Here is a 72,089-nt window from a genome sequence, read left to right on the forward strand (position 1 = left end):
AAAAGTATTTGCGTTTGTTTCACTTTCTCGCTTTCGCTGGTCTCCATTACTTCAATATTGTTGTTTTTGGTTATTGTCTTTTATGAGCATTAGTTGAAATGTTTAGGAAAATTATTGAAATATTTATTTTCCCCTTTTTAAATCTGCTATTGCAGGTTAATATTTCATTGACACCATTAGTTGAGTTGAAAATGAAATGGAATCCTCTAAAAGCAATTAAGTACAATTTGAACAATTGTGTTTTGTTTGTTGTTTTCGAGTCAATAAATTTATTGTTATAAATGTGTACTATTTTATAGTGGCGCCTTCGTGCTTGGATGGATACCTCCTATATTGCGAACATGAATTCCTTACTACGATATCGACATGAAAGGCGCATTTTTGGAACTCCATTTAACTGGTGTTTACAAATTGTAGATCCTTTAGAGGTGAACCTAAAATTGTTGAAACAAATGGTTCGTCGATGGGTTACCCACCATCAGTCGTTTAGAGTTAGTCAACAATTGTTGCCTTTCAATGTGCTGGATGTGGTCATGACTTTAAGGTTAGGATTGGGGGGATTGGAGGTACCTTTGGATGAATCAATTGTGGGTAAAGTTGGTGAACTTTTTTCTAATTCACAAACAACGAAATTGAAAGATTTGATAGAGATGTTTAATGTCCTTGTACTTAATGATGATCTTGATGTAGATGTGGTTTGTCGGTTGTATATATTAGTTTCTTTTGTGGTGTGTTTTTCTCCTAGGAAGGCAAGACATGTTTCTAACATGTCTTGTTTACTGCTAGATGACTTAGATAGTTTGTCAAATTATGATTGGAGTAGTGCGGTACATACATATATTGTACACAATTTAAATAGATGTAATAAGAAATTACTTACTAGAGAAGGTGCACAAGAAGGTTATGAAGAACCTTTAGGTGAAGGTCATGAAGAAGGTGCACGTGAAGAACCTGCTGATGAAGAACCTGCACATGGAGAACCGGTTGATGAAGAACTTGCTGATGAAGCGGCTGAAGAAGAACCTTTGTGGCTTTTAAAACCCATAAATCACCTATGTTCCAAGTGTGTGGTGGTCTTATTTTTCACCTTAAAAGAGTGGAAAAGAAGTACTAAAAGCTTTTAAGCAAAAGGCCTCAAAAGAGTATCAAAAGAGAGCCTAAAAAGTGCTGAAAAATATTGTGTGCTTAGACAACTACCATTGTTTCTGTGCAATTTGTTTTGGAACGAGTTTTGCTCACTATTTTGGGTTTTTATCTTCACTTTCCAGTGGCTAAAAGTCTTCGCTATGATGTTAAAAGAGTGACCTTAGTGCCCCTTTGTTCAAAGTTGCCAAAAGACAAGAACCACCCACTTTTCTTCTAGTAATTTTTGTTTTGTGAATCTATTGTAACACCTTTCATTAGGATTTCTTTTGAGTGCTAACCTTTCTTTCTTAACCTTTAATTTCTTGCTTGTCTTCTTGGCTTTCTTAGTTTTGTTATAATTAAAATTCCTTTTGCAAAGCCTTTCTTGTTTTTGGACCTTTTTATTGCTTTTATTCCTTGTTTCTTCTTTGAGAAATTCGGTTCAAAAGTGCCTAAGGTAAACTTTGGCTAGGAAAGGTTTGGTATTTAAGAAATCCATTGTGATTCACCTCCCTTTCCTGGAAGTGAACTTGAGTGTCTTTTGCCTCCTTAAATCTCTTAAGGAACTTTCTTTGAAATTTAAGTATTTGTTTGTTGCATTGCATATTTTGAAAACCTTTAAGGATGTCTAAGAATAATTCCTATGAAATTGGAAGTGAATCTAGTAAGGTTGTAAAATCCACTTTGAAAAATTTAGCAAAAGAGATAAAGTCACTTAAAGGCAAAGGCAAGAAACCCTTCTCAAAGAAAAAGAAAGAATTGAAAGAGGAGAGTATCTTGCTAAATTGGAAGAATAGCATAGTATTTTTAATGAAAAACAAGAAAAAGTCCAAAAGGATGTAAGAAATATAAAGATAAGAAGAGAGGAAGACAAAAGAAGGAAGAAAGAACAAAGGGAGAAAGATGAGCATAAGAAAAAAGAGGAACAACAAAGAGAGAAAGAGGAGCAAGTAAGAAGAGAGAAAAAGGAGGAGGAAAGAAGAAGAGAGTATGAAGAGAAAAAGATAAAAGAAAGGAATGAGAAAGAAAAGAGAGAAAAAGAAGAAATTGAGATAAAAGAAGAAGAGGAAGAGTTACTAAAGCACCCTACCACTCCCATAATTAAGGTTGAGACTAAGATGATGATGGGAATTTTCCAATCCTTGAAATTTTCTCAATACATCCAACCATCTTTCATAACTCCATTTTTTACTTTTGAAATTTAAACTTCTTTTTCACCTCCCACTATTTTTAACTCCTCAAATTTTTCCAAATCAAACTGAGTTGATGTTACCTTTTAGGATACAATTAACTCAAAGTAAACACAAACAATTTTGTGGAGTAGACCTTCAAAGCTTTCAAGTAAATTCTTTTAAAATTAGCATAAGGTCTTATTTAAATCATTCATCTAGATACATGTTGTTTGTGGCTCATATGATTATTGGTTTTGAGTTTGATGACACTTGCATATGGATCTTTGATCCTGGTGGAAAGATACACAAATTAACCAATAATAAGAAAAAGGTTTTGTTCATAAAAGAAGAAGAAGATTTGAGGGCAAATCCTTTTCCAGAGGGAGGGAATGATGGCATACCCCTTGCCATGACCTAGCACATTCATGAAGAGTTGGAGACATTTATGGAAGATGGGCCTAGACTCTTTCTCTTGGGCCATCTTATGTCATCATGAAGATTTAGTAGAGTAAGAATAATTTTGGGCCTTGTATTTTGGGCCAAGTAGTCTAGATTTTATTTGGGCTTTGTATTTTGGGCCAAGTAGTCTAGACTTTATTTGGGCTTGGTATTATGGGCCTAGTAGTGTAGGATTTCAATTGGGTCTTGTATTTTGGGTCAAGTAGAATAGGATTTTGACCAAACAAGTCAACATAGGGTCAAGGCCCAAAGTTGACTATGCTTGGACCTACAAAATGGGTGTGTTGACCAAGGGGTCAACATTTTGGCTAAGCTTGGAGAACAAGGGAGAAGAATTTCGTCCTAGACATGTGGAAGCTTCCCATTGGAGAGTTTTCCTTCTAGTTAGTGACCATGTGTCACTCTAGGAATGGAGAGTTTTTCCATAGGTAGTGGACACATGTCACTCTCTCATTTGAGAGGATTTTTGCCACTTGTCTCCCTCCTATTGGAGAGGATTTCTCCTTGCTCTCCAAGACAACCAAGGTAGCTCTTTTAGGTTAAGGTTTTAGCCCATTTTGAGACACCTTAGCCTATAAATAGAGGTGTTCTCCATCATGTAATCACCTTTGATTTAGAGTAAAGTTATGCTGTCATTTATGTGCCATACTACTCTTTTAAGGTCACCTTAGGCTAGAGCAACCCAAGTGGCCTCCTCTAGCTACCTTTCTCCAAGAGTTGGCCCAACCTCTCTTAGAGAACCCTTAAACACATCTTCCCTCACCATACAACTCATCAAAACCAAGAGCTATCAACACTTTTCACCACCACCAAATTCCGCAAACTTCATCCATGAACTTATGGCTTGATTTGCTTCTAGATTTGGCTTGTCCTAGCTAGAGCATTTTTTGCCATCAACATATGTCAGACTTTCACTACATTTCGAAGCACTATGTTAAGGTAATGGTTTGTGGCAAATGCACTGAATGAATGTACCTAAATCAAAAGAGACAAATAATATGAATAACAATTGCAAAAGTTATCCATAATAAATTAAACCATGAATAAGATGGGTTACAAGGTTAAGTATCAAAACGAAACCAAGGCCGATATGTGGACCAAAATTTGGATTTTGAAGAACTTTCCTATATAAAGAAGCCTTCATTGTCGCACTAGGGTCCTGATCAAAGTAAATGTCACATTATTTAACTTAAATGGTGAAAGTTTATGTTGTGGATAACTATTATATACCTTAATAGTCAGTTGTATATCTCCCAGACCATTGGGCTTACACTCTTTAACAATACAAGCAACAAGTGGCAACACAGACAATGATTTTGCTGAATCTAGGTGATTGACGTTATTAATATCTCCATCTTTCACAAGATCTGTATTTGACTCTTCATTTTAGAAATAATTTAAAAGTCAAATACAATGACAAAGTTGATTGAATTACTGACCATGGTGTTGTATGTACATCTCAGCCCATTTCCAAGCATTGGAATTGAAATCTCTTTCATACGTTGCTTGAGCAACTTCCTCAGCAAACTGTTGGGTGGTACGTGAGTCATCACTTGTCCTATTCATAATAGTTGCCTGGGCATTCCCAGTCGGACCAGGAATCAATGATGATGAACTATCACATTTTTTCAAGAATGATTCAAGGACGTCGTCGTCAAATTCATGACCTTCCCAAGCATTCATGGTATTTGTATCTGAAAGAACAATAAATCATGTTAACAAAACATGTTAAGTAACACCTTGATTGGAATGAAATTGAGAGTGACTTCCTACACTACAAAATTTGTTTATATATAAAGAAGAAAAAAATATGTTTTACTCGTTAACTTTTTGTGCAAATAATAATTTTAATTTCATTTATTATTGATATGACTAATGAAGGCTTGACAAAAAGTTAATATTAATTTATTTTTTTAGTTAGTATTATAACATTTTATTTCTTCACCTTTATCATACATTTAATGAAGGATGCATCATGAAAAGTAGTCTGCAGTTTACTTTTTCACACTTTCCCATGCAATAGGAAACCTTTTAGCTTCCTTCATGAAAGTTGCATTTAATGTGGGGAAATGGTAAGTGACTTGAACACTCCATGTCTTGCCACCTTTTACCAAATTTATGACATGCATTAAATGCTCATTCCTTAAACACAATAACCCGTAGCATGTTAATTTCTTCTGCTTCATCTTCTTTGCATTAATTGCTTCTACCTTAAACAAATGAACTTTTAGCTGGTGCATTACTTCTAGTTCATCTTCGTTAGTTGGACGTTCACTTTTATTGCTCTTTCTTTCATCTTCATTAAAGAAGACGTCAAAGGCATTCTTTGGTCGTTGGCATTCTTTGGTCGTTGGTGAGAAGCACAACAACATCATTAAAGGAGGAGTAAATTCATTCAACGCCTTTAACTTTACGTTTAACTGCTTATAATTGTTAACACTTCGGCAAGTGTACCGAATCGTACCAAGTAATAATAAAACGGAAAGTCCGAGTATCGTTTCCCAAAGGACTCTTAGGCCTAAACGTTCGTATGAATTCTTGATTTCTTATGACTTTATTGAACGAAAAATTAGCGTTTTAAATGCAAGACAGAAAATAAACATGGATGCAAAGATTGATCAATTTACAGATGAACTATATGGATGAATGGTGTTGTTTGGGATTTATGATTTAATCCTAATCCACTCTCAAATATTTACAAATTCTACTCAATTCTACTTCTTTATCAATGTTAGTGCCATTTTCTAAGTTCCCCTAATTCCAATATCTTAGTGATTAGAGTCTAATCCTAATTACTAGTTTACTATGTCTAGTCTCCCTAGAAATTGATCATGCATCACATAATTCGCACAGAAGCTTAACACAATTGGTCCTCTTATCCCTATGTCTAGGCAATATTGCTACCAAGAGAATTCCCTCATGTTTAGACCTAACTATAAGTGTCCATATAAATAAAACCAAAAGTCATGATATTGATTAATGTCTTAAGCAAAGCATACAAATATAATGGAGGAAAAACTCTAACAAATGATAAAAGAAAGCATATGAATTAAAGTAGGAATTTCAATACATGAGAGTTTGAATAGGATTACAGCATTCCCCCAACAACAAAGGGGTTTAGTTCATCATAATCATGGTGAAACTAGATGAAAAGAATGAAAAGTATAAAAAGATAACCCTAGAATTGATAAGTTGGAGCTTCCGCATCCAAAATCCACCTCCAAGGAGTGAAGAGAGTGAATTTGCATCCTTTCTGCCAAAAGATCCCCCTTTTGGTTCATGCAAATCTATTTATAAGTTCTTAAATCAAAGCAGAAACTTGCCCAGGCCCAATAGTCCACCGCCCGGCGGTATGCACGACACTTGACATCACCCCTCAACGTTGCCGCCTGAGTGTTTGGCAGGGAGTTCCCTGAAGGTTCCACCGTCGGGCGGGACACTTATACTCACCCCTCAGCGGCGTCGCTTGAGCGTGTGGTAGAGAGTCTCTAGAAATTACACCGCCCGACGGTAGTTGCGACTCTTCTGTACTTCACTCTTCCTCCTTCTCTTAAGTCCAACTCCTATCTTCTTTAACTTCCTTCATTCAATTCTTGATAAATCCTGCCAAATCATGGAAAAACCAAGCACAAAACCAAGAAAACCAACTTTGACTCTCTTATTCTCTACTTAAGCAAATTGCATGATTTCAAGCTAATTCTAAGTCATAAAGGGTGCGTTTAATTTTAATTTTAAGTATGAAAATAACGGTTTTTGAACCGTTATCAATAACTTCCATTAATGGTTTCTTTATTCCTTCCATTTTGTTGGTTTTATTATTGGTACCATTTGTTATAGGTCGTTAGATTTATCTTCACTTTTGTATTCCTTTTTATATATGTTTATTTATTAAGCAATATTTCCATGTAATAGATTATTGTGATCAACACTTGTCCAGACAACATCACTATGGTTGGTGAAAGCAATGACGAATTGAATACCCTTGATGATAGTTCTTTGGAGTTGATTCCTACTTTGAACATGTGTTTTGACATAATGCAAGAAGCTAAGAAATTTTATTCGGACTATTGAAAAAGATGTGGTTTTCGCGTACGAACAAGAACTTCTAAAAAAACGAGAATAACGAAGTGTATTACTTGAGATTGGTTTGTTCAAGGGAAGGTAAATATGTTTCTAGCATTCTTCTAGAAGTGAAAACACTACCTAGTCAGACTAATCAATGCCTTGCTGGAATAACAGTTGTCTGAAGAAGATGACAAATGGTTTCTAAGGACTATAGTTCTAGACCACAATCATGAGCTTTGTCCACAAACCTCGAATTTAATCCGTGCCAATAGAAAATTGAACATGCATGTGAAGCACACATTGGAAGTGAATGATGATGGCGGTGTATGCATTAATAAGAGTTTCCTTAGCATGGTTGGTGAAGCCAGTGGATATGAAAATATGCAATTTATGAAGAGAGATGCTAGGAACTTCATCGGTCAACATAGAAGGTCATTATGTAAGGAGGGTGATGGTCAAGCACTACTACGTCACTTTTCAAAGATGAGAGACCTCAATAATGATTTCTTCCGTGACCTCGAAAGGGATGAAGGAAATGAAATTACTGGTGTATTTTGGGCGGATGCTAGAAGTCGAGCTACGTGTGAGGAATTCAGTGATGTGGTGTCTTTTGATACCACTTACTTAACAAACAAGTACGACATGCCTTTTGCTCCTTTTGTAGGAGTAAACCATGATGGACAATCCATCCTACTTGGTTGTGGATTACTCTCATCAGAGGACACTTCCTCATTTGTATGGTTATTCCAATGTTGGTTAAGATGCATGGGCAACAAGGCGTCCGACAGTATTGTAACTGACCAATGTAGGGCCATGGCAAATGTAATCGAAGAAGTCTTCCTGAAAACAAAGCATAGGTGGTGTTTGTGGCACATAATGAAAAAATACCCAAAAACTTTCAAGGGTATAAAAATTATGTTGTTATCAAGAGTGATATCAAAGTGCTTGTCTATGACTGCGATACTACAATAGACTTTGACATTGGTTGGAAAGAACTACTTACCAAACACGGCTTAGAAAATCATGAATGGTTATGTAATTTGTACGAGGAGAGACACAAATGGGTGTCATGTTACTTGAAGAATCATGTTTGTGCTGGTATGTCCACAACTCATAGAAGTGAAGGAATGAATGCTTTCTTTGATGGATTTATCAATTCTTGTACCACACTTCAAAAATTTGTGGTTCAGTACGATAATGCTCTTAAATTCAAAGCCTAAAAAGAAATAGAAGTCGACTTTTCTTCCTTCAATACCACGGTTGCATGTGGGTCTCAATCACCCATTGAGAGACAATTTAAAGTTGAGTACACACATGCAAAATTTGAGGAAGTACAAATTGAGTTTCGGTTGAGGATGAATTGTTTCATCAAAGACACGGTGAAGGATTGTATTTCCAACAAGTACACGATCAAAGAAGAGTGCATGTGGGATGGAAAATGTGCAACAAAATATTACCATGTGGAATTTGATCCTCTTACAAACGATACAAGGTGCTTTTGCCTATTGTTTGAGTTTAGAGGTATCATTTGTCGGCATTGCCTATTGGTTCTCGGTCAGGAAGATGTACAGAATGTCCCCTCCAAATATGTTCTTTGTCGTTGGAGCAAAAATATCTAAAGAAAGTACACACTCATTAGAGCAACTTATAACTCTTTGCATTAGGAACCCAAGATGCAAAGATACCAATCATTGCGTAAGCGGTTCTATGACATTGTTGAGGTTGCCTGTGAATCTGAATCTGCATCTGGTCAGTTGGAAAAAGAATTTAATTGTCTTGATAAAAAGTTTGGAGTGACTTCATCATTACAAAATAACATAATAAGTGAGGAGGACAACTGAGGTATGAGAATCCTGTGACCGATACTCCATCCTACACCACATGTGGAAGTAGTGATGTACTTGTTCGTAGTCCCATAGCGGTGAAGCGTAAAGGTCGGTTGAGAACTAACAGATTGAAGTCAACCATTGAAACAATAAGTAGAAAAAGGAAAACGGCTTCAAGGAAAAATACGTCAATAGTTCAACCAAATGTGAGTACTTTGAATGATGTTATACTATAATTATTCATTATTTTTGTTACATGGTGGTAACCTGTGTTGGTTTGTGTACTCAGGAAACAACATGTACTGTTACACAAACCGAGGAGGTCGTTCACTATTCAACCAAAACGCCACAACTATCCCAACTATCTGAAGTAGGTCCAATTGGGTTTATGTCATTGTTATCTGTTGTTCATAACAATTTTGATAATTCACAATGTTGATGTATATGGTTATTAGATGATCTCTTATTTCATTATCTGTTTCAAAAATGATGTACACAATGTTCACAGGTTAATCTTTCAAAATAGATGATATCACATTCACTGTAGTGGTAATCGATTACAGTGACTCTATAATCGATTACAGCAGCACGTCAGCCAACTAACGCTGCTCTGCAACCACATTTAATAACCTCCATGATTGTTTCATAACCTCCCTCATCCATTCATACCACGTCCATTGTTAACATCCTGACAAGTGTACCAGATCGTATCAAGTAATAATAGACAGTAAGTCCAGATATCGTTACCCAAGGGACTCTTGGCCTAGACGTTCATCTGAATAGATTTTATAAGACTTGAATGAAAATTAAGTTTTGTGTTTGTATGCAAAGACTTAAATTAAACATGCAAATGCAAAAGCTGAATCAATTGACATATAAAGATATGAATGAATGGAGTTGCTGGGGTTTACAGTTTCATCCTAATCCACTCTCTTATACCTATTCTTCTTATTAAATTCGACTTTATTATCAATGTTCATGCAACTTTCTAATTTACTCTAAACCCGATCTCTCGGCGAAAAGAACCTATTACAATAATTACTAGTTTACTATCTCTAGTCTCCTTAGTAATTACTAATGCATTAATGACAGAAGCTTAAAGCAATTAACTGTCCTATTCCTATCTCTAGGCAATATTTCATAATCAAGAGAATTCTCCTCAGTTCTAGATTTCTCCATACGTCTTTGTATCGACAAAATCAAAGATCATGACACTGAATGAGTTAAGCAATGCAAGCTTTAAAGTACAGAGAAGAAAACCCAAACTATTGATAATACAAGTATATGAATAAAATAAGAATTTCTATATAAGAGAGTTTCAAAAGGATTACATCGTTCCCCAACAACAAAGGGTTTAGTTCACCACTGACATGGTGAAACTATATGGATTCAATGGAATGAATGAAAAGATAAACCCTTGAATTGGTGAATTGGAGCATCCAAAATCCGCCTCCAAGGAGTGTAGAAGGTTTTCTGTCATCTTTCTCTGTCAAAATATTACTCTAGAATTGTTTTGAAGGTCTATTTATAAGCTATGAAAAATTACAGAATTTTGGCCCAAGCCCAACTACAACGCTCAACTTTATTATGAAAAATATAAACTCAAGAACACTAATCTCCAAACAAAAATCCAAAGTCTCAAAATAACTTTATTTTTAAAAGCCTTTTTTTCTCAGATCTTACATTCACCCCTTCACAAAAGAATTTTCGTCCCCGAAAATTGCACTCATAAGGAAGCATACACCATGATGCTTTCCCAAAAATTACATTAATTTTCATAATACAATAATAATAAAAATTTTCTAACGGATAAAAGAACACCACAACAAACTCAATGTATTCTAAATAATAACAACAATATACAGAGATACACAGCAAAAACTACACAAGCTCACTCCCCAAGGCCCTAAAAGATTTTCTAGCTCTGATACCACTTGTAGCACCACGACAACTTATAGGGAATGTTGATTTTCCTCACACATCAACACAAGGCTTTCCAATGTGCTTTGTCCTCACTTGCACACTTTCCGAGAAAACTTCCCAAAAGGTCACCCATCCCTAAATTACTCCAGGCTAAGCACGCTTAACCATGGAGTTCTTATGGGTTAGGCTACCGAAAAGCAAATGCATTTTGTTGATATGAGTAGCCAAATCAATTCGTTTAAGTTATCCTTCAACTTTATAGTCTCATACCTATACCGTCTCTAGATCCTTCTCATTTCGGTGTATGTTTGATTCGTCCATGTGTCCCTTCCACTGAAAGCTTGCCAGGAGCTGCACTCTGTGCCTCTCACACACGATCACTCTCTCCCTCGTCAGTGCCCGTATGTCACATATGCGACTATAGATAAAGGGTGAGCCTTCTTTATCATTTTAACATTTACTCTTTTCCTTTCTCCTATGGACAGTTCATTCACCAAATAAAGGTAATAATGTTGACCATTCAATTGTCTTTGTCTGAGGAGTCTTTTGGAGGGAGTGACTAAGGGTATGTAGATGATGCCTCTTCGTCATTATGTTGTCATTTTTTAGCCATACTACTCATCTTAAGTCATCCAAGGCTAAAGCATCACAAGTAGTCTTTTCTAGTCACCTTCCTCATAAAGATGGCCTAACCTCTCCTTGAACATCATCAAACACCACTCCCTTCTACCTTATATCACCTTTGGTTGAGAGCCTTAGCCTTCCCCCCCACCAAATTATGCTCCCCATCACCATTCTAATCATCTCCATGGCCCATCTCTTTTAGTTTTGGCCCAACCTAGCTAGAATGAGTGTTATCATCTTCTACATGTATGTATTTCTCTTCCAATATTTGCTCGTTTGTCTTCCTTTCGACGAATTCCAGATAGGCATACTACGGTAGCTAAACATGGCGCCCACTTAGCTACACCTGAACAACTAGGCTTAGGTATAGGTCTTTAGGATGCTCTGCTCGACCCTCGACATCACTCAAACTCCCCCCTCCCCATCTTTCTACAGTACTTTTGTACCCGCTTAAACGCCAAGAAGGGTCGGGTCTCCTTGATATTCAAATGGAGGGGTGGTTATCATCTTTGTATATCACCTCCTTCAAAGGGTTCAATACCGAGTACTTCAAAGTGGAATAACAGAGACTGGTTAGCCTAAGTTTTTTTAGAGACCGATCAACCTAAATTTCCTTTGTATTGCATTCAAATTCCTCAAAAAATAACCTCGTGACACAAGTCCACAATAACACCAGATGAAGTGACCACGGTGGAAATGATTGATCAGCTCCTTCGTCGCCCCCCTCCCGAAGACTCATCATGTGCCATGAGTTTGCAATCATATTTGAAAAGGTATTTGGTAAGCTATGTTTTATATCTCTGTATTTCTAATTTTGGGCATATCATTTACTAGAAGTATATATAAATAACAAATTAACATTTCGTTGGATGAATTTAATATAGTATATGTTATTTTTTTAAAAATTTGTAGAATGATTATTTTTAAAAGAGTTAAAGAAACAATTAATTTCTAAAATTTATGTAAGATATTGATTTTTTTTTAGCAAATGTTATGAAACTCCTTTAAGAGACAATGTTAATGTCTACCATATGAAGAATATTGTGATGTTATGCATGTTCGATTTTAAAATTTAAAAATACATTACCAAAACAAGAAAGACATATATGAGAGTAAATATGGGTTGACTTTAAATAAGTAAGGTTTTTTTATTCAACTGCCATTAACAAAAATACTATTTAGAAAGAGAAGTTACACTTGGACAATAATAAGTAATTTTTTATAACTACTTTTGGTGTTATTTTCAATTAAATGATTTTTTCCTGCATTAAATTAAATTAGCTGTATTATTTGATCAAATACATACGTTAGAGTCTCTCACCTAAAAGTCATCACATACTCTGTACGAAAAGTAACCTTTCAAATATGTTATAATTATTTGAGTCTAAAAGAAAAAATTGTTTATAAACAAAACTTAGAATATTGTTCAATAATCGATTAATGGATAAAAAGTGAAGCAATGGTGGAATACATTTAAGAAGACATGCTATGTCGTCAACTGTCCCCTTCAATCCAAGTGATTGATTAAGCAAAAATGTGCTTAGTTGATGACATTATTTTATTTCCAAAGTAAAAGGGCAATGCATATTCCATTAGGTCATGTTTGGTTGATATCATAATTCGTTTTCTTGAGTTTGAGGCCACCTTGTGTTGTGGCCCAGAAATCATTGCAACAAATATGGAAGATCAGATATGTTTTGTTATAATTTCTTAAAATCAAACCAACACACCACTTTTTCCTCTTTCTCTAATAACTCAATGCTTCACTTCACATATTAATAAATATCAAGATGCACATTTATAAGTTGTTACTAGCATGAAAACAAGTGTAATAACATTCTTTCACATTTCACACTTTTCAAAAGGATGCACATAATACCCACGTAGGTCATGAAAATGTATGTTGTTTGGTGTGATGCAGAACCTAGCTAGGAATCACATTTTTGTTCATAAAATAGTAAGTGTTGCATATGATATAGGGATGGTAACATGACGCAAAGTCACGTAACATATGCTACTTTCGTATTTCATTCATTCTATCGCTTTCACCAGCCCCACCACTTACTGCTTCTCCTAATTTCATCGTGCCACCATTTTTTTTACATCAAAGTTCACAAAAACATGTTAAGGTGATGGTGGGTGGGATTATTATGCGTGACGCCAACTATTTCAGTGTTTCTGATTCAACAGTTAATTGTTGTTATTAATAATGTTATATTAACATAACACTGAGATTGATTGACAATGTTTCTCAAATTGGATTGGCCCCCTTCACCCTTGGGATTTGCCCTCCTTGCAAAAATAAGTTAGTTTTTTTAAAAAAAACATTTCGACACAGGTTTTTTTTATAATATTTTCACATTATACACGTATTATTTTTTTTATTAATTCATTATTTATTTTGTTACTTAATAACATTCTCTGACGTATTTTAAATTTAATGAAAAAACGATAAATATGTTCTGTTTTGTCGAAAAAAATCTGTTCATTTTTTTTTTACTTATGAAAAGAATTGTATTCTTAAACAAAACATTAACTCCTTTACGAAATTAAGGTGGAAGCCATGCGTAAAGGAAATCCAAAACAACAGAAAAGCTAATGCAGATGTTTAGTATGGAAATTAAAGTGAGGAAGAGGAACAGAACAGTGCTTTTGGCGCCTGCTATGGTAATGTTGCTGTCCTTAACCATAACTATTGTCCTTAACATAACCATAACCATAACCATAACTACTTTCTCTCTCTGTTACTTGTCCGGTTATTATTTCTCTTTTCCCAAGGCACTGTGACTCACTTCTCATCTCTCTCTTTCTCTGTGGATAATCTCTTCCATTGCTCGCAGCAGGAACACCATTATTACCGTTAGAGAGTTCGCAACGGCTTTTCAAATGTGACGCTGTCTTCAGGAGCTTAGGAAAAATGCAAGAGACGCTGTTCACACTGTCGAAGCAACAAGAGGACAACAACGCACCCACAAAGGACATCGAGCTCCTACTGCCACCGCCGTTGTGCCGCCGTCCAACGAGGACGCGCCGGGTGTCTCCCGAGACTGTGGAGAGGGCGCTCCCGAACGGATACCTCTACAGCGGCAGCCTCTCGAGAAACGCGCTGGTCGCCAGTGGGAAGTACCTCTGGTTGGACGGGTGCATGTACGAGGGAGGGTGGAGGAAGGGAAAGGCGTGCAGCAAGGGGCGATTCTCCTTGCCCTCTGGTGCAACCTACAAGGGCGAGTTTGCTGCCGGGAGGATGCACGGCCCCGAGACCTTCGTCGGCGTCGACGGGGAGATGTATCGCGATGCGCGGCTCTCGGACAGGAAGCACGGGTTCGGGGAGAAGCGGTACGCGAACGGCGACGTGTACGAGGGGTGGTGGCGGTGCAACCTGCAGGAGGGGGAGGGAAGGTACACGTGGCGGAACGGGAATGAGTACGTCGGGGAGTGGAAGAATGGCGCCATCTCTGGGAAGGGCGTGCTTGTGTGGAAGAACGGGAACCGTTACGAGGGGTGTTGGGAGAACGGGGTTCCCAAAGGGAGAGGCGTCTTCACATGGCGCGATGGGAGCACCTCCTCTGGGAATTGGGGGAAGGAGTTTGTCAATGAGAAACGTGTGTCGGTGGATGAGTGTTGTAACAACAACAACAACAACATAAAGAGTGTGAGTTTTCCCCGGATTTGCATTTGGGAGCTTGATGGCGAGGCTGGGGATATCACTTGTGACATTGTGGAGGCTTCTGTGTTTTATGGTGGTGGTGGTGGTGGAGGAGGCACAGGGTGTGAGAGTGATGTGCAGTTGCAGAGGAGTCCTTGTGGTTCTGTTGATGGGGATGTTAAGAAGCCTGGTCACACTGTTTCCAAAGGGCATAAGAATTATGATTTGATGCTCAATCTTCAACTGGGTATTAGGTATTTTACTTTGATTTTACCTATACTAGTTGTTTAATTTAACTAGATACATCCCTTTGAGGACTGAATTGTTCTTGTAGATACTCTGTTGGAAAGCATACTTCTGTTTTGCGAGAGCTTAGGCCCGGGGATTTTGATCCGAAGGAGAAGTTCTGGACGAGGTTCCCCCCAGAGGGGTCTAAGTTTACACCTCCTCATCAATCTGTGGACTTCAGGTGGAAAGATTATTGTCCTATGGTGTTCAGGTATCGAGTAATGGACATGAGTTTTCATTTTCCGTGAACTTTGTTGGATTGGTGTTGTACTAATTATTGCTATGTCTTGGTGGGCATTTAGACATCTAAGGGAATTATTTGGAATAGATCCTGCGGATTACATGCTTGCTATTTGCGGCAATGACACACTGAGGGAGATGTCTTCTCCTGGCAAAAGTGGAAGCTTCTTTTACCTCACTCAGGACGACCGGTTCATTATCAAAACCTTGAAGAAGTCTGAAGTCAAGGTTAGTTGCCATCCTTAACTACACTTTAAGATGCATTCATTTTTTATGAGAAAGAAAACCATAAAACCTATATTTAGTACGGTGAGGTCTCACTTTCAGTTCTAGGCCACTGTCCATTTTTCTGTGGTTATTCACCATTCAATAATTAGTTGGTGGCCATTTCAGGTGCTCACCAGGATGCTTACCAGTTACTATCAACATGTGTGTCATTACAAGAATTCGCTGGTAACAAAATTTTTGGGGGTTCACTGTGTCAAACCAATTGGAGGTCAAAAGGTAGGAATGAACTTACCTTATTTGAACTTTGCTTTCCACTGGTTTACTGTGAGTGTATACTTGCAACAACTTACAACTATATCCACACTTGTAAATTACATTGTGGAAAACAGACTCGGTTTATTGTGATGGCCAATGTATTTTGTTCGGAGTATCGGATCCATAGGCGGTTTGACCTCAAAGGTTCTTCTCATGGTCGAACAACCGATAAACCTCGGGAGGAGATCGATGAGACTACCACTCTTAAAGACCTTGATCTTTGTTTTGTCTTCCGCCTGGAACAGTCTTGGTTTCAAGAGCTAAAATGGTATAGAATCTGCTTCCAGGGTTTTACATATTGCTTTTACTTTGAACATTTTTTGTGCTCTCAATTTTGGTCTCGTGTGATGACTTCTGTTCAGGCAACTTGATAGAGACTGTGAATTCTTGGAAGCAGAGGGAATAATGGATTACAGTTTTTTGATTGGCCTTCATTTCCGTGATGATAGCTCAGTTGATGACGGGAAGAGTTTAACCAATGAGTTGTGTTCAGGTTACTTCCTCGTTGTTCTGTGTTTCTCTTCATTTGAATTAATTGATTGGATCCGAGAAGTAATTTCTTTTTGGAATTTATGGGTATAACAGGCAAGAGAGACATGCAAAATGATGACACACAAGATATGAAGTGGATACCCATAGGCCGGTATGCCCTTTACCATTTATCCACAGTATCTGACTGTTTTTGTTGTCTCATCATGACGAATAAATTCCTATGAAGTCTTGGAAATAAACAGAAATTATTGACTTCCTTGAATTTTTCATTTATATTCCCAAAAGAAGGAAAACATCTAGGGATTTTAGAGATCTTTGTGCAGTTCTATTATTAGCTTGAGCGGTCATGTGACTTCCAATGCAACCCCTCATTTCTTGAAGATGGACTATTCCTAGTCAATTAATGATATTTGCTTCGGGAAAAGATGGACCATTCTAAGTTGCAATATTTTATGACCATAGATGGCTTAGTGGGGTTATACCTGTATTAGTCTCTTGATACTTACACCCATTGGTAGCCATAGCTTTCACTTCCATGACTAATTTTGCATGCATGTGCCATGTTCTTCGAGCCTTAGTCTGTCTGGACCCAGTCATAAAACAAACAAAAGCAAAATGCATGTCTTAAACTATCAATATGGCCCACACGCATGTAGAAATAAAGCAATTGCAAATAAATTAGCCCCTCCATTGGTGATTTAGGAGCAGGTAACTTGCTAGTTATCTCCATTTTGGAAAATGATTCTGTTGGTGGAGATGGACCGAAAATGACTTGAGTTATCATTGACAAAATTGGAGGTAGTTTTATTGACAACAAATGCTGGTGGGGTCTTCTGATTTTTCTAAGAAGGGCAAACCCTTCTTTGCAAAGCTAGTTGTTAGTTGACTCGCAATTGCGATTGTGATATTCATAAAGCAGTGGTTGCTGTTAGGACTTTTGAAGCTCGGGAGATATATATTATGTATGTATATATAGCACAAAAATGTGACCAATATTTGCTAGTATATACAAGTCTTTTTGTTTATGTTTCTACTTTTAAGATTTTATTTAATCAACTGAACTATATTAACCAAATCAATGTACAAATTTATGGTTCTCCCTTTCTGATGGTTGGTTTATATACCAATTATGCAAATATTTGATTTGAATTCTAATTCTAGTATTTCAGTAAATTATGGTGATTCTTGGTATTTCAGGGGACTTCTAATTCGACTGGGAACAAACATGCCTGCCAGAGCTGAGAGAGTGTGTAAAGCTGGGTTGGATCAGCACACTGGTACTGGAAGTAGCAATTCTACCCCTTCAGAGAGTGGTGGTGAGGTCTCTGATGTAATCCTATACTTTGGCATAATTGACATTCTCCAAGATTATGATATAAGCAAAAAGCTAGAGCATGCATACAAGTCGCTGCAAGTGGATCCCTCCTCCATCTCAGCCGTTGATCCCAAGCTATACTCCAAAAGGTTTAGGGATTTCATACATAGAATCTTTGTGGAGGACAAATGATAGATATACTTGGAGAGAGACAATTGGAACTGAAACGGGACCAACTTCGGCGTGGTGACACCTTAGCATCAGGATCAGGACATGTCAGTGAATGCTGCAAATGTTGGCGATTTAAAGTTTGAACAGAGATGTTGATGCCAAAATTAAATTCTTGATGGCTAAATTTTTCTCATAGCCATTGCAAATGGAATGAAAAGTGAAAACTGGTGGGGGGTGTTGGTAGATGATAGACATGGCAGGGGATGCTTTATTTAGTTTTGTTTGTTATTTTTTTCATTGAGGGGAGAGATTGAGACGATAGTTGGTTGTAAATGTAAAATGCATCATAGGGCATGTGATGAGGTATTCTTTTTTGATGACTTTTGGTTGTGGTTGTGGAGAGAAGGGGGTATAGGGAATAGAAAAATGGGTATGGAGGAATTCATATTTGACCGGGGGGTGTACAGTTAAAGATGAATAAAGGAATTGAATTGAGGGAACATACATTTTTGGTTGGTTAGATCAAAAACAGAAGGTTTGCCTGTTGAACAACAAAGAAAAGTTCCCACAGAGGACCCCTCTGTCTCAGTCTCTCTCTCTCTCTCTCTCTCTACTGTATGGATTCAAATGGGTGTTTTCGCTTTTGCAGTGAATAAGGCATGAAAAGAAGAGAAAAGCACAAGAAAGAAAGAGTTGGGTGATTCCATGGTTCATGTTCTTTCTTTGTCACTCTATATAAACCAAGTTTAAAAAAAGCAGAATGACAATAATACAAGGGTGTGTCCTTTTTTCTTCTTTTGAACAATACCAAGAAACAAACAACACGACAAAGGAATAAATTTGGACACGTAATGTGAACCTGTTTGGTATTTGAGAGCAATAGCTATCTATGCATGTTGTGCTGCCCCTGTATTTTAATAACAGAAAAATAGTGAAACTTGACCCTATCTGCACAGTTAATGGTTTTGTCCTTTGAAGTGAAGTAATTCGTGTTTAGATGTTTTATTTGACATAACATGATCTAATGATCTTGTGAACAAGATGAGTGGAATGAAGTCGAGAAGAGAAGGCTCTTATATATAACTCTACTGCGCTGCTTTGCCTGCTTTGATCCAGAATCTGGCTGGGCTTATTTTGTTGTTGGAGTGAGCTATTGTCTCTTGCATGGAATATAGTAAACTTTTATTTCTTCTGCAAAAGCTAAACTATCCTTTACTAGATCCAAGAGAGCAATAAATTTACCCCCATCAGCCAAAATTCCCCCTGCCTGAACATGGATTTGTTTTGCACTCCTCAAATGAGAATTATAATACTGTGAGTGAAATTAGCCAATAGTCTAGTTGGAAAGAAAATAATTCATAGCAGAAAAATAAAAAAGATATTTAATATCCATCCTTAACTAAATCACTTTTGAGTAAATACTATTTTTGTTAAATAGTCGTGAATATAAATTTTGAGGTAACGAATCACATCAAATTTATGATCTGTTTCTATTTTTGTTTTTATTTGTGTACTTTCGTTTCAAAAAGATTATTTTTTTACCATATTATTTTCAACCAATATTATATATATATATATATATATATATATATATATATATATATATATATATATATTCATTTGGACTTAGCTTTGCTTCTTGCATTATGTTATTAAACTTTACATTACTTGACTTATTTATAATTCACGTAAGGGTTGACTTTTAGCTAAAACAATATAAAAATCGAGTTGAAAGTGTTGTCTCAAGTTAATACTTGGTGTAAGACTTTTAATATAGATTTGTAACAGTTACAACAATATTACTTTATTGAAAATATGTAAAAATAAACTATTGGCCATATTGACTTGTGAGAATTTTAATATCATCAGTTTATTGTACAATTTTCTAACAATACATTTTTGAAACTATTTTTTGGATAAATGTTTTGTTTTGAACTTTTTCAAATTGCAACTAATCATGAGCACAACACACGCACTAGTGACAAAGATACAATCACCATCGGTGGATCTAATTCATTTTGCAACATGTGAAATGAAACAGGAAAACGAAATAAAAACAATTAATTACACATACATCATTGAAATATGGAATATCCCAGCAAGCAAAATCCTCTTTGGTGATAGTGAACAACAAAGAATTAAATGAGATGATATATAGTGGGAACAAAAGTGGTCAGGAACCAGCAGCAAGGGCAAATCAAACAATTAATAACATAAAGGAATAAGTTGGCACATAGACACAACAGAGTCATGAAGCCGCACAAAGGACTATCTTTCTAACATGAAGTAATGTTCAGATTTTTATGTTTTCATTTTCTGAAGAGAAAAAATGACCCTATTGTCAATCAAAACCATGCATCCAAAGTCGATTCGTATTAGTTAGTTTGGTTTGGTTGATTGCCTAAAAATATTCATCAAACTAACTTATAACATGTTTTCTTCCGTAATATGTGGTTGAATGATATAAGAGACAAAGAAAAAATGAATATTATATATGTATTGTACATAGTATAAATCGAATTAGTTTATCCACTCAGGGTCGTTCAGTGTATTTGTTTCAACAATATTGGTTAATCAAGTCAAATAATTTTATTGATGTTGGATTATATTTGAGCCAACTTTTAAGTTATTGGACCAATTATGCAACAGATAATAAAATAATACTACAATAATTAAAGGGTATTTAATTAAAAATATTTATTGTTTATGAAAATATTTGATAAAATATCTATGAGTAACTAATTCTACATATAATATGCTTTGCTTAACTATTTTACAAGTTGAAATGGATTGCACATGCTATGATACTGCCCATTGCTATAATCTGTCTTACATAATTCTTGAGTTGTGATAGGGGAAGTAGGTGGATATCAGTTCATTTTTCTAAATTATAGTTTTATCCTAAGTTTTCAAAAGCATTCACATAAATTTATTTCATTTATTTTATACAACTCACTACTTATATTAACTATTTTAATTTGCACGTGTTATGGAAATAACAATATTTAGATGAAAGTTGTATGTTTGTAATGGGGATTTCAAATATAGAAATCACATTAATTTAAATTGAACAATAGAAATAACCATAAAGAAAAGTACAAAATAAACCTAGAGTGGTGCAGTGTCGCACATATGATCAATACCACACACAAATATTGTATTTCTTATTGAATGATAAGGAGAGAGTACAATTGATATATATAATTGTTCAGAGCAATATAAAAAAGGAATATAAGTATAAAATATATGAACAGAGAATAAAATAATTCGAATATCCCCCCTCAAGCTACAACATATATATCCTTAATGCTCAGCTTGGACAACAAAGATTGAAATTGTGCTGGATGCAAAGCTTTAGTATGAATGTCTGCAAGTTGTGATGAAGTAGAAATAGGCAGGAGCTTAATTACACCAGCATAAACTTTATCCCTTATGAGATGACAATCAATTTCAATGTGCTTTGTCCTCTCATGCATGGCTGGATTCTATGCAATTCGTATAGCAGATTGATTGTCACAAAACAGAGGAACTGGTTGTGGTAGAGGTTGTTTCAAATCATGGAGCAAATACAAAAGCTATTGAATTTCACATATTATGGAAGCTAAGGCTCTATATTCTGCTTCAGTTGATGATCTAGATATAGTATCTTGCTTCTTGGATTTCTAGCTGATTAAGGATGCACCATAGAACGCATTAAAACCAGTCACAGACCTTCTAGTATCAAGGAAGCAGCCCAATCAGAATCACTAAAAGCCTTGAGAGAATGTTCTGTGTTGGAGGGAAAGAATAATCCTTGTCCTGGATTTTTCTTGATATATCTCAGGATCCTTATTCTGCTGCATAGTGATCTTCCAAAGGATTGAAAAGAAATTGACTGAGAGTACTAACAGCAAAACATAAATCTGGTCTTGTGTTGGTTAGATATAATAACCTGCCAAGAAGTCTTCTATAGGCTTGCACATCTGAATAGGGTTTTCCTTCTGTCTTAGAGAATTTTGTGCCTGGCTGTATGGGAGTAGAAACAGGTTGACATCCCAACAATCATGCATCTTCTAGTAACTCTAAAGCATACTTCCTTTGTGACAAATTAATGCCCTGTTGAGATCTTGCAATTTCTAAGTCCAGAAAATACTTGAGTTGGCTTAGGTCTTTAATTTTGAACTTTGCATTCAATAGAACCTTCATAGTTTGGATTTCCTGAATGTCATCACCTGCCAAAACTATATCATCTACATAAACAAGTAAGACGATGATATGAGCAGAATCACTTTTGACAAAAAGTGAATAATCTGATTTTGATTGTATGTAGCCCAAAGAAAGTAAAGTAGTTGTGAACTTGTAATTCCATTGTCTAGAGGCCTGCTTGAGTCCATATAAAGACTTCAACAACTTGCAAACTTGGCCTGGTTTTTCTGTTTTGTAGCCAAGAGGAAGAGACATGTATACCTCTTCATCTAGATCCCCATGTAAAAAAGCATTATTTACATCTAGTTGATGTAAATACCAATGTTTAGAAGTTGCTAAAGCCAGAACCAATCTTACTGTTGTGAGTTTGACAACAGGTGAAAAAGTCTCAAAGTAATCTAAGCCTTCCTGTTGTGTGTAGCCTTTGGCTACTAACCTTGCCTTATATTGTTCAATACTCCCATCAGCATGCCTCTTTATTTTGTATACCTATTTACATCCGATAGGTTGCTTTCCATTAGGTAGATCAGTCAAAACCCAAGTTTTAGTATTTTCTAAAGCTGCAATTTCTTGATCCATGGCATTTCTCCAACAATCATGTTTGATGGCTTGGTTATAGGTTTTAGGTTCACTAACTTGGAAAAGATTCAAGACATATGATTTATGAAGAGATGATAATGGATCATATGAGAGATAGGAAGAGATAGGATATAAGGTATCTGTGGATGACTGAGTGGCAGAAGAAGTAGATAACATGTTGCAATGATAGTCCTGCAAATAAGATGGTTTATGTGTTGGCCTGGTTGGTTTCCTTTGTGGAGTAGCAGTGATAGGTTCAACAGAAACAGGTTGAGAAGAAAAACTAACAAGGTCTAGAACAATAGAAGGAGGAGATGTATGTGGTAAAGAGGGTTGATCAGTAACTTTTGAGAAAAAAGGTGATGGAGATGAATTGATTTTGGTGACCAAATCCAATGAATTTAAATTTTGTGTATCAATAGGTGAGTGCTTGTCACTAGTAAGAAAAGGAAATATGTTTTCATAAAATACTACATTCCTTGATAGAAAAATTTACCTTGAGTTGAAATCTAACAAAAGGTAGCCTTTTACTCCTGTTTTATAACCAAGTAAAACACATTTTGTTCTATGTGCTTGAAGAGTTGAAGCATAGCAAAGTGAGCCAAAAACTCGCAAGTAAGAAATGTCAGGTTTAACATTGTGTAACAGCTGAGATGGAGAAAAATATGCCAAAACTGTGGAAGGTAAAATATTAATGAGTTGCACAACATAACAAACAGCAAAAGACCAGAAAACTATCAGCAAATGAGATTGAAACATTAAAGATCTAGCAACATTGAGAATGTGTTGATGTTTTCTCTCAACAATTCCATTTTGTTGAGGTGTTTCAACACAAGATAATTGATGTTGTATCCCTTTTTGTCTATAAAATCTGTCGTTGCAAACTCATTACCATTATCTGATCTAACAACTTTTACATCAATGTCAAATTGAGTTTTGATATAAGAAACAAAGCCAATAAGATGTGATCTTGTATCAGACTTACTTGCCATCAATTTAATCCATGTGAATCTAGACATATCATCCACTATAGTTAAGAAATATTTGAAACCATCAACAGAAAAAGTACAATATGGCCCCCAAATATCAACATGGATTAAATCAAAAGGAGCTTTTGAAACAGTAATACTTAATTGAAAAGACATTTTCTTTGCTTAGAATAATGACAAGTATCACAAGGAGTGAATTTTGTATCAGGTAAAGTGGTATACATTGTTCGTAATTTAGTATAATAAGAAAAAGAAGAATGTCCTAGTTTAGAATGCCAAATATCTGTAAAGTAACATACATTATTCTACCTTTGCAAAGGTAGAACAATTTTTACCTCCTAACATGCACCAAAGACTTCAACTTAGCTTAACTAAATAAACACAACCACACTCTCACATGTAAAAAAATTGGTGTGACAAATCATAGTGCTATAAGCAACAATTGTCATGATAATAACAATAATGAAAAAAAAACATGTCGGGGGACTTTGGAAGCTTTTAATCAAGTTTCATTTGTAACAATTCTGTATTGATACGTGTTTAAGATATTGATAATGTATTTTTATATAATCTATCTATAAAGATTTCTTTTTGATAAAAGGAGGTATGAAAAGAAAATAAAAAGCACGTCAAATAACAAATTGAGTTGTTCTTGGAGAAATAACCAACTTGGGGTATTTCTTTTACCACATTCATACTTTCTTACAATACCTATGGGAGGTGTGGAAAAATACCAAATTATCTACGAGTTGCAAACATTATGAATTACGCAATTGATAAGTTTATCCGAAATTTAAAAGTATTTACAATCTAATAATGTTTTATGAATTGTACAACTCTAAATATATTTTTGAATTTCGTAATCTAAAACTATATTACGAATTTTATTATTTAGAAGTAAAAAATGTAGTTTGGATTACACAATTTAAAAATTTAAAAATGTATCACGGATTATATAATCTTCGATACAATCATGTGGAAATACATTTTGAATACATTGGTGTAGGAAGCAGAAACCCATATAAACGGGCCTGTTCAAACAGATCGAGCCCAACCCAATCCATTGCGCACATTTACAAAAGTTAAGTTTGGTGTTCCATTGGCAACGGTGCAGTAGACTAAAACTTTCAATGGCCGCAGAAATATGTGGCGCGTCTCTATTCTTATCCGCTAAAACTCAGCTGCAAGTGGAACTGCAACAACGACACCACCAGCGACGCGCGTTCATCCATGCTCAACGAAGCAGAACAAGAAAAATCACTACCAGGTTCCACTCATCCAAACGCTGCTTTAGTTCCGGCTTTCCAAATGCTTCCACGTTTCGCCGCGGTTTTGTGTGCCAGGTCGCCAGCACCGACTTCGAATCCGCCGCCAAAGCCGGCGAGCATCGTCTCTCTAAGGTATCGTCCGTTACCTTTTCTCGTATTTTCCCCAAATTGCCCGTCGTTCGTTGCAGTAAACATGTTTGGATTGTATTGGTTTTAGGTGCCGGTGCGTAATATAAGAAACTTCTGCATCATTGCGCATATTGACCACGGGAAATCGACGTTGGCGGATAAGTTGCTTCAGGTTACTGGCACGGTGCACCAGCGAGAAATGAAGGACCAGTTTCTCGATAACATGGACTTGGAGAGAGAAAGAGGCATCACCATTAAGCTCCAGGTTCCACCATTTCCTAATCCCGTTTTATATTAGCTTAATCTTGTGTAGAGATTGGGAAATGTGATTTTAAAGTTGTTTTTCGATGTTTAGATATTTTAGAAGGTATTTTTGGCTGAATTTTATCATGGCAGGCAGCTCGAATGCGTTATGTGTTTCAAAATGAACCTTATTGCTTGAATCTCATTGATACACCAGGTCATGTCGACTTCTCGTATGAGGTATGTATGTAATGTAGATAGTTATACATACATGTTAACTGCCTGACTGTTATACGCTTCTTTATATTGTATTATTCTGCGGCAGTCTTGTCTCTTTTCATTTCTTTCTTTATTCAAATTTAGGAGCCATAATGACATGCAACATCTATATGATTATGGAACAAAGAAATTTACGCACCACTTGTCTGGCTTGTCAACTCTGTCCATCAAAGTAGTAGTTTCAAGAATTTGTTGACTTAAATGGCGTGTTCTGAAAATAATTTGGTTTTAAGCTAACAATGAGAACTAAAAATGCATTAAAATGGAAAATAAAACGCTATATATTAATCACATTTTAGAATTTCCATTTGTTCTTTCTAAATGATACTTCCCACTCAATTGAGTTCAAGTGTTAGAAATGAACATTATCTTCTTTTCTTTCTTTTTTGGTCGAGGTTAAACCCTCCTTAGAATCAATACAATAATACATTGGGACTATTCAACTGTGATCAGGTTTCACGGTCACTTGCTGCATGTGAGGGTGCTCTTCTAGTAGTAGATGCTTCTCAGGTGAATCTCTATGTTTTTATGCTCTTCTTTCCCCTCTGATTTTATGGCCTTTATCATGTGGGAGTGATCTTTCAGTAATTCTTGTTTGTGCTTTTTGCAAAAAATTGCTTTTAAATCACAGGGTGTTGAAGCACAAACTCTAGCTAATGTTTATCTGGCTTTGGAGAACAACCTAGAAATTATCCCTGTAAGTACATTAGTTTTGTTATTCCACTTTTAACTTATATTTAATTTTTGTTTTAGTTTACTGAGATACACATTATCCTTTATTACATACATATATATACACACACATACATATACACACACACACACACACACACACACACACATATATATATATATATATATGTATGTATGTATGTATGTATGTATGTTTTCAGGATAAAAGGCTGCATATTTACACTTATTAAACAGTTGTGTAATTTTGTGACACGGGATTTTCTCTTTTCAAATTAAGGATGAATTGTTTTTTGTATATTTTCATCACTTTTCTCAAGTCATAAAATGATTAGATAAAATGTCCGAATGTGTTGCATGTTTAGTAACACTAGATATTCTGTACCAGGTTTTGAACAAAATAGATCTTCCGGGTGCAGAACCAGATCGAGTTATCAAGGAGATTGAAGAGGTTTGTCTGCCTACTTAGACCCCTGACATCATTTTCTTAGTTAAAATTTTCACTTTCAAAGGGAGATAATTTAGGATACTTCTCATTTGAGTTTGTACACTTATGACACTATAAATTTCCTTTTTTGGTAAGAAATGAATTGATTAAGATAAGGCAACCATGGACATAAGGGTAGGACAACACAGGAGGCTAGAAAAACTACGCACTCCCAAACGAACTCAATAGAAGATTGCTGTCCCCAAGATTCTAGCAATTTCTTTCCATTCAAATACACAAAAGTGCAGCTTGAGAATGCAACCAAACTTTTTGGCATTATACAGTATACATTTTGGTTACAGCAATAATTTATAGTAGTAATTTCTTAGTTTAATTACTACTGCTAGAATGGTTACAGTATACACTGCCCCAGGTATACATTTTGGGAATGGGTTAACAAGGGTATCCTTTCTTGGGCATTGCTAATCCTTTTATTTATTAATTCTTAAATTATTCTTGTGATATTAATAAGAAAAATCGTGAGTGGAATTTACTTTTTGTGTAGATTGTAGGTCTAGATTGTAGCAATGCGATTCTCTGCTCTGCAAAGGTTTGTTATTATTCTTTCATTCCCTGTTGTTTTCTTTGGTTTCTGATTTTACATTAATATGTGCATGTTTCTACGTGATGAAGTTACTTTCTGCTTTAGGAAGGAATAGGTATAATTGATATTCTCAATGCAATTGTTGCAAGAATCCCCCCACCTGAAGATACATCTAAAAGACCATTGAGGGCTTTAATATTTGACAGGTACTTTACTATTCATTCTTTTCAAAATGTTATAAGACTAATCCATCTAATGATAAATGTCAGCAATATGCTATAGATTGGCATAGATTGTCATTTTAGATTTGGATGACTTTGATACCATGAAATAATTTTGGTAAGATAAGGTCCCTACAATCTAAAAATGATAACATGTTGAACTGAGAGTTGGTAGACTTATTGTAAAATTTTAGGATCTAATTTGCATGTCTAGGCTTCATCCCATACTTTAGGCAATTCTTTTTCCCATTAATTTTGTTGTTGTGTGCTTAATGCAAGTTCAGATACCTGTACTTTATGCATCTAGTTGTTATGCAATTACTCTCTACACAGACATCCTTGGATGCATTAACTTGCATAAAGATATGAAGTATTTACGAGGATAAAATTCCTATAGTATGTATAGCCGGTTAACACTCCTTGCATGTTGTTTCACCTAAAATTCTTTTACATGTGGTATATATCCTTCCCGCACTCACATTTATTATTTCTTTTAATTCAGCTACTATGATCCATATAGAGGTGTTATTGTATACTTTCGAGTTGTAGATGGGTCTATAAAGAAAGGTGACAGAGTTTATTTCATGGCTAGTGGGAAGGTATAGTACGTTTCCTATTTTTTGATCCCTTATACTTGCCTTCAAAGATATATTTTGGTGGTGACAAACCGTGGTATAGTTGGCTGTTCGTAATTTTATTCAACATTTATCAAACCTTTAGTTATGACTGCAGACAAATTCAAACAAGTTTTAACCTATCATCAGTAAAAAATTTGTCATTATGAAGTCTGAACTTATCTAATTATAAAATTACAGGATTACTTTGCTGATGAAATTGGAGTTTTGTCTCCCAATCAACTTCAAGTGGAAGAACTGTATGCTGGTGAGGTAAAATAGTACTGCTGGATGGTTAAATTAGCTGGTTGATGTATTTCATATTGCTTATGTACTTTTGGTTTTCTCCCCCCTCCTTTTTTTCATAACATATCTTATGTACTCTCTCTATGAGAAATGAGATAAAATACTTAAAAAGGGGAATTAAAAAGATGACAAGACACAATGCATGGCAGTGGTGTATTGTTTCTGCTGAGTAACTAAGCCTCTGTATGTGCATATTTTTGGCTGTCATGACAATTCCGTTGTGGTAAATTCATTATTGTTATTTTTGTTCTCTAAAGAGAGATAAAATAAACATTGTTTACTCACTATGACCAATGATATCTTAAGTTGTGCTTTAATAGGTGGGCTATCTATCTGCATCAATAAGAACAGTAGCTGATGCTAGAGTGGGTGACACTATTACTCACTATGGCAGAAAGGCTGATAATTCACTTCCTGGATACGAGGAAGCCACTCCTATGGTGTTCTGTGGCTTGTTTCCTGTTGATGCTGACCAGTATTTATCTCTTGTTGACTATCTTCTTTCTTTCTTGAGCAAAACAATTTTATTATTGTTCTTTGATGTATCTGAAATTAATCATTAATCATTTCCTTATTATCATTTATTGTCAGATTCCCTGATCTGCGTGATGCACTTGAAAAGCTACAACTCAATGATGCTGCACTAAAGGTTATACTGATATGTTGGAAAAATACTTCATCTTTGTTTCTAGACTTTTGGCAAAGGAACATAATTTTCCTTTTCCTGTATATGCTTATCTGTTAGCTGTAATTTGCTATTCAATTATAGTTTTCTTGATTTAGTTATAATTTCCTTTTATCAATTTGATATTTCTTTAAACTGTGATGTTTATTAAATTATTCAGTTGTACTTTTGAATTAGTTTTCTTTGGTTAGAGAAGCATTCAGACTCTTCCAGCCTTGAAGTTTATTATTGAGATCTTTATGCACAGCTGTCTTTTGACATTTGATGGACTATAATACAGTTTGATCTAAAGTTTTGTACCAAACAATTATTTTTATTAATTATCCAATTTTCTTAAGAGTCGGGCTGACAATGGTAGGGTTAGTGATAAGTTATTCAAAGATTTCATTTTCTTTTCTGATTTACAGTTTGAACCTGAGACCTCGAGTGCCATGGGGTTTGGCTTTAGATGTGGGTTTCTGGGTCTTCTTCATATGGAAATTGTCCAGGTTTGCATTTTTTGAAGCATATACTCTTTGACTTTCAGAGGAAATGCTTGAATGTTCTTATACAGCGTATAATTCCCAGAAATATGATTTGTCATTCTGATTAACTATGGAAACCTGGTCTTACTTTACACTACAGGAGAGACTTGAGAGAGAATACAATTTGAGCTTGATAACAACTGCTCCAAGTGTTGTGTACAGAGTAAACTGTGTAAATGGTGATACTGTAATTTCTTCTCATTCCTAAGCTCCCTTTCTATGTACTAGATTTTTGGTTGAACTATTGGTTAAAACTCAATTTACACTATTTTTTAAATGTCTTATTAATGTCATCATTTTGTCTGAATCACAAAATCGTTGAAGGTTGAGTGCTCAAACCCATCTATACTTCCTGAGCCTGGACAAAGGAAATCAATTGAGGAGCCATTTGTTAAGGTTAGTTCTTGCACTTCGTTCTATTTATTGTTCACCATTTTCAAGAATTGGAACAGTTAGGGAAGAACATTTTAATTCATAAGTTGTACGGGTGTGTGTATTGTTTTTATTTGTAATTACTGTTGTTGTGTACAGATTGAGATGCTTACACCAAAAGACTACATTGGTTCACTTATGGAACTGGCACAAGAAAGAAGAGGGCAGTTTAAAGAATTGAAATTTATTGCTGAAAATAGGGCATCGATTGTCTATGAATTACCATTAGCAGAGGTAATCTCTTTAGTTCTTTTCAATGGACCTAAAAGCTCATGTTTCTGTTTGACTAGTTTTTCTTTCAAGTATCTGAATTGTTTTTAATGTCAATTTTGTAGATGGTTGGTGATTTCTTTGATCAGTTGAAGTCAAGAAGTAAGGGTTATGCTAGTATGGAGTATACGTTTGTTGGGTAAATGTCTCCAAGAGCATAATTTATAGAAAAAAATCCACATGAGGTTCTGTTGGTTTTCAAGATACTGTTGACTACTGTAAATATCTGTCGCTCTCTGGTGTAATCAGGATAGTTTTGAAAACATAAGACATACCTAATGTTTAGGGACTGTAAGTTAATGCAGGCATCTCTGCATTTTGGATTGGCTTCTAGACATGGAAGCTATTCAATTGTAAAAACCTACCATTAAGACATATCTAAGGCAGGAATGATGGGCTTCTTAAGTTAATAGTTGTCTTTGAAGAAGTTAGACGAGAGGTCTAAAAGGGTTGAGGTGCATAAATAAATTTTAACTTAGTATGTGCCTTAATTTTATTTTTCTGTATGGTTGTACTCTATAACAAATATGTGAAATAAATTTTATGTCTGAACTCTAAATATGTCATAAGGTGCAAAGTGATTTTTAGGTTATCTATTTCTTTTGAATTGTCTGAAGCTATAATTGTTTTAGTGAAATTAGTGAAAGGGGTATGAAATTATTTATATCTCCAAAAACAATTCAATCCTAACACACTTTTATATGGGAATTTTGATTCATTTTATCCCCTAACTTATTTTATTTTCTTTTCCTGTAAGTGTTTATTTAGAAGTTTATCCAAATTGGTGATGTATCATCTTGTAAATAATGCAGTCTTTGCATGACATATAACTGTAGAATATATTATTTGATATACCTTTACTTCTGCATCAGAAGAGGACGAGCTTTATTTTTTTAATATTTGAAGCACATAATAATTTTATATATGGTTGTAAAGTTATCCTTTCATATTATAAGTATTTATATATTTATATATTATTTCCTATACCTTAGCTCTGCACCAGAGGAGGATGAACTTTATTATTTTAATATTGGAAGCACATAGTCCTTTTATATAGTTTTAAAATTATCCTTGCGTATTATTGAGTGTATATTATTTCATACAGCTTTAACTCTGCACTAGAAGAGGACGAGCTTTATTTTGTTTTAACATTTGAAGTACATAGAATACTTTTTTATATTAGTTTTAAAGTTATCCTTGCTTATTATTAACTATTAAGGTTGTCTTTTCAAAGATTCTTCTAAGGCTCTAATGCTTTCTGATAATTAATTTTCAGGTACATCGAAAGTAATTTAATTAAACTTGACATAAGGATAAATGGTGACTGTGTGGAGCCATTGGCCACAATTGTGCACAATGATAAGGTAACTTGTAAATTCTCTATTTTGGTCTATGCATGGGTTGGAAACACACACACACACACACACATATATATATATATGGTTTTTAAACTCGCGGGTTAATTAGTTAACTCATCCAAGTTTACGTTCTCAATTATGGTTTCCGAGTTAACTCGAAACCAAACTTGTTTTTTGACTAAATTCGGTAGAATTGTACGTGGACTCGATAGGTTTAGAATCGTGATTGTGTAGCGATTTTGCGAGTTCAAAAATAGTAGAAACGAAGAAAGGATTAGTTGTTTTGTTTAGGGTTTAATAATCTTCATTTTTGTTTTGTTTCACTCCACCATTGATCTTCTTCACTCATGGTCATGCTTCACTCCGTCCGATCGTCATTCGTGGTCCTGTTCGTGATCGCATTTGGTCCGCGTGCCGATTGTGGTGGTCGTTCGTTCGCTTGCCGTCCGTGGTCGCGTTTCGTCCTCGTCACTGTTCGCCTGTGGAACAGACTCAGGAGGCTCCGGCGACTCTCCCTGTGGCGGCGGTGGCGAGTGGGTCACACCGAGAAAACGGAGCAGAACTTAAAACTCAGATATACTCAAATATAGGCCAAACGGGTCATCACCGACCCTAGGAACAAACTTAGGAGTCTCCGACGACCCTGTCTGTGGCAGCGGCGACGAGTGGGTCTCGCCGGAGGTGGGCGCGTGGGCTACACGCGTCGACAACGGTGGAGGCGCGTGGCGGCGTGTGAAGGCTCCTCTCATAGAGTGACTTCTAGCGTTGTGGTCGCCAGTGTAGGGCGTACCTTTCTGCCCTATCAACGACCCCAACCGGCGATGGCGGCAGTCGCGGTGATCGGAGAGCGGCGGCGCGACTATGCAGTAGCATTTGTGGTCGTTGGTGTTGGGCGCACTTTTCTACCCTATCAACGACCCCAATCGGCGACGGCGGTAGTGGCGGTGGTCGGACAGCGATGGCGGCACAACTGTGCAGTAGAAAGGAGCCCCAAGATCGGGAGCTCTATCAGCAAGTAGAAAATAGAATTGATTTTATTATTCTGAATCGGAAAAAATACATTCTCACACCCTCTATTTGTAATAATCTAATTCTCCTAAAAGGAGAAATAGGAAAACTAGGAAAATAAAATAAAATAAAAGATTATATATCTATTTTCTCTAATTAACAAGATTTTAAAAATATTATCTCAAATTACAACAGTTAGTTTATTGTATGACATGTAAGGTAGTTATTTGTTTGTAGTAAGTTACATTTGACTTCTTTAAAGTCAGAATGACCAGTTTTAGCAGTTTCTATCTTTATTTTTGTAACTTGGGAAGTTTAGGGAGGGAGAATCTGGTTCTCTCTAATAACAAGAAAATTGTTCTCTCTAATAACTAGAAAATTGTATGTTGTTTGGGTCCTCTCTTTAGAGGAATTTCAGTGAAGGCTATATAATATTTTACAGTTTGGTCAAGTTCATTCTTATAAGTCTGTAATACCTATCAGTTTCATATTCAGAAACCTATCAGACCTGTTTTGTTGAGGGATTGTTTTATAATTCTCCCTTTTTTCATTGGACTGCTGTGAAGTGTTTGGATACAATCATTACATATCCTACATTTTCTGGTGTGGGCGTACATTTATCTTAACATTCTCATTTTGCTTGTATTTTTTCTCGTACTGTCTCTTTAAAGCTATGGTCCAAAAATAAAAGGAAACAAATTGTACGGCTTTGAATCAAACCTAAGTGGTTTATTTCACTATTTAAACTACTATGTTCGAATCAATGACGGGTAAAAAACAACAACCCTCGCCCTCCACTTAATCCCCCGCATCTCAGTGTTAACTACTATTTCACTACACTACTATCACTGATTCTTTCCCTTGCACATACCTCAAGTGCTTTTGCCACTAATTGCAGGACTTGAACTATGAAATATCACAAGATACTATTTTAACTATTAAAAAAATTATCTATGGCTCACTTGGTTGACTGTTCATGTTTCACTGCTACTCCCGTCTACATAAGCTATACTTCATCATGTATTATGTAGGCTACACCATTATTGTTAAATTTGGGGCATATCGTGATTATATTTTTTAATTCTGATGTCTACAAATTATCAGAAAATCAGCTGAAGCTTTTATTTTCAGGCGTATTCTGTGGGAAGGGCTTTGACTTTGAAGTTGAAGGAGCTCATACCACGACAAATGTTTAAAGTACCAATTCAAGTAAGCATTGAGTACACTTCTATTGTTAATTTTTCAAAAATATTTGTTCAAAATCATTAAGCTAACCATGATAAAATTAACATATATGCTTGGTCTCTTTATTCTAGGCATGTATAGGATCAAAAGTGATTGCCAGCGAAGCAATATCTGCAATACGGAAAGATGTACTGGCCAAATGCTACGGTGAGATAAATAGAAAACCTTAGGGGTTGTCTTGCTTAAACATGCTTAAAAATATTTAAATCATTATTACTACCGGGATGAAATCTCTTAACTCGTTTTTTCGTGTTCCTCTTCCCACATATTTTGAGAAGAATTCCTAACCATGTGACTCTTTATATTATAAGTGAAATTTTGTTCTTATGTAGATATTTATAAAATAGAAACTACGAACAATATTGTATTTGGTACCATCTTTCACTTTATTTTTTCCTCGTACTGATCCGATTGCCTGGATTGCCTTGCAATTTTTTCTTTGATCTTCTAGGTGGGGATATTTCAAGAAAAAAGAAATTGCTTAAGAAACAGGTATAGTCTAGTATAAATTCAAGAATCTTTTGTTGTATTAAGGTTATCAAAATGGATGTCTAGCTATGTATATAGAGTACAATGAAATACATGTATCTATAGATGTGTGTTCTCATTTCAGCTTCAGTAGTATTTTTCGTTAACAAATAAGTATGGTTATTACTTGATCAATATGCATAGTGGGAATGTAAAATTACTTAAACGCAATTGATGTTTTAATTCTGATTTATGCCTTTGATTGCTATACTATTATCGTCTATTTCCAACCAGGCTGAAGGAAAGAAAAGGATGAAGTCTATTGGTAAAGTTGATGTTCCCCAAGAAGCTTTCATGGCAGTTTTGAAACTTGAAAAGGAGGTAATATGATTGTGTTTCCATGTAAGTTGCAACATGATCTGAAATTGTAAATATATTAAGAAAATATTAGAATCTTGGTCTCTTTTTGTTTTTGGCATAATTCTTCAATTGTAATTCTATTATTCTTTATTGCATGATATATAATTTGCATCATTGACAAATTCTGTTTAGCTTTAAAACTTGATATATTAAGGTTCTAGTTAATGCCTTAATAGTCAAGACTTATCATTTATTGCCAGAATTCGGCCACCTAAAATGATCACTTACTGGTTGCTCTATGGACTCTGTCAATGCTAAGTTGCTAATATATACATGTACACAAACAGTAGGGACATAAGTGGGATAGAGACAATAATGATGATTAATAAAGTGTATTTTTTATTATTTATAACTGTGGTTTCTAATATATTTTTAATCTTTTCGTCCTTGATAATTTTTTCATTGTTTTCTATTGCAAAACAAATTTTGGTAGTTCTTTATACAATTAATTGAAACGGTAAAATAATTTTGAGGTCTTGAAAGATTCTTCTCACTCTTATTTTATATATAAGAAAGTTTTGATACAAAAGTACATGATAAATACAGTAATCTTAGACATAATATAATGATAATAAATAAGACAATCCTAGACACAATATAATGATGATAAATAGGATAAATATTTTAACACTCCTCAAGTTGGAGCATACAAATTGTATGTTTTAAGTTTGGAATAAATAAACTCAATTCGGAGATCCCTCAATGACTTAGTTAACACATTTGTGAGCTAATCGTTTGATCCAACAAACTCAGTACATATTTAATCAACAACATTTTACGAACAAAATGACAATAAATTTCTATATGTTTAATCCTCTCGTGAAATATTGGATTTGATAAAATGTGAAGAATAGTTTGATTATCGCAATGCATCTTTTTATAATATGGATGCCACTGAAGTTAAACTCTTGAAGGAATTGTTTCACCCATATAAGTTTACATGTTAGTGACGCCATCGCCTTTTACTCGGTTTCAGTTGTTGATCAAGCTACTACATTTTGTTTCTTACTTTACTGTGAAATAATGTTTCCTCCCAAGAAAACACAATATCGTGTAGTAGACTATCTACCAATAGGCGAACCTATCTAATTTGCACATAATACTCAGAGACCTAAATGTTTCCTTTATCTTCATATAACAATCCTTGTCTGAGAGTCTTTTTGCCATACCTTAGAATGAATGAGAGCATTCCAATGGTCAATACATGGAGTCTACCTGAATTGACTAACCACTCAAACTACAAAGAATAGATTTGGTCTAGTAATTGTTAGATAAATCAGCTTTCCAATTAGCCTCCTATACCTCTTTGGATCGGAGAATAATTTACCTTGTTCTGCCCTTAATATCTGGTTTGGGTCCATGGGACTGTTTACCAGTCTGCAATTAATCATGCTTGTTTCTTGTAATATATCAAGAGTATACTTCCTTTGGGAGATCACAACTCCATCTTTTGATTGCGGTACTTCAATGCCTAAGAAGTATTTGAAACTTCCAAGATCCTTGGTTTGAAAATGTCTACATAAGTACTCTTTCAGTTGAGATATTTTAACAACATAATATCCTGTAATGACAATATCATTGTAAAACAAGAAAGGCCTTATATCTCAAGCCAAGATGATATGATCATACATAGGTCAAGAATGAAGAGTTTTAAAGAGTGACAAGAAGCACAAAAAGAGTAGAATAGGTTTCTTGGCTTGTATTTTGCCTCTTTTGTTTTCTTTCGTTTATTTTGGTTGTAGAGAAGCTTATAAACTCTTTCTTTAAAGTACAAGCAACGTGGGACTTCACATAGTTTTGACTTAAAAAGAAAGAAGAATAAATAACCCTTCTCATTTTGTTGCTTGTAGCACAAGTTAATCATGCATAGTTTGTAATTTTGATTTCTAAACTTGTTAGGAAGCTTATAAACCCTTCAGAAGTGAAAGAATTGAGAGATGTGGGGCTTAGTCACCCTTGGGATGTTGTTGTCCAGACTTGAAAGCTATCCAAGTTCCACATCCTTAAGACTATATAAGTTGGTCTCCTTTTTGCACACACCTTTGATTGAATGAATATAAGAGTGATTTGCATTCATTTTCTTATCTTCTTTAAGATAGAATTATGTCTCTTAGTCATCTTTTGAGGTCTTATCTTGTGTAGAGCAAGTGACGGTCTCCTTGGCACTTATCTTGGATCATTTCAAGTGGCAAAAATATCCAGGTCTTATTTCGTTTTTAATCTTTTTCATTGCTTACTTGTCTTAGTCTTAGGCTTTTTTCTCTCTAAGCATGTTATTCCATATGGAAAAGATTAAAGATGGAGGAGAGAAAGGATAGGAAAACTTAGGAGTTGAAGACATGCCACTTGAAATGATCCAAGATAAGTGCCAAGGAGATTGTCATTTGCTCTACAGAAGATAAGACCTCAAAAGATGACTAAGAGACATAATTCTATTTCAAAGAAGATAAGCAAATGAATGCAAATCACTATTATATTCATTCAATCAAAGGTATGTACAAAAGGATCATAACGGTCGGCTACCGGCGAACAGTAAAGGCAGCCTGTGGAGGATCAGAGAACCTGCTCTAATACCATCTTGAGATTAAAACAGAGAAATATATTTCTAAAGGGTTTAATGGACCCTTCTCATGTTCTACTATACAATAGGAGATGGAAGGTCAAGGAATTATCCTAGACTGCTAGGTACAATAATTAGAGATAACCCAACACACTCCTCTCTACTTTAGTCCTTCTGGCTACACTAACATAAGTAGACTCAATTATTCTAACAGAGCTAAACTTTCCAAACCAAGCACGTGGTGATTGCTTGAGGCCATATAGAGATTGATGCGATTTACATACTGTTAGAAGTGGGTTTTAGGCCTAACTCAACCCCACAAAACCGGCTTGTAANGTGAGGTCTGCACCCCACTTATATATTATAAATTGGCCTTATCTCTAGTCGATGTGGGACTTCCAACACACCCCCCTCACGCCGAGGTATATACATCTCGAGCGTGAGACTAGATATTAATGGGTGGTCCGATAACGACCCAATAGCGGGTGGAACAATATGCCCAACAATCGCTAGGATAGACTCTAACCATAGCTCTGATACCATGTTAGAAGTGGACTTTAAGCCTAACTCAACCCCACAAAACCGGCTTGTAGGGTGAGGTTTGCACCCACTTATATACACTTAAATGGCCTCATCTCTAGTCGATGTGGGACTTCCAACACACCCCCCTCACCCCGAGGTATATACATCTCGAGCGTGGGATTAGACTTTTTAATGGGTGGTCCGATAGCGGCCCGATAGCGGGTGGATCAATATGCCCAACGACAACAGAAATCGCTAGGATGGGCTCCAGTCATGGCTCTGATACCATGTTAGAAGTGGGTTTTAGGCCTAACTCAACCCCACAAAACCGGCTTGTAATGTGAGGTCTGCACCCCACTTATATATTATAAATTGGCCTTATCTCTAGTCGATGTGGGACTTCCAACACATACCATACCAGACTCCCCCTCAGCAACAAACCTAGAAGGTTGCTCCATATAAACTTCTTCCTTAAGATCACTATGTAGGAAAACATTCTTGATATCCAATTGATGAAATGACCAGTGACGAATGGTGGCCATGGCAGAGAAAAGGCAAATAATAGTCATCTTGGCTACAAGAGAGACAGTGTCACAATAATCAAGACCATAAACTTGAGTGTAAGCTTTTGCAACAAGCTAGACTTTGAGCCCATCAATTTCACCATAAGGGCTGACATTGACTGCATACATCCATCAACAACCAAACACCTTTTTGTCCGGGGAAGGGGCACCAACTCTTAATTATTATTGTGGTCAAAAGAGCATGCATTTATGCAATCATAGCTTGTTTCCATCCACTCAGGATAAAAGAGAAAAATAGTAGGGCGACAATCGATGATAGCTAAGAAAATTATAAATGAGATGAAGGTTTTGAGTGGAATGAGTATCTTTTTTGAGGGCAATAGGCAATGCTAAATCATTTGCACTAGGAGGCGTGGGAGGAGGTGATGAGGAAGAAGAATCTCAAGTAGGAGATTCACTATTTTCTTAGGGAGATGGACTATTTATTGGGACCCTGTGTGGGTGATCTCAATATGTGGAGAAATGGGTGCATGAGGATTGTGATCAAGATTTGGAATGACAGAGACAGTGGAGCTATTTGACTCAGCCACTAGAATAGGAAGGACTTGCTGGAGGATAGAAACATCCTGAACAGATGGAGAAAAGTAAGGAGAGTCTTCAAAGAATGTGACATTGGCAAACATGTAATACTTCTTAGTTTCAGGAGAATAACATTGATATCCTTTTTAAAGTCGAGAATAGCCTAAGAAGACATATTTGAGACCGCGAGCAGAGAGTTTGTCTAGTTTTAAAGACATGTCATGAACAAAACAAACACAGCCAAACACTTGGGGAGATGTGTGAAAGAGAGGATCAATAGGAAAGAGAATGGAGAAATAGACTTTATGATTAAGAGAGGAGGAAGACATCCTATTAATAAGATAATATGCAGTTAAGATGACATCTCTCTAGTGATGGACAAGAATATGGGCACCAAGCAAAAGGGTATGGGCAGTTTCATCCAAATGTTTATTTTTTCGTTCTGCAATACCATTTTGTTGCGGTGTATAAGGATAAGTAGATACCATGGGAACTCAAGATGGCAAAAAAGGAGGATGAGAAATACTCTTTGGCATTATAATTTCTTAATATTTTGATTACTTGACCAAATTGAGTCTTGATTTCATTCAAAAAAAAAATGTAAAGATGACTAACAATTCAGAATGATTTTTCATAAGATAAACCCAGGTACATCATGAATATTCATCAATAAAGGTTACAAAATATCTAAAACCAAAAGAGGAGATATGACTAGGTCTCCATATATCAGAATGGATGATGGAAAAACTAGAATTAATATTGATTGGGACCTTTTAGGAAAGGTAGATCTAACATGTTTTCCTAGTTAACATGACTCACATTCTAAAGTTTGGAGACCACTGAGTTCAGGGTACATTTTTTTAATTTGGACAAATGAGGATGACTAAGTCGATCATGTAACATTTTAGAATTAGGAGCAGCAATGCAAGACACCCTTGGTCGAGATTCAATATGGTATAATCTGCTAGTTTCATATCCTTCTCCAATCTGTCTCCTTGAACCACACCCCTGTAATAAAAGATTTGTGAAAAAAATTGTTGAACAATTTAACATTTTTGTCAACTGCCATAGGGAAGTTAAATTAAAAGGACAATTAGGGACAAAAAGGATAAAGTTTAGATTGAAGGAGGGAAGCAAGGAAACATGACTGATTCCTTTTGAGGATGTTTTAAATCCATTTGCAAAGGGTTATGAAATAAGTTTTTTCTCGAAAGGAAGTAGATGAGAATAAAGAGGTATTACCAAAAACGTGATTAGAAGTACCTGAGTCAATTATCCATGAATTTTGACCTTTCATGGATTGCGATATACAAGCTGTGTACTGGGAGATTGAGATGGTTGTGCTAAGCTATTAAACTTCAACTATAGATACTCTTGATATTCATCTTTAGTGAACTTAGAAGTGGTAGATTCAATCTTCGAAATATTGGATTTTGGAAGGGAAACCATATAAGGAGTAACAATTCTCTTGAGTGTCACTCATCCTTTTATAGTATGTGGATTGAGGACGTCCTTGACCTCCTCGTACTCCTCCTCTAGTGTCACATCTTCCTCTTCCTCGTGTGGCAACCATGAAAAAGGGTTCCACTAGTTCACGCCCTTCCATTTTAAGAGCTACAAGTTTGTTTGCCATGTCATAGGGATGTTGAATATCATTGGCATAAATACTTTGAGCTTTTTTTCCAAAAGGAGTGACAAGTTTTGAAAGCTCTCAGAGATATAAGAAGTTTGGGTTTCACTGATTGTCATAACAAAGCACACAACTGGAAATCTGCTTGTTTCCACTGGTTAGTTGTATCAGTCAGTACATGGCTGTCATCTTACTCAAGGTGATCATAAATAACCTTGATCAAGAAGCCACATCTCAACGGCAGCTGACCAAGATAAGTAATTTTTTCCATTTAACTTTTCAAACTGATAGAGGGACTTCAAGATAAAGAGATGCCACTACCAAAAGTCATTTCAGATCAAGGGATAATCTGGTGGTCACCGGACTAAACTGTGACGATAGCCGCGGTGAACAGTGGTGGACGGTGTCGAAATTGCAGGGAATAGAGGTTGATGGTGATAAACTTCAGTGGACAGCTTCTCACAATGGCAAAACAGTGCCAAACGATGGTGGACAGCGGCAAACGACACCGGACAACGACAAATGGTGCCAGACTGTTGCAGACAACAACTAAGGTTTGGAGACTAGACAAAAACCAAAACACGATCCTCGCTCTGGTATCAACTTGAGATTGAAACTATAAAATAATTCTCGAGAGTTTGAAAGATCCCTCTCACTCTAATTCTATATATAAGAAAGTTTTGATACAAAAGCATATGATAAATAGAATAACTTTAAACACAACATAATGATAATAAATAGGATAAATATTCTAACAAAGTTAACTAAAGTTGATTTAACAATTTAATTTAAGATTTTTAGGTAAGGTTTTAGGGATCAAAAATAAACTAAAAAGAAATAATCAGGAGAAGAAAAGTGAGCTAGTGTGCGACAGAATACGTAGTGCATCGCCTTGAAATTGGTTTAATAACATTGCCTAGCTACAAAATTACGGTTTTGGTAAAATTAAAATTGTTTTCCCAAAATTATATTTGACTGATAAAAACTAATTGATGATAGAACTTGAATCATAAATGAGCTAAAAGATTGTTTGATCTAAAAAAATTAATTATAAACTATGCATTAGAATCAATATTCTATCCGGCTCAACCAATTTGTTACGTAATGAGTACATACCTCTTTCCTAGCTATGACAGAAAATTATTTTAACCGAACAAATGATTGTGCAAATGACACGCACTTCCTTAAAGAAAAGTAAGAGGATGATCTGGTGTTCACGTCCTCTTTCATCACAAAAATTAACCACAAAAATGTGTAAATATAAGTTACAATTCCTAATATCAAAGATTTTTTTGGACGGTTATTCAGGCAATTGCGTCCTTTGATGGCAGATCTTACTTAGCCACCAATAGCATCATAGTCAGTCAGTCTTCTGATGGCCAAGCGATGAAACCATAAGAGAATTTCAAGAATATAATGTTCCACTTTGTCTTTATCTGCATGGTGGAATGTCTCAATCCACATTAAACCACTCTTTTTGTTTACCTCGTACCTTTAAAAAGGAGGGAAGAAGTATATAAGTAAAAAAAGAATTAATATAAAAAACAAAAGGAAAAATGTAAAGGATTTGTAACTCAAATATAGGAGTGGATACTTGCTGCTTACCTTGTGTTTGCCCACTGGCCAAGCCAACCAAATCTACGATGTGCTCTGGACCAATTTTAAAACAATCAAAAGAAACGGCCATACAGGATTAGAATTAACTTGTATGAGGTAAATAAATATAACGATGATTAAAGAAGGCTTGTCACATGGGTGGTAGTTAAAAGCTAGTTGACAACAAGCCAGATATCTTACTTGGATGTGTTAGTGGCCATGGGGACCAACCAACGTAAGGTTTTCTTTATCTCACTTCTTACATCGGCTACACTTAGCTGCAAGACTCAAACAACAACCATGAGGAAGGAGTAAAATAGAACAAGGGAAAAAATTAAGAACACTTTTTTGGTTGAAAATGGAAATATGAAAGTAGAAGAAAAGTTATTCTTCAAAAATTAAGCGTTTTTTTGCAGTGTTTTAAATATTATCATGTTATGCCATGAGTAATCAATCTAGGCAAGTATGAAGGCATGTCCTTTCGTGAAAGAATAATTGGTGTTTAGGATATGGAGTTGAGGTCAACTATCCGAGTTATGCTATGTTGTCCAAAGTCTAAATTTGATCTAGAAGTCCAAGTGATGTATCAAACCGTTCGTTCAAACTGTCTAGAGTATACCTGTAAAAGGTACTTTAATGTCAAATTCAGCTTAATGTTTGATAGTTAGCAATCAATGCAATCGTAAATGCACGTAACCTACTTACCTCTTTACCTCAAAGATCTATTTATATGGGTTTCGGTATGGACTTTTGATTAATGTTGGCCTAATTACGGTCCAATTGTTGGTAATAATGTTTACTTTTAAGTTGATCAACATTAAGATTAATGTACTTTGATTCATGACCAAGTTGATCAACATTAAGGTTAATGTACTTTGATTCATGATCGATCAATTTGCTTGGTAGTCAGTCGGGTTCTCTAATGGCTCACTAGATGATCCAAGCTATGGCTAATCGTTTGGTTTGTGGCTGACCAAACGATCATACAGTACATAGGCCTTCCAAGCCCGAATCTTAAATGATTGTGAATAGGTTTGAAGTTGGTCACTCAGCCCCTTCTTTGTGTAACTCAGGTGTGACTTGATAAGGAGTAGCTTTAATCATGATGGAGGTTCTATAAAAAGGTTGTAAATAGGTTGTAAATAGATTTTTGAGTGTGTGTAACTTGGAGGGTGACAGACTCCACGAGACGATTCGAGAATGCGAAGGGTGAGAGGCTCCGCGAGAGACTTTGTGATTCGAGTTTGCGAGTAGCTAGGATAAATTTTCTTTTGATTCAGTTCTTCGATTTCTTTGGTAGTTAGATTTTCAAGCTCTTTGTAGTGTAGATATATATTGTTCTTCGCATATGGATTTAATAGAGGATAATGTTAGATCGTGAGCGTTCTTGGTGATTTCACCATCAATTGTACTTTTGTTCTAAATTTTAATGAATTTCTGCATTTCTATTTTAATGTTCTTGTCTAATTTATGTTTTTTCTTGTTTTTTTTATTTTATTTCTTGCACATGAATTTTAAATTTCAGCACTTGTACTATTGATTTTACATTTTGGCAATGGATTCTTATGTTATATTTGGATTTTTATACTTTCCTTTTATGTTTCTTGCACTTATTGTATAAATTTGGTTTCTATTTTGAATAACTTATTTTAAAAGAGCTAGATTATGGGACATTACGCGCAAGTGAATGCCTGACATGTTTGTAACCATCAACGCGAACAAGTCGTTGTTGGCCTTCAACATTCCCACTACAACTTGCTCTTGCTTCGAACTCAGTTGTTGTGCATATTAGTTGTTTGGCCATCTTGTTTCCCCAGACTCAATGGCTTAACTTCCCCTTGTGGCTCCATTAGTCTTTTGTGTTAGATCGGGGATCCAAGTCAGCCATGATCGCTTTAGATCGTCTAGCCTTGTGCGGGAGAACGTATAATATCATCTTGAGTCCTGTCGTGTAACATTCTTGCATGTTTTCTTTTATCTACATGCATTGTGAAATTGTTTCCTTGTCAGAAGGGAACTTCATTGTCGAGTAAGGCATGGAGACTATGGCACCGAAGGCATTGAGGCATGGTCGCCTGATCAACACGTTATACGAAGTGTTGGCCTCCACAAGAAGATACCTCACTTGAATCTCTTAATTATCCCAACTGGTCCTAAACCTTGTCCAAAGGTCCATGTAACCTCGAGTATCCACTCTTTCGCTCGAGAACCCAACAATTTGCACATTGTACGAGACAATAAGATCCTCAAACAGGTCCATCTTCAAAAAAGTCTTCCAAAATAGGATGTTGATCGAGCTTCCCTAGTCAATAAGGACTTTGCTAACCCATATTGGAAATCTCAGTAGTGATAACCATGGGGTCATCCTGATTAGGATTTAGGACCTTGAAATCCTCAATCATGAAGGTAATGGATAGTATAGTCCTCGACTTTCGATCAATGACGTGGACGGTTTTAAAGGCTCAAACAGACTATCAGTCTCCCGTAAACCCTGTAAAGATCGTGTTGAAGTGCCCTTGAAGTGGCGGTCTCTACTCCTGCGCTAATGTTGGGAGGGCTCTCTACAATGATCGATTCTTGAAGTACGGCAAGAACATCTCTCAAAACTATAAATGCGAGGCGGGCTCCTCTCCTCCTGCTCGGTTTTAACCTACTTCTTAAGGTGACCTGCTCGAATCAGCTCCTCAATTTTGTCACAAAGTGTGGTGTATTCCTTTGTGGTGTGTCTCATATTGTTATGATATTGGCAATGCTTATTGCCATAAACACCTTGGGGGTTGGCCCTCCTTCATTGAGGGGGTATCAAATCGGCACTCAGAGTCTCTTTAAGGTTAATGTACTCTGATTCATGATTGCCTGGGTTCACTTGTGGCTCGCTAAATGATCCGAGATATGGTTGACTGAACAATCATACGATACAATTGGTAAATTAAATTAAGGACATTAAATAATGATTGAGTATGATGAGTGACTACTTGATGACAATGACGAGGTTGATTGGCGTTATTGTTTAAACCTAAAGCCTTTTTTGTTTGTTCTAAACTTTTCTTTTATCTATTTTTTGTGGTTTTTTAACAGTGGTAATAATAGAAAGTACCAGCAGATAATCATACCTCTTCTGCAACATGAAAGGATGGTAAATTAGAACGTAGAACTAATTTTATATTAGGAGGCAAGCTTTGATATAGTGAATCCTTTGTATTTGCAGCAGGCGTGGTTGATTTGGCTACCTGAGTGTCAATACAAGACACAGTAGAATGTTACTCAAATGTATTTGCTTACAGTGACACAAAATTGAACAACTTTGATTAGTATATATAACTACACCTTATTCAATCTAAGAAAGTACAGAGGGAATCATTAGTGAACAAATCATATCCCAATATCATATAACTAGGTTTGAATGTGAATCTGATTAAACCATACAAAATCTCATGAATATATATTTCAATATCCTAAATTATTTTTATAGGAACCCTGGTTCGTTATGATCTAGATCAGGCTCATGTGTTCTGTGACTAGAATGTGTCATGTATGAGAACATGATGCTGAGCAACTCAATCCGTTAAAAAGAAAATTGAAGGTATATATTCCTTGATGATGCCTTGACAAATTGGGAAGTTTCAACTATCGCAAAGCAATGGTTGAAAACAAAAAATAAATAAAACTGAGAATATTCCTGGCACCAGCTATGCTATGATTTAGGTGATGGATCTAATGCAGCATGGAAAAAAAGGCACGACAACTATTTTTGCATTTTTAAAGTACCTGTAGAAGGGCAACGAGGCAAGTTGAAAATAAATTAGCCACGAAAATACTAGATTTTCTTTTCTTAGAGGCAGTGTGCATTCAAATATTTCAAATTACTAGATTTTCTTATTTACATTACATTACAAACGTGATTGACAAAAAGACGTCCTTAGTTATATTGTCACAAACCAAATATTCACTTATAAATTTTGAGGATCATCCGTTTTCACTTTATAAAAGGGGATCATCTAGTTTCAAGTCCAGGTCACAGGTGGTGTAACAAACTGATAGCAGTTTGTATCAGAAACATGAAAGCACACTGAAATTTTCTACCAAATTATCACCGTTTGATAGGAATGGCAGCAAAAACTTGAAGAAGTCAAATGTTTCGCCTTGCTGCTGATTCTTGGCTGAGTTTCTCTCTTAATATTAATGATTAAAATAAATAAGTTTACAGTCAAATCCAAATATTTAATTACACCAATATCAAAAGTAATTAGGAAGGAAGTTACAGAGAGGTGGCACAATAGAAATTCAAGCTCACCTGGTTCAAGATAATAAAAAAAAAACAGATAGAATGGATTAAATATAAAGATTAACTCACAAGAGTATTAATTTGAAGCACTATATTTGCATAGTGCAAAGCAAGGCCTGCAGGGCCCAATCTTTGGCAATTGTTCATGTGTCCAATTGATTGTTCGTGGTAATCTGCAGGTGCCCATGGATAAATATTACAGGTATGTGGAACATAGATTTCATTTAAAGATGGATTTCACCAGGAATTTGACGGGAATATAAACAAAACAGCCACCCTATTCTCCCTATGTAATTTAAAATAAGAATCACTACAAAATAAGGCTAACATAGATGAGATTTGTAGCAAATCTTGTGTTAAATAAGTCCTGACATGGATAAGAAAGAACTGCTATTTAATAATTAATATTAAGTGGCACAGAACAGCATTACAGATCAAGTGAAGCAAACATAATCTAAGGGCAAACCTGTATTGCCAAACACAATGGTTATCTCCAAATGCAAAAAAAGGACAATATCTACAAGCTTCTCCATAACCTGTAATACATTAGATTTGAATCATATTCAACTTATGCAGGTTCTCTATTTATAATATCCACAAGATGAACCCACATCTATAAATAAAAATCATTTTCTCTACAGTATATTTGATTATACTTGGATCGGATGCTCTGAAAGTCTAATTGGGGATAAAACAAACAAGGAGTACAACACTCAGCGACAAGATAAACATAAATTTGCAGAGAAAAAAATCTGATGTTACCTCCTCCAAATTTCTAGACCAGAGTGATTTTTTCTTTAAGTGATTAATTTGCTTCTTTTTTCGGCTTTTAATTTCCGCGCTCAAGACTGCAAGATCATCATCACCTATATGATAGAGACATACTGAAGGTCAAAAGTATATCTAAGGTACTACATAAATACTGCTCAATATACTGAAAGGTAAAACTTCTGATTAGAGTATTTTTTACTTCAAACATGTCCAATATATATATAGTTAACAATCATTTAGGCTTCAGACATTAATAGCTCCAAACAAAAGAAAAAATATATATTAGCAAAAAAGCAAAGTAGGGGTTTTAGAAAATATTATGTGTCTGTAAAGCATTAAAATTTATCAGGGACATAAAATACTAAAAATAGGATACAACTAAAGCAGAGCATATATAACTAGTGTACAGATCCTATATTCATTGCAAAGTCCTTAATGAAAGAGTTATTGATGCTAGCATATATTTCTTAACCATTTCGAAACCGATTGCATGATTAGTGTGAACCTTGTCCCATGGTTCTACACATTCACCACCGACTAAAATGATGGCTCTATTTTCAACAAGAACAATAACATTAATTCCAAATTGTTCTTCACTTTAAATTAAGTATATAAGAGCTTCTGATTTAATATTAAAAATTGTTACACACAAAGACAAGATGAATATTATGCTATGGCCCATTGGTAACATTAAAAAACTCCATCTTTGATCCTCCAACTCACACTTACGCTGAAAATGTTGTTGAAGTTTATCCCAAGCATCTAACTCATGGTACAATTTCTGCAGCCAGACAATTGTTTTCCAATTTTAGAACTAACCCCACATAAAGATAAAATACTTAGTTGAATAAAAAGAATATGCAAAGAGAAATTGGTTTCGGCAAAGGAAAGTAATAGAAAATCTAGAAGATCAAGTAACTGCAAAATGGTAGAAAATGAGCAGAGATAACAAAAGGGGCAGTAAATATGACACCTCAGGTAATTTATTAAACTACCAATTTATACAAGTAGTATATAACACATTTCAACATTTACTTGTAACAGTCTATTCCTTCTATAAGACGTAATTTGTACAATCAAATTAAATGAGTAAAGATTAGATTAATCAAGAAGGTATCATAACCATCATATTAGTTTCACTTGTAGAATACATGTGTCATTGTGATACCATGGACCTCTTTCCTTTTCAAGTTTTCTTACACTATCAGCTTCAAAAGTTACTATTACCAGTTAGTGATACAAAGAATACACTCACAACTGTAAAATGAACCAAAGTCATCAATCGTTGCATTATTGATTCTGCCTCGTCTCTTGACAGTCTTTCGGTGTTTAATTGTCTGCTAATTCTAAAATTTACAAAGAAAATACATCAAAGAATAAATGAGGCTAAATATTTATTTGATGATGAATGAAAAGGCTAGACAAGTTGAAGGAGAACAATTTGTATTACTTTTCTAAGTAACGATCTAAATTGTGCCACTGAGGATCCTTCGAACGATTTCCAAAACGAATCACCTCATTAGAAAAAACTTTCAACTCCTTCCTGACAACATAATCCAAAATGACATACGGTTCATATTTCTGTTTTACAGAGTCACGTTGGAAGAGAAAATATGAAGAAAAGTTTAAATAATTTTCTCCATAAACTAAAATGAGGTTATGCATTGCTAATTTGTAAAAGTTCTCTCATGTTATGTTGTTAGCTTTTCCATAAGTTAATTTTATCTTTTTGAGAAGTTTATTCCATTTTTTTCCATTTATTTTCTTTTCCAAGTAGTTATAGAGAAATTGATGCAAACCCAAAACTCTTAGTTTATTGATGGTAGAGAAGTCATTCTTAGTAATTTAATTTAACCAATATTTTACCTCTTGTCTGCTGCAACGATCCTAAGAAGTTCATTCATATCTTCTGATATTAAATTTTGCACACCCTCTGAAAGAAGCACCTTTTCTTTTAAATTCCTAACACTTTCTGCGGATAGAGATTCCAGAAGATTAAAACCTTTGACAATTGTGTTTGCAACCTCGAATGCCAAAATAGAAATTCCGTTCCCCTTAATTGCAGCTCCAGAAGCATTAAAATTTGTGATGCTGCTCCCAATGGTATCCAAAACCTTTCCACATCCAATAGAGCCAGCTCTGCTCAAGAGTAAACTCATCTCTGAGACCTGAAAATCAACATTTGTTTGGATAAACTTTCTAATAAACAGTCACAGGAGAGAAAAAGAAAATCAAAATAAAACAAACACCCTCTAAAAGCTGAAGTTCACAACTTGTGGAAACATTTTAATTCACTGTCTTCAAAGTTTATCCAAACATGTCATGTCCAAGATAAGAGACAGTTTCAAAAATAGTAATTGTTACCTACAAATATACCTTAAACCCAGTTGTATTTAGCAGAACAGACATCAATGAATGATTTGAAATCAAAATTAAAAACCAAGCAATCAACCTTTGAGATTGAGCTTGACTTATGGAGAAAGCAAACATCGGCAAAGCATGGGATTCCATCATAGAAATGTTGGTCGAGAACAGTAACACGTTCTTGCACTTGCTTTTGTGGTTGCAGATTATTCCCTTCAATTATACCCTGTGTGTTTATGGAATCAGTGCCCCTATTGACAGGATGCCTCTTTGAATTTGAACCCCCTGCCATCTGCTACACCAAAGAATAAGAGAGTTCAACCTCAACACTATGGAACATCACCTTCTTAATTATAGCCTTCAACCATGAATTGCTTAGCTACAAGTAATACCTTCTGCGCAATTTCTCATTAAAATGGAAATTGCTCAGTAACTGCGTTTCAAGATCACACGAACGCACTCACGTTTCAAGAAGAAATTTTGCCTTGTTTTCTAGAAACAATTTATCATAGATAGTAACTCTTTTAATATGACAACCTTAAAATTTGGTATTAAACTCTAATAGATTATTATTTTTTAATAAATATTCACGTAAAACTATCCTCCATTATACCAAAAAATTTATGAAAAAGCAGTCTCGGTCAATTCGGTTGAGTTTTTACGCGATTATAACTTATTTATAATAAGATTACAAGGAATGGCAAATCTTCTTTGTATTATTTTTTATGTATAAATTGGAATGATTATTATACATAAAAATAATAGAAGTGAAAAAAATAATCAATCTTTTCCCATTTTATTCATGTGGTCTTTACTTCTTTAATAATAAAAGTGAAACAATAATCCATCTATCGAGTAATATGTTTCTTATTGTCACAAAATTATCGTATAAAAATGAAAATTTTTGAATTTGGGACCACAACCACCTATGTAGGTGATAGATAACTATGAGAGGTTCAATCAAGACTCTTTAAGTAGTGGGAAATTACATGAAAGGTTTAATCAAGACGACCTAGATAGGCGGTAGAAAATTGCATGAAAGGTTCAACTAAGACCGTTTAGGTAGGTAGCAGTGAACTACATGAAAGGTTCAACAAAAACTACCAAAGTAAGCAATAAGAAACTATGTGAAAGGTTGAACCAAGACCACCTAGGTAGGTGACAAAGAATGTAAAGTAAAAATCCTTTATTTTATTGATCAAGTGTCTCATTAAAACCTTCTTGGCCAAACCCCTCATTAGGAAAAAAGATTGATTAACAAAATAGTACATTTAGGATTACAAGTAGTTAGCTATCTACAAGTTCCTAGCTTCGAAGTAAAACTTTGAATGTGTTACATTCTAAGTATTATGTACATGCTGTCGTGACAAATATTCTATAGGTTATAAGCACCTTTGTTGGCATCTTCAACTATATAGAGTGGTCCTTCCCAATTGGCGTAAAACTTGTCGTCACTTTTCTTGGCATTGCTTGCCATTCGTCATACTAGGTCACCCATTCTAAAGCTCCTGGATTACAACTTGGAGTTGTATCTTCTGGTCACACTTTGCTTTGTAGTTGTTTAACATATTTGGGTTTTTTCTCATTTTTCGACTAGTAAGTCCGAGCTAGTACCGAGACAATTTTGATTGTGTTCTTCGTCATACTTTTGTCATTGCAAAGATGGTTCTCCAATCTCTACAAGGATCATGGCATAAGTGTCATATACTAAGCTGAAGGGTATTTCTTTGGTTGAAGATCGGGTAGTAAACCTATATATGCCCACAATACCTCTAGCAAGTCTTCTGGCCACCTTTCCTTGGCCGAGTCCAATCTCTTCTTTAATTCCCACCAAGATGACTTTGTTGGTAGTTTCAAGTTGCTCATTACATTGGGGGTGCTCCATTAAGCTAGCTATGTGTTTTATGTCGAGGCCGGTGTAGAATTTGGCTAGCTCTTTGTTTATAAATGTCGTCCATTACCAGTGATGAGAATGTGAGGCAAGTCATACTAACATATTTTGTTCTTCCCAACAAAGAATTGCACTTATTGAGCTATGATCGTTGCTAGAGGCTTTGCTTCGATCCACTTGGTGAAGTATTCAATGTCGACTAGTTAGAATTTAACTTAGCCTTTGCCTAGTGCAAAAGGATGAAGAATATCCATTTCCCGCTTCGCGAAAGGCCATAGGGAGAAGATATGGTGTAATTCCTCACGCTTGTCATGTATGATGTTTCCGTGCTTATGGCAAGGTATACATTTTAAACATAATCAACATAATTTGCCTCCATAGTCAGTCAAAAGTATCCTTCTCGTAGGATTCGTACTGCCATGGTTCTCGCCCTAGAGTGATACCCACAAATACCTTTGTGTGTCTTGCATATTATGTAACCGGCTTGCTTTAGAGTAACACATTTCAACAAAGGCTAACTATAGTCTATTATAAATAGATCATCATCTACTAGCGTATAACGGACGACTTTCCTTACCCAGCCTTGTTGAGACAAGATAAGCTTGTCTACAACATTTTTGGTTTTGAAGTATAAACAAACAACATTAGACGAAGTAGTCTTGAATAGAGTCATAGAGTGAAAATAGTCAAAAACACTAAATGATATATAGGAATACTAAGTATAAAATTGAAGGTGTCCACATAATTAAAATAACACATCAAACTCAGTAATAAATCATTAAACACTAGGAATCCACAATAGATTAACAAGAATTTGAGAAAACTACTAGGAATTAAAAGTCTAGTAAGAAGCATTTACAAACGACTTCCAAAGTTAAAAATCTAACTCATACAAAAACACTTAGGCACAACATCAAACGAAATGAGAATATGAAGAAGCTACAACTGGTATAATAGGACATGCAGAAACATAAGTGTTAGGCTCAAAATCCCAAATCATCTAGTAACATAGGAAAAATCTTAAGAAAACACTTAAGCATAAATAAAATGTAAAGCAACCAAAGTTAAGGCATCCAGATGCAACACCAAATGACTTTCAAGTCAAAGCGTCTATGAGAGTTATGCTAAACGCGTAAGCTATACTGTACCTAACAGTAATCAGTTAAACTCTCAAATGTATAATGATGTTGAAGTGTTGAGACAATGTTTTGGTAAAATCCTTAAGTGTCTCAAGTAAAAATCCAAAAACATGTAGAAACCAAAACTTGTTAAACATTCTAGCTAAAGATGTTGAGATTGTTGACAACACAAACTCTATATCAATCTGGTTTTTGATGATGACACAATGCTTAATAACAGTACACATGTTGTTGCATTACATGTTCTTGCTTTGAACTTGTTGTTATATCTGCAGAACATGTTTTGATGTACTGTGTTGTATGTTCCTATGATTGATTGTGTGATATATTTGTGGAACATGCTTGTATGAAAATGTGCAATATAAACTGGATGATTAAAAACATTTTATTTCACATTTTTGGAAGTGAAAGATCACAAGCACCTTTATGAACTTATAATTGTGTGACAAAGTTCTAGTCCAGTCGAATACACCTGAAATGGATTCGACTATTCTAAAACCTTTGTATAGACTTTGAACATCAGTGCTTTGTGACGTTTTGAGTTGAAAAGAATTTCAAAGTGTTTTTTCATGTTTCATTCGACTTGATTATGTGTACATTCGACTGTATTATTGATCTGTTTTTGAATTTTGTCACGCTTACGCGCTCCAACGGCTATATTTTTAATACTAGTTAAGCATGATGACTTAGTCAAATGTAATAAATGTGTGTTGTTTTTTGTTGATTGAGAGCCTATGTGTTGACTGTCTGTTATAATTGTTTTAATACAGTCGACTGGATTAGTAGGCTATTCGACTGAGAAACAATCTGTCTAACAGAAAACTATAAATAAGACAGAACACAAGTTGTTTTGAGACTTTTGAGAAACTGACATTTTCATTTCTTGTTTCAGATTGAATTCTTTGTTTTAGTAGCTCCAAGAATTCTCCAAGAAGACATTGGTGATCTATCTTGATTGATCATTTCAAAGGGAGAAGGCAATTGGGCTGACTGCTTGATCATTATCTGCACGAAGAAGGTGCTTCTTGATTGATCTTTGAAGGCTTGGCATCATGTGAAGACTGCTACTTGTTGCATCTGATTGGATGCACAATATTTACAAATAAGAGTGGCACTCTCATTAGAGTATCGTACCTACTTCTCTTTAGAGACTTGCCTGTGGGAGATATGCCTGGGGAGTAGCGGCACAGCTCATACATACGAGCAGCTTGGAGATGCTAGCTTTAGTGATGTTAAACAAATAATTGGATATTCCATTCTTCTATAGGTAGAACTTAGCTATGCAAATTTATTTTCATATCTTATGAGAATGCTAGGAATGTATAACACAATTTGAGTAATATTTTTGTAGAGTTGGATATATGAGCACTTTCCTATAATGGGAAGGAAGCAAGTGTCGGGGAGGTACAACGAAATTGATCCTCGTGCTGCAAGGTTCGTACCACGTAGCCCTGAGACTCTTCTGATGCCAGACATTCCTAGTATTGATCATTGTTGGCTGCGGTATGTTGAGCATGCTATTACTAACATCATTCCAGCCCGTGACGATGATCCATCTACGTGTGTTGTAGGATATCTTCAGTGGTATAAGAGCATGCTATTACCAACAAGTCTTCTATATATGAAACCTTTATATTGATCACTGATGAGGTTAAGACTTTTTTCAAATGACGCCTTTATTTTGTTATGTTGTAAGACAATCACATTATGCATAACATCCCAACATGAGCGTAGGTCTCCCATACTGAACCCCAATAATCTCTTAAGGCTCCAATGTGCAGACTCAACCCTATCACAAAACATATTAAGAGTATAAGAAGAAATATAACATAAATAAGTAAAAAAAAAATAAAGAATAACACTTACCTGTTCGTTGTAGTGTTGCCTAGATGTATCACTCTGTTAGTCCACGCCTTAACGAAGTATGCCTTGCATGGAATGATCCAAGTATGGTTCACATGTTCAAAAAATAGAGACCATGTAACAGAGACATACTGAAGACAATCAACATAAGCTTCAAACATGGACTGATCGTCATAATCCATCACATTTTGCCACACTTCTAAAAAGACATCCCATGCCTCAACATCATTCACTAACCTCTTGCATTTCGCTTTAACATTTTTCATAATGTGGAAGGTACAAAGCATCTGATACGTCTCAAGAAATACACTGCCAATGGCGTTCATCAAAGCAAGCTCTCTATCAGTGACAACAACGTGTGGACCGCCCTCTAATGTTATAAATAATCCTTTGAACCTTTCCAATGCCCAAGTGAAATTATTTTGACGTTCACTTGAAAGCAAAGGCGATTGTGAATGTCAAACCAGTTGATGTGACCCCAACTATCTCAAGCATGCTAAGATGATATTTGTTCGTCTTGTATGTGGTATCCATAAAAAAAACTATGTTAAACGAATTCAATAAGTGCACTGAATAAGGATGCATCCAAAACAGGTCATTAACCACGTCAGAATCGTCCAAAGATCTACTCCATTGAATATATTTATCTTTATCTAACATCATCATCAACTGTTACATTTCAGTTCTCGACCCTCTCAAAGATAGTTTGTATGTGTATCTCACGGTATATATTTGCTTTATAGTAGTGACATTATCATTATTATGTTCTTTAAGAGTCAAAAGAATATTTGAGGGTTTTACTTGACTCTTAGTCATGTCAACAAGAATTAAGTGTTCATCTACATTTAAACTCCCAACGAAAGGATGACCAACCAAACTCTGTGCTAATTCATGGTTGTGATAGGCGCACATAACAATTAAAACCCAACCCTCTCCTTTAGGTTTACCCCTCAACCTAAACCGACATTCACATTTTCTTGTGCTAGACACACTCGGTTGAATATTTGGTTTATACTTCCTATATTTTTCACTACTTTCAAAACCTAAAAAACAAATTTCTTTCTTCCAACTTCACCTGTTGCTGTGTCAGATCTTATAATGACTATTACAAATCCAAGGTCGAATGCAATATTTCAAACCCAATCAATTAAATCGTCACGTCAGGGGAATATTTGATCAGTGGAAAACTTATTTGTGTAATCACTCTCACCCACTTCATTTACAAAAGAACAAAAATCGGACACGAAACTCGAATTTATTTGAGAATTAACTAATTCAAATAGATAGTTATCCATATATTAATATTAATTAAAACCTACAATAAACATTAACATATAATAATTTAACTACTAAAAAACAGCTTAACGTATTAAACTTTATATAATAAATAAAAAACATATATTATAAAGATTACAACATAAATTAAAAATTAAATAAGCAACAAAAATTAATATCAATGATATTAAAATTACAAAAAATTAACATATTATCAATTAAATTAAATTCTAAAAATATTATTATATATCACAAATGAAGTAATAAATAACAAATAACAAATAATAAAATGTTTTCAAATTTAAATAAAAATAACCAAATACAAACATATTATAAATTAAATCAAAAATTAAAAAAATTAACACATAAAAGAATTAATAAAATAACACATTTTTTATTATAAACTAAATACTAAATAAAAAACAACAAACTTATTCAAAATTAAATAAAACTTAAAAACTTAAGACATATAAAATTTTTTAAAAACTTAATAACAAACAATATAATTTAAAAAAAATAATTAAATACTAGATAAAAAATAATACCTACAAATTTAACTAGTACAATAAATAAAAAAAATATTAAAAATAAATAATGAAAAGAAACACATATTTAAGTGTTGTAAACATATATAAGTGTATTTCGAAGTGCGTCAAACTTAAAGTTTTCACAATTATCGTAGTTTGACTTACGTTGTTCCTGAACCGACATTTTAACACCGACAAAGCTGTTACAAAAGAAGAAAGAATGAAATATTGTATTTTTTATTAAATGATAAATAGAGAGTACAATTGATATATATATATATATATATATATATATATATATATATATATATATATATATATATATATGCATATAATTGTTCAGAGCAATATAAAAAAGGAATATAAGTATAAAAATATATGAACATAAATGCACATATATGAATAGAGAATAGAATAATTCCAATATCCCCCCTCAAGCTGCAACATATATATCCTTAATGTTCAGCTTGGACAACAAAGATTGAAATTGTGCTAGATGCAAAGCTTTAGTATGAATGTCTACAAGTTGTGATGAAGTAGAAATAGGCAGGAGCTTAATTACACCAACTTGAACTTTATCCCTTATGAGATGACAATCAATTTCATTGTGCTTTGTTCATGCATGGCTGGATTCTGTTCAATTCGTATAGTAGATTGATTGTCACAAAATAGAGGAACTGGTTGTGGCAGAGTCTGTTTCAAACCATGGAGCAGATACAAAAGCCATTGAATTTCACATGTTGTGGAAGCTAAGGCTCTATATTTTGCTTCAGTTATGATCTAGATATAGTACCTTGCTTCTTGGATTTCCAGTTGATTAAGGATGCATCATAGAACACATTAAAACCAGTCATAGACCTTTTAGTATCAGAGCAAGCAGCCCAATCAGAATCACTAAAAGTCTTGAGAGAATGTTCTGTGTTGGAGGGAAAGAATAATCTTTGTCCTGGACTTTACTTGATATATCTCAAGATCCTTATTACTGCTGCATAGTGATCTTCCAAAGGATTGGAAAGAAATTGACTGAGATTACTAACAGCAAAACATAAATCTGGTCTTGTGTTGGTTAGATATAATAACCTGCCAAGAAGTCTTCTATAGGCTTGCACATCTGAATAGGGTTTTCCTTCTGTCTTGGAGAATTTTGTGCCTGGCTGTATGGGAGTAGAAACAGGTTGACATCCCAACAATCCTGCATCTTCTAGTAATTCTAGAGCATACTTCCTTTGTGACAAATTAATGCCCTGTTGAGATCTTGCAATTTCTAAGCCCAGAAAATACTTGAGTTGGCCTAGGTCTTTAATTTTGAACTTTGCATTCAATAGAGCCTTCATAGTTTGGATTTCCTGGATGTCATCACCTGTCAAAACTATATCATCTACATAAACAAGTAAGATGGTGATATGAGCACAATCATTTTTGACAAAAAGTGAATAATCTGATTTTGATTGTATGTAGCCCAAAGAAAGTAAAGTAGTTGTGAACTTGGAATTCCATTGTCTAGAGGTCTGCTTGAGTCCATATAAAGACTTTAACAACTTGCAAACTTGGCCTGGTTTTTCTGTTTTGTAGCCAAGAGGAAGAGTCATGTATACCTCTTCATCTAGATCCCCATGTAAAAAGGTATTATTTACATCTAGTTGATGTAAATACCAATGTTTGGAAGCTGCTAAAGCCAGAACCAATCTTACTGTTGTGAGTTTGACAACGGGTGAAAAAGTATCAAAGTAATCTAAGCCTTCCTGTTGTGTGTAGCCTTTGGCTACTAACCTTGCCTTATATTGTTCAGTACTCCCATCAGCATGCCTCTTTATTTTCTATACCCATCTACATCTGATAGGTTGCTTTCCATAAGGTAGATCGGTCAAAACCCAAGTTTTGGTATTTTCTAAAGCTGCAATTTCTTGATCCATGGCATTTCTCCAACAATCATGTTTGATGGCTTGGTTATAGGTTTTAGGTTCACTAACTTGGGAAAGATTAAAGACATATGATTTATGAAGAGATGATAATGCATCATATGAGAGATATGAAGAGATAGGATATAAGGTACCTGTGGATGACTGAGTGGCAGAAGAAGTAGATAACATGTTGCAATGATAGTCATGCAAATAAGATGGTTTATGTGTTGGCCTAGTTGAGTAGCAGTGGCAGGTTCAACAGAAACAGGTTGAGAAGAAAAGCTAACAGGGTCTGGAACAATAGAAGNAGAAGATGTAGGTGGTAAAGAGGGTTGATCAGTAACTTCTGAGAAAAGAGGTTATGGAGATGAATTGATTTTGGTGACTAAATCTAATGAATTTAAATTTTGTGTATCAATAGGTGAGTGCTTGTCACTAGTAAGAAAAGGAAATATGTTTTCATAAAATACTATATTCCTTGATAGAAAAATTTCCCTTGAGTTGAAATCTAACAAAAGGTAGTCTTTCACTCCTGTTTTAAAACCAAGTAAAACACATTTTCTTGCACGAGGTTGAAATTTTGTTTTATGTGCTTGAAGAGTTGAAGCATAGCGAAGTGAGCCAAAAACTCGCAAGTAAGTAATGTCAGGTTTAACATTGTGTAACAGCTAAGATGGAGAAAAATATGTCAAAAATGTGGAAGGTAAAATATTAATGAGTTGCACAACATAACGAACAGCAAATGACCAGATAACTATAAGCAAATGGGATTAAAACATTAAAGATCTAGCAACATTGAGAATGTGTTGATGTTTTCTCTCAACAACTCCATTTTGTTGAGGTGTTTCAACACAAGATAATTGATGTTGTATCCCTTTTTGTCTATAAAAATCTGTCATTGCAAACTCATTACCATTATCTGATCTAACAGCTTTTACATCAATGCCAAATTGAGTTTTGATATAAGAAACAAAGCCAATAAGATGTGATCTTGTATCAGACTTACTTGCCATCAATTTAATCCATGTGAATCTAGACATATCATCCACTATAGTTAAGAAATATTTGAAACCATTTACAGAAGAAGTACAATATGGCCCCCAAATATCAACATGAATTAAATCAAAAGGAGCTTTTGAAACAATAATACTTAATTGAAAAGGCAATTTTCTTTGCTTAGAATAGTGACAAGTATCACAAGGAGTGGATTTTGTATCAGGTAAAGTGGCATACATTGTGCGAAATTTGGTATAACAAGAAGAAGAAGGATGTCCTAGTCTAGAGTGTCAAATATCTGTAGAGTCAGGTCTTATTGTAGAACAAGCAATAGAATTCTCAGTAGAAATAGCAATTGATGAAGCAAGGGGTGGGGATGCAGGAACTACCATGACATACAAGTAATCTTTTTCTTCACTTTCCCAATCATCTGTAGGGTTGACTTGTCTTGTATTTCACATGAAAATTCAGAAAAGATAATTTTACAAGATAGAGATTTAGTTAACTTTGTGACCGAAATAAGATTGATTGAAAAATTAGGAACAAACAAACATTATGTAAGGTAAGGTGTGGGCCAAGAGAAACTGTGCCAGAAAAATGAGCAAATGAAGAGTTCTTGTTGGGTAGAGAACTTGCAATTGGTGAGATTTTATGATAATAAATAAAATGAGACAAAGAACTTGATATATGATCAGTAGCACCTGTGTCTAGAATCCATTGGGAAGAGATATGACCTTGATCCTGAGAAAAAGTGGAAACATTATGAGAACTCACTAGACCAGTAGAATGTGTGACTGTGGGATTAGATTGAGGAAGAAGTGCCAATAGACTTTGAATTTGCTCTTGAGAAAGTCCCAAAGCTGAGGAATGTGACTGCGCCTGAGAATTATTAGAAGAAGAAACAATTGCAGAAGTCATTGAATGAGAAGAAATTGTAGGAAAGCCAAGAACAAGAGGTAGAAGATGAATATTTTTGGTAGTAAGAGAATTGGTTGCAGAAGAACGTGATCAATAATTAATTTTCTTCTTATACCATGTCACAAAAGAAGAAAGAATGAAATATTGTATTTCTTATTGAATGATAAGGAAAGAGTACAATTGATATCTATAATTGTTCAGAGTAATATAAAAAAGGAATATAAGTATAAAAATATATGAACATAAATGTACAGATATGAACAGAGAATAAAATAATTCCAATAAAAGCCTTAACCGAACTTCAAAGTTCGGTTAAGGTTTCTATCATTATAATTTATATTCAACATATTTAATTATTGTAAAAAATATATAAGTTTAAAATTAATAAAACATAATATATATAAAAAAACATAACAAATATTATAAAAACAACAAATAATAAAACATATACAAGACACCAGTTAAATATAAACATAATATATATATATATAAAGAAGTATATAACCGAAATTTGAATTGCGCAACATCGTTAACCGAACATCGAACTGCGGCAATTCTTAGTCGGTGTTTGAACGCTAGTGAGACTATAGATGTTTGGTTAAAATTTCTAACCTATAACTTACCTCTTATAGATCTCCTCTTGCAGCACAGAACACCACACACACACCACCACCACAAGAGACACCACTACGGGACCACCGGGACCACCACCACCAACAACCAGCTACTGAGACAACAACAACACAACGTCAGACAACAAAAAACCAAAGAAAAACTTCGCTAAAAATGAATATATTTCAGTATGTTTCGAAAATGTGGGGATACAAGTATACATACTAAATTCTTACGATTGGTTGGTGAAAAAACAAGTAATAATTAATATGATTATTAAGTTTCATTAATGCTACTCAACCCTGTGTAAATGAATGACTATTAAAGTAATTTTGGAGGTGTAAGATGATACTATGGAGGTGAGGGGGAAGATCTCAAACTTTAATGCTGTCTTTTTTTTTTTTCTTATTAGGTATTTGTATTAAAAATTATATATGATTTTATCAATATTTTCAAAACAATTTTCTTTTTTCTTTATAATTGAAGGGTTTAAAATTTTGTTATGGAAGATTACCTCAATCTAAAAATGAGATTAACGATTGAAAATTGCCACAAGTCATATGAAATGGAAAGGCGATTTCTACCTTGTCCAATGATATGATATTACTTGAGAAATTTCATGGAAAAATGACCATTCATCATTATTGAAGTCAGCAAATGCATGAGGTGAATGGAAGCTAACTTTGACATTTCAACTTCTAATTAATGACTAAAGATTAAGACAGGCTTTTAGAATATATGTTTTTAGTGCGAGAGAAATATCCTTGTGCTGTGTTTCCCACTTTTATTTTGTGTCGGTTATGTTAAATGCTATGGTCCCCACAAGAATTACGTGTTGGCAGATACAGATTGCAATAACTGATTAAGTCTCACATTTCACACTCCTACTTGCAAGGAATCATTATGCATTGTGCATTATCCACAAATCACACCCATAAAATTAGTGATGTTAAAAGGGAGGTATTCCTCCCTCGACCTCTCTAAGTGGTTTTCCACCTCTCTATTATTTTTATTTATTTTAAAAATATTTTATACTTTCATATTATTTTTTTTATTCCAAAAATATCATATACCTTCTCACTATCTTTAACAATTTTTCTCTTTCTCTCTATGTATTAATGGAGCATTTACATGTCCCATTAATGAAACATTTACATAGCTCATTAATGGAGCATATACATAGCTTAAATTTCAACTTTTTATATATTCCCTTAAATAAGTTTGATTCAATCTTATTTTTGTTCTTCAATATATTTTTTTTTCTTCAAATTACTTAATAAATAGTAAAATTTTGTTCTAAACTTTTAGAAAAATATTTATATATATGTGTGTTTTTTTACATTTAATATCTATAATTTTTAACATTATATTATGTTTTAACTTACAAATATATTCGACTCAAATAACTTGAATAAAGTATTTAATTTATTAGATAAATAATATAAAAAAATTATTAAATACTTAAAATATAAAAAAAAAGTTATTTGTTAAAGATTTGAAATTTATTTAGTTTTTTGTTATTATAAAGTTAGTATATAATAATAATAATAATAATAATAATAATAATAATAATAATATGTTATTATTTACTATTAATATAAAATGGAAGTGGTAGAAACACTAATATTGAAGTTTTTTCTGAATTTTATATTTTGCAGTATATCACAAATTCAAATCTGAACCATGTGAATGCTTCATTAGTGTAGAGAGAGAAAGAGAAATATTGTTGAGGATAGTGGGAGATGTAGGGTATTTTTGGAATAAAAAAAATAATGGGGAGGTGTAAAATATTTTTGAAATAAATGAAAATAGTGGAGAGGTGGAGAAGCACTTGGGGAGGTGGAGGGAGCAACATCCTAAAAGCGGTTATCCATGATGAGGTTATCCATCAACCTAACTTAACTCATTTATTAGTTAGTTAGAAAAATTCGTATCTAGTCTGATCTATCATGATTGGTGTGTAAACGAATTGATTCATCGGCCTACTTAATTAGAACTTTTTTTAAATAAAAAATTACAAACTTTTTTATTTACAAAATGAATATGTACAACATGGGTGTTTAATTAATTTTGAAAATAGAAAACTTAAATAATTTTTTTAAGTAAAAAAAATTAAAAAATATTTTTTTATAAAATTAAAATTAAATTTTAATAAAATAAAATTAGATAGGTGGGTTGATAGGCCAATCCAGTTCACCACAAGTTCAATCCGGATGAATCGGATTTAAATTAGTCAGATTGAAAATTAATACGCACAAAACAAATACATTTTTTTCAAACGGGGGTTACTCCCTGCACCTCCCCACTTGCTACCTATACCTCCCCATTCCATTTTTACCCTTTGCTCTATTTTTTCTATTCCAATTTTATCCTTTAACAAAAATTTATATTTAGAAATAAAATTTTATGATTTTATTCCCCCACCCCCACATAACCTATTTATTCTCTTTTTTTATCTTCATACTTTCATCTTTATTCTTTCTTCTCATAAATTCTTTGTTCTATTTTTCTAGAAATTCTTTCTTCCATTCTTCTTGTCTTTCAAGTGATTATTGAGACATCGATTCCTCCTAAAAGAATTTGTCCTTCACCTCTCATCAGTGATCCTCTTATCAGCGATCCTCTTATCAACGATCCTCTTATAAAGCCGCGAGTCCTCGATTTACGCGGAAACGGATGTGGGTATCCGTCCGTTTCAGCGTTTTATTGATTATTTTAGATTATGTTTTTCTTAGTTTTATTTTCTAAGATTTGATTTTATTAGTTTTATTTTTTAAGATTTGTTTTTATTAGTTTATTTTTTAGGATTTGTTTTTATTAGTTTTATTTCTTTAAGATTTATATTTTAAGATTTGTTTTTATTAGTTTATTTTTTAGGATTTGTTTTTATTAGTTTTATTTTTTTAAGATTTATATTTTAAGATTTTTTTTATTAGTTTTATTTTTTAGGATTTGTTTTTATTAGATTTTTATTTTATTAGTTTTATCTTTTAAGATTTGTTTTTATTAGTTTACTTTTTATATTAATTTTCATATATTTTAATAAAGAAATTTATATGTAACAACATAAAAATAAGTACGTAACAAAATTAATTGTAAATAAAAAGTTAAAATATAATTACTTATTAAATAAACTAAAAACATAAAAATAGGAAACGGATGTTGACATCCGTCGATGGATATCGACATCAGTTTTAGTGCCTGGACGTCTTCTTCCTCAATACACACAACACAGAGCACACAAATAACACAGAACTCAACAGTAGACCACAAAAACCTCAACAAACACAACAACCAAATATCAACAATAGAGAAAGCTACCCAATCCTACACATTACATACATTAAAAAAAAATAGAAGAAACGAAAAGAAACTAACCAGTCGAAACGAACGAAGAAGAACCACCGCCCCGCACCGCCGCAACACCCGCTGCACCAGCACCCTCCGCGCCGCCGCACACACCGGCTGCAAAGCACCAAACACAACCGCACCGCCCAACACACTCACAAAACGAAACCAACGTCTACACCTCTACGCATCGCGCCGGACCGCCACACACTCACCGCACCGCCACCCGCCGCACAAAGCAACAGCAGGTTCAGAGGAGGACTGGGAGAGTGAGAGTTGCAGAGAGCATTTCAAAATGAAAGCTTTGGTGGGGGTGGGAATACGCGAAGGAGGGAATCTATGAGTCTGTGTGTGTTTAGAGTGTAAAAGAGGTAGGGTAGGTTAACTTTAGTAAATAGGGGTAAAAAAGTAAAAATAAAAAATACAAAAAAGTTATTTTTGTATTTAAAAAAAAATCCAAAAAAATTAGGGGGGTGGGGGATGGAATTGGGGAGGTACAGAGAGTAACCCCCTTTTCAAACTCAACCAGCCCAAACCCATGGTGGGCCAGATTAACCCATTGGTTATAACCCATTTGAGAGCTCTAAATAAAATATAGCCAGCAAATAAACACTTGTCTTTCGACTGCTACTTCTTGCACCTCTTTTTTTATGCACCCCCATAAGTTATAATATATCACAGTACTTCATGGATCTCGTATATTTTTCTGCACCCTCAGAAGTTATAATACATCACATCTCTTCTTCTTTGTGCCGCGAAATGCTCAGCATTTTCCTCTCTCTTACTTCCTTTTCTTCTTTTACACAAAGTCATGCATAATTAAAGACGAAATCCCCACTCTACCTATAATGGATGAAGAAAGACGAAATGAAAAAGAACATTAAAAAAAAAATTAATCACAGAGAAGAAGTGGTTTTAATTATTTAAAAAAGAAAAAAAAATCATAATAAATGTTTCAAATATATTTCCACATCTATAAATATCTTTTAAAACATCCGTTCTAGAAAATAACTTTTATTTATGTTTTGGAATCACGGTTCCATAAAGTATTTTTGGATTTGGAATATAGAAAAATTCTAAAATGAATATTCTGGAAGGCATTTACAAATTCAAAAAATGTCTTTCGAAACTCTTAAAAATTCTTTTATACGTCGAAATGGGTTCCAAAAGGAATTTTCAGATTTGAAAATATCTTTTAGAATATTCAAATATAAAAATCATTTTCAGGATAAATCTTCCAAAAGGAGTTTTTCAGATTTGGAAACACTCATTCTGGTGTTTTATTTTATATTCCAAATCTGAAAATTCCTTAAAGTGATTCTGAATATAAAAAAAATTATATCTCAAAATGTTTAAAAAATTTTCAAAATCCAGAAATACTTTTAAGAACGTTCATTCCTGAAGTTTCTTTTTCTTTACTAAATAGCCTAAACAACTTCTTTTTCATGATTTTTTTTTTCTTTCAATCTTTCAACTTCCATCACATGTCGAATGAAAATTTCACCTTCAATCCTACACGACTTTATGTAAACGAAATAAATGAAGCAAAGGGAGGCAAAGGTGAAAAACATTTTGAGGCACAAAAAGAAAAGGGTAAAATGAGATATTAAAACTTATGTGGGTACAGGAAGAAAAATGGAGAGGTGCAGTAAGTAGCAGCCTTGTCTTTCTCATAATAATTGTACCCCAAGTCAAAATTATTAAGGGTTTTTGTTTTATTTTATTTTGTGTAATTACTTATTTTTATTTTTATTTGGTTTATGCATTTTTTAATTTTAATATTATTAGTACTATTACTCTCGAAATTATGTCTTTGACTACAATTATGTAACTTTAATTAATGTATAAAATTATGTTAAAAAAGCTCACTTTTGAAAAAAATGATGGAACTACTATTTTACGGTACGAAATATTGCGATGGGGCGATTATGTACGGCATAATATTTCAACCGTTCGGTTGAAATATGATGTATCCAGTCGAACGGTCGTCCTATCAAACCAAGTGAATGGACGTAACGCCAGAAGGGCCAGTGTTTAATTAAATTAAAAAGCCTACACACGTAATTAAAGATGTAACGGATATAACGCCAGAAATATCAGACCAAACATATAAGTAAGATCGTTTTTATTCATTTGGTTGTTTTTATACTAATTCTGTTTATATTTCATGGAGCACATTACAAATAGAGGAGAGAGTCCACAAGTCAGGTACGCTCTAATCACACTTCCAATTCACACAGAAATTCTCTCTTCTCTCATACTGAGAATCATCATCTCAAGAACCACGGTTCTTCTATACTACTCCCCTAACTTGGGCGTCGATGTGCCTTTTGCAGGTACCTCCCCCCTCGCCCCCCCCCTCCTGGTCAAGAAGTCTACCGAAAAGCCCATATTAAAGCTGAAGGAAGGTGAGCGGCTCAAGCTGTCCAGACATACATTCAGAGATACGGAGAACATAGCAGAAAGGTTAGTGTCTCGGTCCCATAAAATATCCACCGGAACATTTTGGTGCCCACCGTGGGGCCGAGGCTTGAAAATTCCCAATGGTGACCACAAGGAATATGGATAACAACAACTACAGAGATATGATTAGAGAACTTCAGGCCCAGCTAGAGGCACAAGCAAAACGGAGGAGCAGGCTCAGATCATACGTTAACAACAGGAATTGCAACAAAAATAGGCTGAAGAGATCACCCTACTAAGAGCACAGTGCCCCCACCTGAAATGTCTGACAACCGAGGAATATTCCATAAGACATCGTCAAAATGAATGTTCACTCCTTTTACCTTAGAAAAGATGTTGCCATTTTCTACCCATAAGTTGTGGTAGGATACTTTGACCAAATCAGGATACCATGGTCCTCTTATCTGTAAGAAATCGGACAATCCTTGCGCTTCAAGCCAATATGGAAAAGTAAATCTTTCGCCTTTGAACATATCAAGATTGATGTTCATAGGAGTGGTTACAACCTTCACTGACCCATTTATGAACCTTTGTCGTTCCTCTTCATTTCTGAACCAACTCAATGTATTTGATTCATCGATGTTGATTTTTGACATGCAGTCATCATTCTCCGAATTGCTTGAAGACCCCATGAAAAGATGATTCTTGAAACTTTCTTGCAGAATTTTGAGATATGTTGGAAGATGACAAGACAAAAGTGGTTTAAGGGTTGAAAGAAAGACTCTTATACGGAGGGAAACATGCGCGCCTAATTTTACATGTGAAGAGAACTTTCAAAATTTTAAGTTTCAAGAATTTGAAAACCAGAAACCATAGTCGAATGTATTAATATTGGGAGTCGACTGTGAATTATAAAAATCATTTTCAACTAATTCAACCAATCAAACAGTTTAGCACACAACACAAACGATCATACAGCAACAATCAATCAATATGTACATGATGCAGCAGATAGATACAGATTTACCAGTTGTAGACACTCAAAGTTTTTGATGTATTCCATAATTGATTCATCCTTGAGATCAATTCTGCATCAGTTGTATATCCTGCAAAACAATTAAGTTTTTGTTGGTGGTACCCATTTGACTTTGGGTCTTGAGTGTTAGTCCTTGTTACATGTTCCTTTGGTATCCAAACACCTAATCCTTTAGGAACAACAATATTTCTATAATAACAATTTCTAACAATATGACCAATACAATTGCAATAAAAACATGCATTTCTAGCAGGCTTATTCAAAACAGTGAATTTCCTAGCATTGGTTTTGTTAGATTGAGCTTTGTAACCAATTCCTTACCTATTTGTAATTCTACTGGATGAATTTAATACAACATCTAAGTTGTCTCTACCTTGAGTAAACTTAGCTAGCGTGCTAGTCAAGTAATTTATCTTTTCAATGTCAGTAGGACAATTTTCACAAGCCTTTTCTATTGTAACAGCTTTAATTTCAACATTCCTAGCAGATAACAAAGCTTCATTCAATTCTTTTTCCAATTTCTCATTTTCTGCAACAAGGTTATTAATTCTATATTCATAATCTCTTTTTTCAGAGTTCAGTCGATTAACCTTGTATTCCAGTCGTATTGCTTCAACATGCAGTTCTCTGAATGTCTCTTGCACCAGATCATATTTGACTTCCACTGGTTCATTTGATATGTCTGCATCACTGTCATAGTCGTCCCATGTTGCACCTGTCATATAACACAAATTTGATTCCTCTTCTTGATCAAAATCTTCATCACTTGATTTCTCAGAATCTGAGTTTTCCAAAGCAATGTAGGCTACTTTTCTTCTCATATTTCTGCCTTGAGAGAATCTTTTCTTTCCTTTCTGCTTTGGCTGAAATTCAGGACAGTCAGGCTTGATGTGACCTTTTTTTCCACATTCATAGCACTGGACAGAATTTGTGCTAAAACTCTTCTTTTTGCTTTGACTTGCATGGTTAGACAGTTGACTATCATTTTGCATAAGTCAACTAAACTTTCTTACCATCAAGGTCATCAGTTCTTTGTCGTCCATCTCTATTTCTGTGTTGTTCTTGCTTGTAGCCTTCAGAGCAATGGACTTCTTTTCTTCAATCTCCTCTTCATCCTTCAGTCTACCGAGTTCTAACTCATGTTCCCATAACTTGCCAAACAAGGTAGCCATATTAATAGTTGTAAGATCTTTGGATTTAGAGATTGTAGTGACTTTTGGTTGCCAACTCCTGTTCAAACTTTTCAAAATCTTGATATTGATCTCCTCCTTGTCAAACACTTTGCCAAGAGCCATCGGGTGATTTACAATGTGAGTGAATCGTTTCTGTACATTGTAGATGTTTTCACCAGCCTTCATTCTAAACAACTCATACTCTTGTATCAATGAATTCTTTCTGGCTCTCTTGACTTCATCCGTGCCTTCATGTGTTACCTCTAGAACATCCCACATTTCCTTTGCAGATTTGCATTGAGATATCCTGAAAAATTCATCAATTGTCAGTGCAGAGGCAATTATATTTCTAGCTTTAACATCATACTGAGCTTTTCTATTTTCATCAACAGTCCACTCAGTATAAGGTTTTAAAACAATTTCATTGTCAACAATTTTTGTAGGCACATATGGACCATTCAAAATGGCATCCAAAATTCCTTTATCTTGTGATTCAAGAAAGATTTGCATTCGAATTTTCCAAAAAGGGTAATTATCACCAGCAAACAGAGGTGGTCTGTTAAAGCACCTTCACCAAAAGTTTGAAAACAGGAAGTCATCCCCAGGTTTTATAGTCGAATAGAATAAACACAGAGTCGACTAAATTTTCAAATATCTTATGAAAACCAGCTCTGGTGTCAATTGTTGAGAAACAAGTAGGCTTCGTTTTACACCAAGAGGGGAGGTGAATTGGTGTTTGTTCAAAAACAAAATCTTTTCACAATCTTTATACAAAAATGCAAAGCTTTTTGATCTTTCTTGAAATGCAAGTAATGAAAATTTAATGCAGCGAAAAAATGCAGTTGACTGCTAAACAAACAAAGTCGACTGGAAATAAAGAGTGTAGGGATAGAGAAAATCAAACACTGGTTTTTATACTGGATCGGCCAACAATGCCTACATCCAGTGTCCTTCCAACCCAGGAAGCAAATGCACTATAATGGTTGCGGTTTTTACAACAAGGAATTTATAGAAGCACCACCAAAAATATAAATCTCCTCTCTAACCCAAAACCAAAATATAGTTGCACAACAAAACCAAAATTGCAGTAATAATCCCCTCTTCTGCAATCTGAACCTGCGTCAAGCAATCCTCAATGTGTAACCAGCACTCTTCACAGGATGCCAAACCTATCACAACAGACTTCACAGGTTGTTAAGTCTTCAATCAACATAGCAGTCTTTACAGGATACCAAGCCTTCAAAGGTCAATCAAGAAGCACCTTCCTCGTGCAGATTATGATCAAGCAATCAGCACAATTGACTTCTTCCTTTGAATCTCTCTCAAGAAATATCACCACCGTCTTCTTGGAGAATTCTTGGAGCTGTTAAAACAGAGAATTCAATCTTGTTTTTGAGTGGTACTTCTTGATTTCTATTAGTAGAAAACTAAACATTAATGTTCATCTGGAACAATTGGAGTATGGAGTGTGCTCTTCAGCAATGCTTATTGGATTTCGAAGTCAACTTTATGAATACAACGACACTAAGGTTGTGTTCACTTTAGAGGATTGACTTGGAGGAGGGTGAGTGGATGAATTTGAGGGGATGAGATTGAATTGATTGTTGTTGTTTTAAGGGATTTGGAGGTGAGTGAAAGTGGATTTAGAAGTAAAGTTTGTGAAAATTAATGTAAAATTTGATCGATGTGACAAATAAAAAAAAAGTTTAAGTGATAGAAATTAAAAATTACCAAAATACCCTTAGTAGTAAAAATAATATAAAATTGTAATTGTTAATATTATATATAATTATAAAAATTATTATATAAAGTGAAAAATAAAAATTAATTTTTAACATGAAAAAAAATGTATTATTATTATTATTAATGTTTTAAGAATATAATTTTTGTAAAAAGTTTTATAAGAGAGAAAAAGTCAAAATTAATTATGAAAATAAAATAAATTTGCAAAAACAAAGGTTTAATCATTTCGGAGGTCCGTATTTTTGCAGATTCGTATCAATTGGGTCCTCGTATTCTGAAAGTCTCAATTGGATCCCTATTTTGGTAAAATTTAGTCAATAATGCCATACCGTTAATTGTTGTGGATGGCGTTAACTTTCTTGCGAGGTGGCATGTTGAGGTATCCTTTAACTACCACGTGGCACAATATGAGGTTATTACGTGGATATTTAAACATGTGAACATTCACTTAATTATGTTAATTACCTCATCACTTTATCAACGCTATTAAATCTATCTCTCCACGAGGACAATAAAATGCTAATAACCAATGCCAGAGTAGTGAAGTCGTTGACATATGTGCTAAAAACGCAACGGAAACTTCGAAGCAGAACATGGCATGCGCGCTTCTATGCCTGGAATTGGTGGAAGAGAACAAAAGCTCCATCGGGGCTTCCGGAGCGATACTGCTCTTGGTTTTGCTTCTTCTGAACGGTTCGAGCAGAGGATAGAAGGATGCGCTGATGACGCTTTATAAACTGTGTTCTGTGATAACGATTTAAAACACCGTTATTTGGGATGTAATGTTGATACTAAAAACACCCTTTTTCACTTAGAAACTTGCTTGGACTTATGCTTTTTCATTAAGTTGTGTGAATAAGAGAGTTGAGGTTGATTTCGATGGATTTAGGACTAATTCCCTTTGTTTTGACAGAGATTGAGGTAATACTGGAAGAAGAGATGAAAAGCCAAGAAGATGAAGCTTAGAAGGGCATAAAAAGGCACCTAAAGGAGGGAAAACAAGAAGCTTAGGCGACTAGAGCCAAAGCTTGGGTGGGCGGTGGCCTTCGCCGCCCAGACAGCGGGGCCTCGAAGCTTGGGCATCCAATTTTGACGCCTGGATGAGCTGTTTTAGCCGCCTGGGGGGTCTCCTAGGATGTCTGGGCGTCGACTTTCGTGGACCGGGCCCTATTTTTACTCTGTTTCAATTCTTTTGGACCGGACCTTGTTTTAGCACGCCTCTGACACTATTTAAAGGACCCTGGGGCTCTAAGTTTTGCATCCCTAGCAGAGAAGAGCATAGCAATACACTCTTTTCCCAATTCTTAGGCTTTCATTCTCATTCTTTCTTCCATTGTTCATAGAGTTCCTCCTTGTCTATGGGGAACTAAATTCTATTTGTTGTTGGGGGATGATGTAACCTTGTAAACTCTCATGTATTTGAATTGATTCTTAATTCAATATGCTTTTGCATTAATTGTTAGAGTAATTCATCTGTTTCTATCCTTGCTTATACAATAGCATGATTTATGAATTGCATGAGTGTCGGGAGGTTCCTTTCAATTCAGGTTCTTGTTGAATTACTCCTAAGGGTTATATTTCACAAGGATGAGGGTGTGAGT

At 34.8% G+C, this 72,089-nt stretch overlaps 3 protein-coding genes across 6 annotated transcripts; 2 read left to right on the forward strand and 1 right to left on the reverse strand.

The window, feature by feature from the left end:
• The first annotated feature begins 13,765 nt into the window (after positions 1–13,765).
• On the forward strand, positions 13,766–18,391 carry LOC106754703 (phosphatidylinositol 4-phosphate 5-kinase 2). The gene is made up of 9 exons (XM_014636762.2): positions 13,766–13,861; positions 14,035–15,094; positions 15,175–15,339; positions 15,431–15,596; positions 15,762–15,872; positions 15,986–16,179; positions 16,274–16,404; positions 16,497–16,554; positions 17,601–18,391. Exons 2-9 carry the CDS (start codon positions 14,112–14,114, stop codon positions 17,908–17,910), a joined length of 2,118 nt encoding a protein of 705 aa, XP_014492248.1. The 5' UTR covers positions 13,766–13,861; positions 14,035–14,111; the 3' UTR covers positions 17,911–18,391.
• Positions 18,392–24,733: 6,342 nt separating this feature from the next.
• Positions 24,734–34,947, forward strand: LOC106754726 (translation factor GUF1 homolog, chloroplastic). Its single transcript, XM_014636790.2, has 22 exons — positions 24,734–25,042; positions 25,128–25,304; positions 25,436–25,522; positions 26,015–26,071; positions 26,193–26,258; positions 26,640–26,702; positions 27,244–27,288; positions 27,388–27,488; positions 28,006–28,102; positions 28,319–28,390; positions 28,744–28,898; positions 29,015–29,072; positions 29,516–29,596; positions 29,733–29,819; positions 29,957–30,028; positions 30,164–30,298; positions 30,400–30,473; positions 31,611–31,698; positions 33,832–33,909; positions 34,017–34,092; positions 34,397–34,437; positions 34,708–34,947. Exons 1-22 carry the CDS (start codon positions 24,773–24,775, stop codon positions 34,801–34,803), a joined length of 2,076 nt encoding a protein of 691 aa, XP_014492276.1. The 5' UTR covers positions 24,734–24,772; the 3' UTR covers positions 34,804–34,947.
• Positions 34,948–38,039: 3,092 nt separating this feature from the next.
• LOC106754704 lies at positions 38,040–50,172 on the reverse strand. 4 transcript variants are annotated; one of them, XM_022778043.1, is made up of 13 exons: positions 50,057–50,172; positions 49,753–49,956; positions 49,167–49,468; positions 48,751–48,843; positions 48,556–48,646; positions 48,030–48,081; positions 47,292–47,395; positions 46,996–47,065; positions 46,599–46,702; positions 45,358–45,474; positions 42,446–42,522; positions 42,254–42,298; positions 38,040–42,140 (listed from the first exon to the last, which is right to left on the reverse strand). In XM_022778043.1, exons 2-13 carry the CDS (start codon positions 49,954–49,956, stop codon positions 41,987–41,989), a joined length of 1,413 nt encoding a protein of 470 aa, XP_022633764.1. In that variant the 5' UTR covers positions 50,057–50,172; the 3' UTR covers positions 38,040–41,986. The 4 variants fall into 4 exon arrangements, with proteins under 4 accessions (XP_022633764.1, XP_022633763.1, XP_022633766.1 ...); XM_022778042.1 differs by having other exon boundaries at positions 49,753–49,959; XM_022778045.1 differs by lacking the exon at positions 42,446–42,522 and having other exon boundaries at positions 42,000–42,140; positions 49,753–50,172.
• Positions 50,173–72,089: the final 21,917 nt, after the last annotated feature.

The sequence above is a fragment of the Vigna radiata genome, unplaced genomic scaffold, assembly GCF_000741045.1.
Source record: "Vigna radiata var. radiata cultivar VC1973A unplaced genomic scaffold, Vradiata_ver6 scaffold_201, whole genome shotgun sequence".
NCBI classification, from domain to species: Eukaryota; Viridiplantae; Streptophyta; class Magnoliopsida; order Fabales; family Fabaceae; genus Vigna; species Vigna radiata.

What these genes read in the sequence shown, in the direction of transcription:
- LOC106754703 (XM_014636762.2), top strand. Translation starts at nt 14,112, where the DNA reads ATGCAAGAGACGCTGTTCACACTGTCGAAGCAACAAGAGGACAACAAC. An exon ending in AATCTTCAACTGGGTATTAG is followed by an intron (nt 15,095 to 15,174) that starts GTATTTTACTTT and finishes TTGTTCTTGTAG; the next exon opens with ATACTCTGTTGGAAAGCATA. An exon ending in AAGTGGATACCCATAGGCCG is followed by an intron (nt 16,555 to 17,600) that starts GTATGCCCTTTA and finishes TTGGTATTTCAG; the next exon opens with GGGACTTCTAATTCGACTGG.
- LOC106754726 (XM_014636790.2), top strand. Translation starts at nt 24,773, where the DNA reads ATGGCCGCAGAAATATGTGGCGCGTCTCTATTCTTATCCGCTAAAACT. An exon ending in CGATTCTCTGCTCTGCAAAG is followed by an intron (nt 27,289 to 27,387) that starts GTTTGTTATTAT and finishes TTTCTGCTTTAG; the next exon opens with GAAGGAATAGGTATAATTGA. An exon ending in ATTTCATGGCTAGTGGGAAG is followed by an intron (nt 28,103 to 28,318) that starts GTATAGTACGTT and finishes ATAAAATTACAG; the next exon opens with GATTACTTTGCTGATGAAAT.
- LOC106754704 (XM_022778043.1), bottom strand. Translation starts at nt 49,956, where the DNA reads ATGGCAGGGGGTTCAAATTCAAAGAGGCATCCTGTCAATAGGGGCACT. An exon ending in ACTTCAACAACATTTTCAGC is followed by an intron (nt 47,396 to 48,029) that starts GTAAGTGTGAGT and finishes TCTATCATATAG; the next exon opens with GTGATGATGATCTTGCAGTC. An exon ending in ATGGCCACTAACACATCCAA is followed by an intron (nt 42,299 to 42,445) that starts GTAAGATATCTG and finishes AAATTGGTCCAG; the next exon opens with AGCACATCGTAGATTTGGTT.